The sequence below is a fragment of the Setaria viridis genome, chromosome 2, assembly GCF_005286985.2.
Source record: "Setaria viridis chromosome 2, Setaria_viridis_v4.0, whole genome shotgun sequence".
NCBI classification, from domain to species: Eukaryota; Viridiplantae; Streptophyta; class Magnoliopsida; order Poales; family Poaceae; genus Setaria; species Setaria viridis.
Genome location: NC_048264.2, coordinates 26775820 through 26836767, shown reverse-complemented (window position 1 = coordinate 26836767; position 60948 = coordinate 26775820). Strand labels below are relative to the sequence as shown.

The 60948-nt window shown below is 45.6% G+C and overlaps 8 protein-coding genes across 13 annotated transcripts in view; 2 read left to right on the top strand and 6 right to left on the bottom strand.

Annotated features, from left to right (window-relative positions):
• Positions 1 to 3295: 3295 nt before the first annotated feature.
• On the bottom strand, positions 3296 to 15382 carry LOC117844990 (aminopeptidase M1-C). The gene is made up of 20 exons (XM_034725862.2): positions 15202 to 15382; positions 12084 to 12356; positions 11843 to 11988; positions 11318 to 11420; positions 10899 to 11085; positions 10692 to 10785; positions 10406 to 10559; positions 10052 to 10156; positions 9849 to 9965; positions 7222 to 7335; positions 6078 to 6260; positions 5586 to 5877; positions 5389 to 5510; positions 5197 to 5294; positions 4833 to 5010; positions 4644 to 4758; positions 4492 to 4559; positions 4289 to 4366; positions 3783 to 3857; positions 3296 to 3708 (listed from the first exon to the last, which is right to left on the bottom strand). The coding sequence occupies exons 1-20, from the start codon at positions 15334 to 15336 to the stop codon at positions 3526 to 3528; spliced, it is 2820 nt and encodes a 939-aa protein (XP_034581753.1). The 5' UTR covers positions 15337 to 15382; the 3' UTR covers positions 3296 to 3525.
• Positions 15383 to 18254: 2872 nt separating this feature from the next.
• Positions 18255 to 21818, top strand: LOC117843311 (uncharacterized protein At4g33100). The gene is made up of 2 exons (XM_034723881.2): positions 18255 to 18543; positions 19860 to 21818. Exons 1-2 carry the CDS (start codon positions 18349 to 18351, stop codon positions 19968 to 19970), a joined length of 306 nt encoding a protein of 101 aa, XP_034579772.1. The 5' UTR covers positions 18255 to 18348; the 3' UTR covers positions 19971 to 21818.
• On the bottom strand, positions 21649 to 26337 carry LOC117843309 (isochorismate synthase 2, chloroplastic). 3 transcript variants are annotated; one of them, XM_034723878.2, is made up of 15 exons: positions 26115 to 26333; positions 25549 to 26006; positions 25235 to 25352; positions 25016 to 25132; positions 24802 to 24948; positions 24358 to 24432; positions 24210 to 24278; positions 23650 to 23768; positions 23482 to 23539; positions 23263 to 23373; positions 23063 to 23147; positions 22812 to 22909; positions 22591 to 22683; positions 22414 to 22506; positions 21649 to 21959 (listed from the first exon to the last, which is right to left on the bottom strand). In XM_034723878.2, exons 1-14 carry the CDS (start codon positions 26190 to 26192, stop codon positions 22420 to 22422), a joined length of 1713 nt encoding a protein of 570 aa, XP_034579769.1. In that variant the 5' UTR covers positions 26193 to 26333; the 3' UTR covers positions 21649 to 21959; positions 22414 to 22419. The 3 variants fall into 3 exon arrangements, with proteins under 3 accessions (XP_034579769.1, XP_072148302.1, XP_072148303.1); XM_072292201.1 differs by lacking the exon at positions 21649 to 21959 and having other exon boundaries at positions 22195 to 22506; XM_072292202.1 differs by lacking the exons at positions 21649 to 21959; positions 22414 to 22506 and having other exon boundaries at positions 22606 to 22683; positions 23063 to 23113; positions 26115 to 26337.
• A 643-nt stretch (positions 26338 to 26980) lies between these two features.
• On the bottom strand, positions 26981 to 30322 carry LOC117843310 (mitochondrial outer membrane protein porin 1). The gene is made up of 6 exons (XM_034723880.1): positions 30162 to 30322; positions 29966 to 30033; positions 28859 to 28969; positions 28524 to 28613; positions 28233 to 28441; positions 26981 to 27586 (listed from the first exon to the last, which is right to left on the bottom strand). Exons 1-6 carry the CDS (start codon positions 30205 to 30207, stop codon positions 27280 to 27282), a joined length of 831 nt encoding a protein of 276 aa, XP_034579771.1. The 5' UTR covers positions 30208 to 30322; the 3' UTR covers positions 26981 to 27279.
• A 1434-nt stretch (positions 30323 to 31756) lies between these two features.
• Positions 31757 to 33470, top strand: LOC117845183 (uncharacterized). 2 transcript variants are annotated; one of them, XM_034726127.2, is made up of 2 exons: positions 31757 to 32299; positions 32533 to 33062. In XM_034726127.2, the coding sequence occupies exons 1-2, from the start codon at positions 32157 to 32159 to the stop codon at positions 32627 to 32629; spliced, it is 240 nt and encodes a 79-aa protein (XP_034582018.1). In that variant the 5' UTR covers positions 31757 to 32156; the 3' UTR covers positions 32630 to 33062. The 2 variants fall into 2 exon arrangements, with proteins under 2 accessions (XP_034582018.1, XP_034582017.1); XM_034726126.2 differs by lacking the exon at positions 32533 to 33062 and adding an exon at positions 33165 to 33470 and having other exon boundaries at positions 31852 to 32299.
• Positions 33471 to 34106: 636 nt separating this feature from the next.
• On the bottom strand, positions 34107 to 37299 carry LOC117845181 (hypersensitive-induced response protein-like protein 2). The gene is made up of 6 exons (XM_034726125.2): positions 37139 to 37299; positions 35615 to 35810; positions 35401 to 35521; positions 35009 to 35100; positions 34819 to 34915; positions 34107 to 34694 (listed from the first exon to the last, which is right to left on the bottom strand). The coding sequence occupies exons 2-6, from the start codon at positions 35801 to 35803 to the stop codon at positions 34342 to 34344; spliced, it is 852 nt and encodes a 283-aa protein (XP_034582016.1). The 5' UTR covers positions 35804 to 35810; positions 37139 to 37299; the 3' UTR covers positions 34107 to 34341.
• Positions 37300 to 38981: 1682 nt separating this feature from the next.
• LOC117845076 (serine/threonine-protein kinase PBL34) lies at positions 38982 to 44120 on the bottom strand. Of its 2 annotated transcripts, none has more exons than XM_034725966.2 (6): positions 43205 to 44120; positions 41251 to 41585; positions 41003 to 41138; positions 40679 to 40815; positions 40475 to 40598; positions 38982 to 39801 (listed from the first exon to the last, which is right to left on the bottom strand). In XM_034725966.2, exons 1-6 carry the CDS (start codon positions 43464 to 43466, stop codon positions 39299 to 39301), a joined length of 1497 nt encoding a protein of 498 aa, XP_034581857.1. In that variant the 5' UTR covers positions 43467 to 44120; the 3' UTR covers positions 38982 to 39298. The 2 variants fall into 2 exon arrangements, with proteins under 2 accessions (XP_034581857.1, XP_034581856.1); XM_034725965.2 differs by having other exon boundaries at positions 41251 to 41588; positions 43205 to 44119.
• A 15004-nt stretch (positions 44121 to 59124) lies between these two features.
• The window catches only part of LOC117845843 (ABC transporter A family member 8), a 6109-nt gene continuing 4285 nt past the window's right edge, over positions 59125 to 60948 (bottom strand). Inside the window, exons 12-18 of one of the 2 annotated variants that reach the window (XM_034726928.2) lie at positions 60851 to 60948; positions 60630 to 60739; positions 60453 to 60537; positions 60155 to 60283; positions 59957 to 60062; positions 59731 to 59819; positions 59125 to 59654 (exon numbers count right to left, since the gene is read on the bottom strand). The exon at positions 60851 to 60948 is cut by the window's right edge and continues 103 nt beyond it. In XM_034726928.2, coding sequence (XP_034582819.1) covers positions 59355 to 59654; positions 59731 to 59819; positions 59957 to 60062; positions 60155 to 60283; positions 60453 to 60537; positions 60630 to 60739; positions 60851 to 60948 — 917 coding nt within the window. In that variant the 3' untranslated portion in view covers positions 59125 to 59354. Of the gene's footprint in view, positions 59655 to 59730; positions 59820 to 59956; positions 60077 to 60154; positions 60284 to 60452; positions 60538 to 60629; positions 60740 to 60850 lie in introns of both variants that reach the window. The other variant, XR_011897640.1, reaches the window with a different exon arrangement.

Here is a 60948-nt window from a genome sequence, read left to right as displayed (position 1 = left end):
AGGGTAGGCCATCGGAATCTGGAACCCGAGGCGAGCCCCGCGTGGTGTGGAACTTGAGGTCCCCGAACCGGGGGAATGCGCGAAGCGAACGAGGGAGACCCTAAGGGGTGGCTCTACCCGACGATCATCGGAGGAAGGCGAAGTGCATGGGGGAGTCCTCTTGATTCACCTCTGCTTCGTAGTTATCCCCCTTGGACCCTCACGTCAATGGGGGAGGGGGCTGTGGTGGAACTGGTGCCTCACCCTTTCCCCTGGGTTCCAGGGCCCCCACCCCGCCCGCGGGTTCTCTTCCCGCAGGGTGGCTTCTCCACCGGCACGGGGCGCTCTAGGGTAGCCACCCCACGAATCCGTAGGATTCAATTCACTCGGTTGCCTAACACCAAAACCTTCTGGGCCTCAGCCTCGGAGGAGTTGTAGGGCCCCAACAAGTCATTCGCCTTCACCTCGATCTCCGCCAGAGTCAGATCTAGGAGATCAAGATGGGAGGGGGGAGGGGGGGTCAGCGGAAAGTTGCAACAGGTCCCAGAGCTCGAACGAACTAGACTCACCGGGGAGGTTCCACTTAAGCTTCTTCTGAAAGAAGGTTCTTACCTCCTTGTCCTTGTATACGATAGGGTGACCGTCGCCCTCCACCAGGAACTCCTACCCTTTCAAGAGGGGCCACACCCCGGCCGCTAGGAACTCCTCCACTAGGTCCTGCATGGAGAAGCGCATCATGATGGTCCCTACCAAGGACACCCTCACTCAGAGAGCATCGTCCGTCGGGATGGTGGGCTGCGAGGTGTGCTTGGGCTTGTCGCATGTAGACTTCATGTGGGAGTCCGTCGGGACAGTCTGGTAGAACCATTTGGATAACCAAGCAGTCTCCCTCCGGTCCTTCTACACTTTGGCTAGGACAATGGCGTGGTCTCAGGGATAGATGAAGACCTGCCTGTAATAGACCTCTGTCTTGACCCCCTCGAAGAAGTGAAACTTCTTGCGGATGGAGGCGGCGTGCAGATGGATGAAGGTACAGGCCGACGAGTTCGCCCCTTCAGCCCGGAAGGCCCACTCGAAGGTGCTGAGATGCACAATCGAGTTTGGGGTGATGTGCTGGATGTCAAGCCCGTAGTAGGCCAGGACGGAAGAAAGGAAGTTGGAGCAGGGGAAGTGGATCCCATACTCGTACTACTTGGCAAAGACCACCATGCGTCTGGTGGAGGGGTGCTCCGTCCGGGATTTCTTTGCCCTCGGGGGGTCCTCCTCCGAGGACACCGCTCACTTCAGGGCTATGAGAAAGGCCGAGAGGAGGAGACCTGACAATGAGACGGCGGCGTGAGGGCAAGGGGAGGCTAGAAGTAGAGGAGTGCACTGCGGGTGGCAAGATGCGAAGGCGGGGAGAGGAGGACAGCACCAAGGGCAAAACCTAAATAAGGAGGGGACGGTATTTATAATCCCTAAGGGGGCCAGGGGGCGCCAGGGGAGCCAGCGTCGGTCAGGACCGAGATGACCCGACTGCATGGGCCAATAGGAGGATGACTCATGTCCCACTAACTCGTGCGGCCCTCCCAACAAGCACCCAACCCCTCACGTGCCATGCCCAGCAGGTTGTTCTCAGGCCTTGTGTGCCTCGAGCCCTGCGCTCATACCAAGTGGCGCATTAGGAAACAAGGGCGTGCCACCCAGACCAACCGTAGGTCCGGTGGAGTGACGGAAGCATCGTTTTTTCCTCCCCTCTGGACCGCTCTCTTGCCCCACTTCTAGCATCAGTTGTTCCTCCAATTAGCCGAAGGAAGTCTCGAAGATCGTCGTCTGAGGTCCCGAACGATGATCCCCGAGAAAGGGTTGATACTGAGGAATTGGCCTAAGATCACAGGCCGAAGGGGTCGTTTCCCATCGGAGCAATCCCGTACCTCCGGAGGTGCCTCTCCCTATGGGAAATCGCCCCGTCCTTCCCCCACCTTCCCGGGCCATGGAGGCGAGGAAGGTGAGAGGTCATGAAGGAGGGAAGCGAGAGGGGGGGGTCCTGAAACCTCAGGGGGTCCCCGAAGGCAGCATGCACGGGGCCAGCTGATGAACCTTGAAGCCCCCGGTGGGAGGCAATGAGGGCGGGACAGCCCGCGGGATAGCAGGGAAGGTGAGGGCCCCCCATCCAAGTCGTTCAAGGCTCTCCCGAAAGACCCCCAATTCCGGTGGGGGCATCGTCCCTCCAGGAGGGACCGACGGGTGGGGAGTCCAGGTCCGGTCTCCAAGCTGGGGTCCGGGAAACGGAATATTTACCTTTAGGCATCATCCAAAGAGAAAAGGCAACCACAGCGTCAACCCTAGGTACGAGGGGCACTACGCCCGCCCCCAATACGGAAAGCGACCGCCACGTTAGCCCTAGGTACGGAGGACCCCGTACCCATGAGAGGTCCTTTACCTTGTTATCCCTGCTGCCCCCTCCTAGTTGATCCCCCTCTGAGGGCGCCGTACCGGGGGCATTAGGGTCTTTTGATCGAAAAGGTCCCGTCCGCTAAGGCTATAAATAAGAAGAGCCATGGGCTAAACAGAACACAACATCCTAGTCACTCAGTCCCTAGAAGCTTTTTGGATAAGTGTCTTGTTCTAGAGGCACCCTCTACTGTTTGAGCATTTTGTAACCACCAACACCAAGCTACAAAACCATCTTAGGGGATTAGATAAATGGTTTTCACTAGTTTAGGGTGTAAAAAATCTGGTTTTGTAGGTTAGAGGGGTAAAGTGAGCCATCATGTATATGTTGGGGGTTATGTAGACTTTTTCCTAGAATAAAACTTATAATCAAGTGACCACAATATCACACAAAGTCACCAATCCACCGCATATATAAACACTACAACACCTTCAACCACCACCAACACATTCAGAATTCAGCAAAGTAGGGAGGAGGGAGGTCAAATTTATTATAAGTTCGAAAATTAAAGTAACGACATGCACTAGGTTGGACCAGGTTTAAAAAATCCACGGGTTTTACAGGTTTGGGTAATATAGGAATAAATCCATACCTATAATTCAAACAGGTAGGGATTATATTTGTGCCCATGAACAAACTCATGGGTTAGAAAATTGACCCACGCCCATGTATTAACAGGGTAAAAACCCATTGCCATCTGAGGTGGGGCATGGGATATCGTGCGGCAAAAAGAACAGGTGAATTCATTTTCCTGTATTTAGGTGTTTCTCCAAGGAAATTTTTTTACTCTCCCCTGTCCGATGGGGCCATCGTGAGGGGCACAGGTAGGTTGCTTGGGTGAAAGTATTTTCAAAAAACCTGCTCTTTTACAGTTATTTTCAATTTAAAAAAAACTCGCTCCATATACTTTCTATAGATAATATAGATAGATACTTCTCACATCAGATATCCAAATCACCGATATACAGCTAAAAATTGAACCGAATATGGTGCAGAGAACACTACGAGAGAACCTTTTCACACTGAGAATGTACAAACGCACACCATTGCCATCTTTGCCGTCACCTTATTACCAGCCACACACACCCCTGCAACGCAACAAGGCAGATGGATCAGGGCCTCCGCAGCAGCTCCTGCACCGTCTGTGCGAGCCTGGTCTCGCTCCTGATGCCCTGGATCCACCTCGCGTTCACCCGCACGCTCTCGAGGCTCTGCTTCAGCGTCCTCTGGAACTCGGGCTTCTTGCGGCTGGCGAAGAAGCTGGAGAACTCCGCTGCCTTCTCGTTGGAGGAGAACTGAAATGGCCACGATACAAAGGGAGGTTCAGCTGATTGATGGGGATAGAAATGGAGAATGGTGACAAACTTACCAATGTAACGATATATCTGATAAAACCTCCATCTTGTGTGTCACTGTATTTCTTTGTGATACGGTCCCAGCTGCTCTGCACCCACAGAACAAGTGCAATGTAAGCAGCGTGCTTTCAAATAGTTCATGGTTACCCACAAGGAAAAAAAAATGGTTCCCACTTTTAATTTGCACAGATATTTCAAGGTATCGGTGAAGGGAAGTTGGTGTGATTTCAAAATTTTAGCAACGACAAAACTGCATGGAGATGGAACAGTAAACTCATTCCTTTATAAATATTTCACCGTGATGTCTCCATGGACTACAATATCCTAGGCCCTGTTGCCAAGCAGGAATTTCAAACTTTTGGTACAAAAGATGACATCATACGGGAGGATATTTTGTTTCTTCTAGAATTTGAACAGGAACCCCATATTTGTAACAGGTTCGACACTTTCAACTTGTATGTTGGAAGTCAAACAAATTTGATGGCTTCTTCCTTTTAGTACATACTAATAGAGATTTTACCTTCAACCACAGCCAAGCTGTTTCACGTGTCTCCACGCCAAGACCCTGAAGTACATAATATGCATCTTGACTGCGAACCTGCAAGCAGTAGAGGCAAATGAGATCCCATGGCATCTAACAGTAGTCAGCATATGAGTACAAGCTCATTCGATTGAGCTTTCACTGTCATCATGGAGAACCAAACAAAGAAAAAAAAGGCCAACCTCATTGGTAAAAAGGAGATTCAATGACTCAAGAACAATATTTTTATCCTTGCAAAAACACAATGTGCCTGGAACAAGGAGATAAAGCATTCAGAACAACCCAACTCATCAGCAAGCTTTGTTAAATTAATAATGGTTGAAAAAATACATACTTAAGACACGTGATTTTTCCTCTGCTTCATCTGACTCCCTGTAGACTTTCAGAAGATCATTATAAGCAGATCTGTATGAACTAGTAACATTCTGCATTGCAGCGAGGTATGCAGCCTGTATAACATTGCAAGACACACAGATAAGTAAAGCGCAAGAGCATCATGTAAAGTAAAGAAAAAGGCAGGGACCTTTCTGGTATCAGGAGGAAGAAGTGAAGTGTTGCGATCATGTACAAAGATACCGAAACGCCTAACACCCTCATTTATAGTCTTATCATGCCCAAGTTTGACAAGAGCAACCAAGAGCACTGGTCTAAGCAGCGCATCCAGGTGGCTCTCACTATTCTTGGGGTCCCAGCCTAATTTTCTGAAAAAAAGAACAAGGACACTGTCATTTTGCCAAAGTGGAGAAAACAGAAGATAAGTCATAGAAATAGACAGTAACATAACAACGCATGTTAGCAAACATGCAAAACAGAAACAAGATCATTCTCAGGGCAATGACAATTAAAGTAGCTCAGAAGCAGGGGATGTAAGACATCATTTGACATACACGGCAGGTGGCAGGAGAAGCTTGATCAGAAGTTGTTTGATGTCACCAACCAATCCAGGAGTAGCATCAACTGATATTTTAGCAACACTTAAACTCACCTGTGAAACGAAAGGAAATTGCATAGAAAATTATCTTTAAATCATATTCAAAATCAAGATCATGGAATCAATTGGTTATACAAAATTTACATACAGTATTGATGTGTGAAAGAACACTGTAATCAGCTTCATCACGATAAGCATACAGTAAGCGTAGCAACGATGTCAAGGTTTGCTTGCAGGCCATAGACAAGGCATGCGAATCTTCCACAATGCCTGCAGTGTTAATGTTATGATACCTATCACCAAAACAGTGATAAGAAAATTAAATAGTATCACAATGGTGCTTACCAATTTTATCCATTACAGAGAGCTTCTTGGACAGTAATGCATTTTGAAGTGCAGCTGAAAGATTATCGTCATATTGCACTCTATAAAATCCCGTTTGATTAATGTTCAATTTAATCCAAAAGTTCCCACTCTTCTCTTGGTTACCACACTGTGAAGAAATGTTTCTTATATCCAGCCTATCACTTTTTCCTTTCAGTAGAAATTTTTTCTGCATACCATATGAACCACATCCTGCGGTTATAGGGACAATCCACATTCCAGGGCCAGAGGATCCATCTAACAAAAACTGTGCCTGCAACAAAATAAATAGTAACTTCTTAAGGCTGAAGCAAAAGACCATACAACAAGAATATGCAGATCTATCATCTATGTGATGACTAGCATGCTACATTTTCCATTTAAAACAAACCATCATGTTTTTACACCCAATTCAGCAGTTCACATTTTGATGAATGCAAAGATTACATAGGAAGAACAGTTTCTTATAAAAACCTGTTCAAGTTCTAGGAAATTCCCTTTAAGCTTTGCATTAATAACAGGATACCCTTGTTGCTTTGTCCATGTAGTCATCAAATTCTTGATGGGTTCACCAGATTTCTCTTCAAGAACAGCCCACAGGTCCTCAGTTTTAGCATTTGAGTAGGCAAATTTTTTTATGTATGAAGCCAATGCTTTCTGAAAGAGTAGAAAAAATTTCCCACATTTAGCACAATAAAATGTATTAAAAGATCTACTCAAGGAACCAGAGAGTAAAAGCAAATAAAACTGGACAGCCAAAGGCAGGAAAAATCAGTCTTCACTGAATAAAATAAATATCAATAAAAAATATGAAAGATATAGATAGATACATAATCTGATCAATAAAAAACGAAGATAACTTGCAATAAAAGAAAGAGGAGCCAAAGATAGCTATAGCTTGCTCAGCCATTTTTAAAAAAGTATCAGTTTAACATATCCTTTTTACATGGGACTCGGGTAAAGATACCCTGGCGTATTTTTTAAAAACAAGATCCTTGATAACAGGATATGAAAACTCCTTTTCAGCGACTTCCTAATTCATGGATTATTGGCACTGATTAACCAATTTCCCAATTACATATTTTCCATCTACGAATCATCCAATTTTAGTCTACTTGACCAATAAAACAAATTTTCATGGCACTTAACCAATTGATGAGTCTTGCACAACTGAGTATGCACTAAGCATGGTTAGGGCAAGTTAGAAAGAAAAGGATATACTGTGCCCTCAGAAACATAGAAATAACACATACAGTACATCTTCTAAATGTTTAGAGTGCCCAAACCAAAATGGTCAGCATGATTGCGCCCCAGGTTTGGACTAGCATGTTCCCATTCCCGAACTTAAAGGATCAATGTTTTGTCTATAAAACATCACTTTTTGAAACAACTAGAGGATCAAGGTTTTATTCATGGCAATTCACACATGTGGCAACTAAATGAAGAGATAAAATGAGATGATACTGTTGCCAATTTATATCAGAACAAGAGGTAAAGGGATCATGGTGATTCCATACATTGTTAAACAGCATAATGAAGCCGAAGATGCTGACTCAAGGCATTACAGAATATCAAGGCTCAATAGTGAAATAGAGTTTCAAGGAGAGCCAATCCAAACCTGAAAACGCTCAGCACCAAGGTAATTTTGTAGCATGCGAATAACAGAAGCACCCTTATCATAGCTTATGGCATCAAAAATTTCATCAACTTCACTAGCATGATGTATTTCAACCTGAGAAAAAAGGAATATTGTTACAAAATTGACCACAACTTAGTACCTAGAAGGTGAAAATGTCAGCGGCTCAACGCCAACAACTAAGCCTTGGAGTTAGTTGCGGAAACTAGTCCCTAAGTTTTAAATAAAAAAATTGCAGTAAGGTTTATCATAGCTTATGTCCTCTTTGTGACCAAATGCATGAAACAATTGATCACTTGCTCGTTTCTTGCGTCTTCACCCGGCAAGTTTGGTTCAGATTGCTACAAGTGTGGGCTTGCAGATTCTAGCCCCACAACCTGATGAGACTTCCTTTGATGATTGGTGGGAAAAGGCAAGTGAGAGAGTATCAGTAGAGGTGGGAATGGACTAGTATCCAAATCCAACTCAAAAGGAGTCCAAAGCACATCCAACTTTGTGAAGTCCAAATCCATTGTAATCCAACTTAATTTACAGTACGTCCAATCCAATCCTATCCACTCACCTCAAAATCCAAAATCCAATTAACCAACGACGCTGAGGAATTATGCCTGTGTGTGCGGCCGCCGTTGACACGAAACTGTCGAGCTATCCACCTGACGCCCCATTGTTGCTCGGAAAAAATCTAATGCGCCTCGCGACATGATGCTGCCACTGCCGCGACGGCATGCGAGTCACATAGGCACTCATCAACATGCCTCATCCAGCGGTGGCCCCACATAGGGCTGTCCCATTCCCAGCGTTGGACCTCGTCGGAATCGCCACCGAGGTCGGCGGCGCGGCGGCACCGACGGCTGAATCTCAAGGTCTCGTAGTCTTGAGGCTGTAGCGGCGGCGAGCGGGACGCCAGGGAGCTCCACACCATCATCTACTTAGCAGCGACACCGCGGTGGATGGTCGGCCCCGGCCCACGCACTCCTTTCCCGCAGCTCGTAGCTGCCCATCAGTTGCCGTCCTCGTTCCGCGCGCTGTTCCCAGGCTAATATCATGCCTCTGTAGATCAAAGTCCAATCAGACTTGGATTATCCAATTCTTTATGTACAAGGGAATCCAACGCTGTTGGATGTCAAGGCAAATGGACGTCCACGTGCAACTACGTCCAAATCCAGTTGAATCCAAGTGCCAAAGTCCAATTGGACTTGGACTAAGCCCAATCCAATCCCAGGTCTAAGTATCAGGTCAGGTCAAGAAGGGGCTAAATTCTATCATCATTCTAGGTGCATGGTCAGTTTGGAACCATCACAATCGTTGTGTGTTCGATGGAATGGAGTCTATAATGTGATCAGAGAGGATCTGCATTTATGGAATATAGCCAGGGCTCGAGGAATTTCTTATCCTTGCCCTAGTGCCCTCACAAGAGCAGTTGGTGTCCTTGGTCTAGTTTAGGTCCTGGTGCTTTAGGAAAGGTTTTTATATCTAATAGTTTAGGGGATTTTTGTACAGGTTTGCCCAAAACAAAAACCTGCTCTGTAATTTTGGGTTTCTTTAAACCCTTCTCTTCTTAATATATTGATACGCAGCTCTCCTGCGTGTTCGAGAAAAAAAGTTTATGCTTCAGTTTATATTCCATAGGCATTTCAAGAATGAGATTGGGATGGGCTCCTGGTCAGCAAAGTTTCTTGACCCCTCAGCCCAAGTTTAATCCCTCTCAACCCAAAAATAAATTAAGGCTGGGATTTGTCCCCAAAATTCTAACTAAAAGGAAAATAAAAAAGGCAAAAAAAAAGGCTCTAACTACTGTTACCAGGACACCTGAGACCATAACTTTTTTTTACCAAGTTTGATTCTTCTGAGGGCACTAGGTCCTGGTGCTTTAAGAGCTGGGGCTCGAGGAATTTCTTATCTCCTCGCCCTAGTGCTCCACAATGTACTCATATATTTCTACTGCAACCTAGTAAACTGTTAAAATCTACCGCAAACTTAAAACATGCAATGTCTTTAGTTACATACAAAGCAACTAACAAACATAATGCATGAAACGCATGTATTAGATTGGATTAGTTGGTTTGTTAGCTTTTCCAGGATTAGATCAAGTTGTCAATTTTTTACAGTTATCTGTTAGTCTTAGCGGCTATAAATGCCTAGCCGCATCATCAGTTGTAATCAAGCAAGCGAACAGGCCTCTAGCTGAGTTGGTTAGATGCTCTCAGTAGCAACTCCTCAGGTCCTGAGTTCGACACCCCGTGGGAGCGAATTTCAGGCTGGGGTCAAAAAAATCCCCTCATCTGTCACCACACCAAAGCACAGGTCAAGGCCCGGCCCAAGTGACAGCTGGGGTAGTTGCAGTGGTCGCCAGCCCAGTGGTAATCTCACAATGGGCTACAAGCCATGTGTAAGGGTGGGGCAGAGGTTCAAGGATTTTCTCGACCTGCGTGAGAAGGTCCTTCTCTTAGCAAAAAAACGGGGGGTTTGTCTAACCCCCTGCAGGTCGAGTTGTAATCAAGCAAGAACCCTAAAAGCGGTCCAAGCCTCTAGAGGGAGGGATTAACAGGTTCTTCCTGCTATCCCTACTACCATATCAATAGCTCATAGTAAATCTCAAAGGAGGTTACCTCAATAGGGTGAGATTCTTCAAGTGAATCCAATTTGAGACCAGCGGTTGTGTCATCAAGGAATTGTGTCCAAATATTCCATTGTGGAAAGAAAGAATCTACTGCTAGATGACTCATCTGTAAAAAAAAAGTCTATTTACTAAGTATATAGTGGCAGACAAAGAACTGAAAATTTTGAAATTTTAGGTTCTCAAATTGATTACCCATGTAGCAAACCCTTCGTTTAGCCACAAGTGAGTCCACCATTCCATGGTTACAAGATTGCCAAACCACTGATGAGCCAGCTCATGTGCCACAGTAATTGCAATCTAAAACACAGAAATGTTGAGATCTTTAAAGCAAGGACATCTTTGTAGCTGGTACTCAATCATCCAAAGTGCCGGATCTAACTATGAAAATGTGAAATCAATTGACTTGTATTTGATAATAGATTTCAAATATATTCTGATTTTCTTAAAGCACCAATCAAGTGTGGATGTAACTCATCATTCATAACAAGTAAAACATATATGGTGGAAAGTTATGCAACAAAGAACTCTGTGAGTTACGAAAGGTACATTCTGTTTGCTTGATTCTGATGAAGACTCCTCATCAAAAAGCAAAGCTACTTCACGGAAAGTAACCAGCCCATAGTTCTCCATGGCTCCAGCAGAAAAATCAGGAATAGCAACCATATCCAACTTGGGAAGTGGATAAGGAGTACCGAAGTAACTAAAAAGTGGAAAATGAACATTATATTAGTGGTTCTACCCTATAGTTAACCACAGGTAGACAGATTATTCATAAACGTTTCTTATGGTTCTCTGCAAGCCTGTTTACAAGCTAGAGTATGGTTGATCTTACTCTTTATAGAGATGCAATGACTTCACTCCAACATCCAGTGCAAACTTCCCCTGATTACTCTTGCCAACTTGAGTGTACACACGAACTTTTGTGCCTTTATGCAGTTATTAAACAAGATTAAGAAAATGGTAAAAGGGAAAAAGAAAGATGATACCAACACTCTCAATGAAAGCTGTCAAAGTAATGCTAGAAAAGTTGAGTCGATACCTTCTGGTGTTACACCCTCTATATATTCAAGCAAACCAACAACTATAGCCACTAAGTAAGTTGACATAAGAGGTGATTCCTCATAACTGATAGTCTTGAAAGGACCAGTAAGTGTCTGATTAGCTATTGGCATATTGGACAATGCCACCAGCCCAGGTGGTACTTCAAGTGTAAGCTTGAACTTAGCCTAAAAATAGAAAAAGCAAAATGGAAGCGTTACAAGATAGGTCACTTTTCATTGATATTTCAGGCGTGTGTATGTGAGAAGAGCATAAAGCTATAGGTTGGAATAAAATTTGCTACTCTATAAGTACTCAAGTGCAATTAGAATGTTGCTCAGAGCACAAAAGCGTAATAGATGAAACACCTGAAGGAGCAAAACCAGATTATTGGATATTTCATTCTATTATTGTAATCACCTTGAATGAAGGCTCATCCCAGCATGGGAAGCACCGTCGAGCATCCACAGACTCAAACTGTGTTACCGCCATATTCTTCATATTCCCCTTATACTGATACTTACTGCAATCAAACAGCATTCAAAATTAGTAGCGCAAAAGAACAGAACTTGTCAGAACGAGGAGAAGGAAGAGAGTGGGTATGAATTGCGCACTCAAATTTTAAAAATAGCTCTCAATCAGTTGCTCGTTTGAAGAACAGCTTCCTGAAATGTATGCTTTTTAAATAACATAGCAAGTGCATAACTGGGACTGGTCAGTGATCATGAATATTGGTGGAACAAGTATGTATCTGCAAACCACAATGTCCAGTTTTATTAACTTTTGCCTATGATATGAAATATGATGATCCTTCGATAGATGATCATGTACTTTAGGAGCTAGCACTATTCAAAGGAACCACAAATAACCCCATCTACGAACTAAGGCAATAAATGAGTAGAAGTGCCAAAAATAAACGAGTTTAGGATCCTACGAAACCCATACCTCCGGTAGAAACCCCTCATCTGGTCGTTGAGCGTGCCGTTGAACTTCATACTGAGCACGCCCTCGCCGAGTGGCAGCTCATTGGAGAACCCCAGCACCAGGATCTCATCGTCCTCGAAAAACACCACATCCTTAGGCGCCAAATCCTGCCAGAACCGGACTCCCAAGGAAACGTTTCAGCCCCAAAATGTATGCTAGCACCTTTTATTTTTTCGAGAGATTTCGGCCTACGCGTACGTACCCGGAAGCGGATGGAGGCGCGATCGACGGAGAGGTCTGCGGCGTTGAGGACGAGGAAGCGGGTGGGCGCGGAGACGGCGACGGTGACGGCGGCGGTGCCCGTGAAGGTGCAGGCGTCGAGGTCGGGGCGGAGCCGCAGGTCGTAGTGGCGCGGCGCGGCAAAGCGCGGGAGGCGCGCCTGCCCGCGGAACTGGCCCGGCGACCCCGCCGACGGCGGCGGCGGCGCCGCCGGCGCGGCGCGAGGAGGTGCCGCCGCCGCTTCGACATTCGCGGCCTGCGTCGCGTGATTGATTAGCCGCGTCCTGAAGCCCACTAACGGCCTATTGGGCCAAAAACGAACACGAGAGGGCCTAAACTGAGAATGCAGGAATGGACAAGCCCACCATACGCAAATTATGAGTGTGTCGTTTTGACATTGAATTGTACGCAAACTACATAAAAATTGTAACAGTTTGAAACCATTTTACAGGAAGTTGTGGCAATTTAAAAAATTGTTGGATTGAAATGTTGAGGAAGACACCGATGGACGCGTTGATTGAATTCGAAACGAAAAGTCACGCCCATCGAATACTACTACTTACTCGTGCGGCACATCACATCGCTTGGCTAGCTAGGGAGGACGCTACCTTGTTCAAGTACCGGGCCTCCCCGCCTCGCCCCATCTTCCTGCCGCCATGGGTCACCACGTCGCCGCCGCTGGCGCCCGGCAAAAACACGAGGACGAGCACCAGCATCACGACGCCGGAGCCGCCGGCGGCCCTAACCGTGGACGCCCGCTGCATGCCGCCGCCTCTGTCGTCTTCTCCTCGTATCCCCCTTCTCTCTCTGTTCCGGCAGTGCCACCACCACTCAGCTCGACTCCTCCTCACTGTCAGGCTGTCACTCGACCGCCTCCAGCTCAGTTCAGTTGAGGGCGGGCGATGGGACGCCACCACTCCTCATACTAGTCCTGTACCGGCGCGGCCTGCGGATCGGACCAGCGCCGCTGCGTTGACTGCTGATCCATCGAGAGCCGCAGCAGCAGCGGGCACGTCACCTCTCGGCGCGGCGACGGAGAGGTCCCGCGCGGATCGCGTAAAAGAATGGGATCGTGTGAATCGACGCATTTCGGGGCAGGCATGCAGACAGGCTGGAGGATCTCGCGCGCATGCAGACAGGGGTGCGGGTGCGGGTGCCGATGCCTCTGCTCTGGGTAATGACTTCACGAAAGGGTTTCCTGGGATCTTAGCCCTCGTCGGAATTCAGAAACGACCGTAGGCAGATCGATCCATTCATGACGGCCCGAGATACACGCAAAGTTCACTTAGCGCTTGTTTACTTCACCCCCAACTCCTAACTTTGACACTATGTAAAAAGAAGATTCTCCATCACATCAAACTTGCGGTACATGCATGGAGTACATAAAATTAAAAACTAATTGCACAGTTTTGTTGTACTTTGCGAGACGAATCTTTTGAGCCTAATTAGTCAATGTTTGGACAATAATTCACAAATACAAACGAAACGCTACAGTGTGCTACAGTGCCAGCACAGTAATTTGGCACCTCCCAATTTGGCCAACTAAACAAGACCTTAATATTTCTTTCCTCAGATTGGATATCACACGTGGTCTTTCCATACAAAACTTTAACTAACTAACAACCTCTTTAGGGGTTGTTTAGTTGAAGGTTAGCAACTTTTAGCTGCTAAACTGCCAAACATCCTTGCTAAAACTTGCTAAAGTTGCTAAAACTTGCTAAAAGGTGGGCTGGACAACATATACCTCTTATTTATTGCTTATCTCCCCCCTCCTGCGCACCTTTAATAAGGGTAGATAGGTCTTTTTACAGCTCATTAAATGCCTTTTAGCAAGAGTATCCAAACAATTTTTGCTAAAGTTTAGCAACTAAAGTTTAGCAAATTTTAGCTGCTAAACTTTAGCAAGAGTAACCAAACAGGGCCTAAATTATTGTTTATTTGACTTTTCTAGCTACATCATTTTTGCTATGTATCAAGACATAACTATGTATCTATGTGCATATCAAAATGTGTGTATCTAAAAAAAGTCAAAATGAATAGTAATTTGGAACGGAGGGAGTATAATATAAGATGTTATGGAGTGCCTAACTTATTTAAGTGTAAGTACATATCTTATAGATGATCTTATGCATTGACATGTAATCTTGAGATGTCTTCACAGCTCATACATGGGTTGTCTTTTTAGTTATCTCGTGCAATACCACGTCCCTTAATTTGTGGATAGAAAAGAATGAATTTTATGAGTTGTGTGGCAACAATAACCCACATAATGGTGAGGAGGTGGACTCATAGTCCTAATTTTTAGCTCATAGTCATCTATTCTCAACCGTACATCATCAAAAATCATACATAACACTGAATTAGACGACCTATAACACTGCTTCCGTGTAGCTCTACACTTGTCATAAGATGTTCCCTCCTTTTATTATTTTATAAAGACGTTTACCGCTCGGGATAGGCGTGCAAACATGGATGCGAGGGTTGTGATGCAAAAGCATGTTCTAAGTGTGTTCCGGAACAACGATGTGTCTTTGACTCTCTGTCAATAAACGATCTACTTTCTCCGTTTTAAATTGTAGGTTATTTTAGTTTTTCTAGATTCATAGATGTTTGTGTGCATCTAGACATACACTATATTTAGGTGCATACAAACATCTATGCAACTCAAAAAGCTAAAACGATCTACAATTTGGAACGGAGGGGCCCGACAGATTATTGACTGACCCGTCACAGTCGGTACTCACTCACTGTGGCAGTGAACTTTTTGGCATATGTGTATACCTGGAATCAGAACCGTGTGCAGCAGATTAGCCCACCGTTACACTCACACGTCACGGTCAACACTGGCCGTGGCAGTCAAACCCCTGACACTAACGTTACTCCTATCGCTACGCTTGTTTGCTGGTGCAGCAGCAGCGTCCATGTAACAAACAGACAACCGCGCAGATAAGAATATTTTACTCCAGAGACGGCCACGGTGGGGTATATACTAATTGGGGTGTGTGTCGTGGGCCACACTCAGAGACTCGGCCAGCTAGCTATACACGTAAGTAAGCAAGCAAGCAATAATGAAGCTTGAAGCAGGGCGCGTCATCAGTTACCTTGCCGGCCTCCTCCTCCAGCCCCCGCCCGCCGCCGCTGTCGCCGGCAACAACAACAACAACCGGCGACGCCACGACGAGGAGCAGCAGCCCCGCCGCCGCCGCGGCCATCAAAGCCAACAAGCTTCGAGCCATGGACGACGCACGCTGCACGCACCGGGGTTCGCCGCCGGTGCCCGTCCGCCGTGCCGCGCCCACGCACCACCACACGCAGGCCGAGGGAGGGAGAGGCCGCGTGGTATATAAGTAGCCGGACTGTAGGTAGGCGGCGAAGGCCGGCACGTCCGTTGACCGCGGCGGGCGCAGTGGGAGGCACGGCCCGCCACGTACCGCCAGGGGGAAGCGGCCGAGGGATACGATGGGCGTCAGCGTCGGGCTCGCTGGACGCGCTCGGCTGGTTGTGGTGGCGGGTCTCAACGATGAGAACCGCCGCACTAGCGCTAGCGGCTGGCGGGGAGCGGGCGCGGGACGGCAGGTGGGCCCGGCCCGAGCCAGCCAGCCTGGTGGTGTGGCGAGGAGCGAGTGATGGAATGGAAGTGAGGGCCGGTCAGTCAGTGGTGAGGCAGTGACTGCTCTGCCACTGGGCCTGCTGTCATGTGTCTAGTGTCTTTTATTTCGGGGAGGGCCCACTGATAGGTTCGGTGTGTGCATGCCTGCCGCCGACCACGGTCCAGTGGCGGGCGGCCGGCCGGCCGGCACTGAACCGCGGCATCGATCCCGCCGCCGCCGATCGACCGTTCGCGTCCGCCGCCATTGTCCCGTGCACCTGCCGCCGCCCGGCCGGGACGACGGGAGGAATCGGCTTGTCAGCCCGCCACCGAGGTCCGAGGATGCTGCCTCCCGCCGCCGGCTTCTTCGTTGCGTCCGTCGCGAACGTGTCCCGTTGCGTTATATGTTGCGTCCGTCTTTGCAGGATCGATCCTATGCTGACGATCTCGAGCATCATCGTGCCGACCCAATCTGGTCTGCACCACTTTCCAACTGGACTTGTCCAGATTTTACAGCTAGCTTGGATTACTGTCAGGTACGAATCCTTCCAACAAAAAGTACTTGTAACTTTCATTCGACTGTCAAAATTAATTTTAAAGCTTTCATTCATCATCAAACAACTCCTCCTGGGCATGAAAGAACACAGAACTTAGGCATGGAATCAACACAAAAAAGTGCTCACACAATCATATAATACTGAAATGTGATTTATTGAGTTGAATACTGGGGTAGTACAATCATACGTGACGTTAACTGTGTTTTTTTTTGGACACATAAGACAACAACGCGAGGGGATACGAATCAACAGGTACGATTAATTATTGGTCGCCCGGACCGACACACAATCTCCACGCTAGCAGTAGCATCAAAGCTTGCTTGCAATTGTGTGCTCAAACGTTGGTTAATACTTCAAGACACGATTGGTGACCGATTTGTCTATCACAATCATCATGCCCGGAAAAAGGGAGGAAAAAGCTGCTGAAATGAATAATCTATGGCCTTGTGAGCACAATCCGTGATTTGATCAGACACTGCTCCCGCTGCACCATGTGCTGCTGCTGGTTTGGTAGCTGCATTTTCTCTCGAATCAAAATTATAGAAAAATATGTTAAGTTCCAAGATAATAAATAAATAAATAAAGTTTTATGGAAACTAGTAAAGTAGATTTTTGTATGATAAAATTGTTGAAGTACGATTGTCCACTTTCCTTATCATCTTAATATTTTTGATTTAACCGGTTAGTGCATATAACTTAATATGGTATTAAAGCTAGAGATCTCGAGTTCGAATCCCTTCAGACATGATTAAAATACAATAATTGCAGCCGATACCTATTTTTCACGTTTGAGGTTTGAGTTAGCCTATATGTGAGGGGGAGTGTTAAAATATAATCGAGTTCCTATATTTTTCTCATCAACTTAAGCTTTGGCATTGATCTGGTTGGTGCATGCAACTTAATAAAAATAGATGACAATAATACTGATGGAATCACAAATAATGACAAATACATGAGCACTTCTTACATCAGACTAATAATCACATAATGCATACATCTTTTTTAACCATAACAATTTCAAAATCGCCAAATTTAAGCCGACCAACCTGAGAGTGCCATCAGGTAACTGAAATTAGAAATATTATTATGAGTCAACTAGACGGAGATCATTCTCTTCATCATAGAGTTAATGTAAGAACCAATTTTAAATGACCCTGTCCGTAGTCCTCAACTCCTCATCCTCGACAAGTCGACATGCATCTTCGTCCATACTCCCTCCGTTCCAAATTATAGGTCGTTTTGGCTTTTATAGATACATAGATATTATTATGCATCTAGACATAGGGTATATCTAAGTACATAACAAAGTTTATGAATCTAATAAAGTCAAAACGACCTATAATTTGGGACGGAGGGAGTATATAACATCTTCCTCTCATGCTATCAGGTCGATCACTTTCTCACCTTATCTTGCTTTTCTAATTATTATTCTCTTCTACTTTCTCCATTCCAAATTGCATGTTGTTTTACCTTTTCTAGATTCATATTTGGAATGGGAGAGTATTTTGGATTCAGGCCCTGTTTGGATACACCCTCCTAAAGATTAGGAGTTCACTTTTATGACACTTTTAGGACATGTGCATCCAAACATGGGTCCTAAAAGTGCACTCCTAAACTTTAAGAGGGCAATTTTCATTAGGAGGGCCAAGGGGTCCTAATGGATCCTATTTCTTCTAAAAGTGGTCATCAAGTCCCCCTTTACCCCTATTGGTCTCGCATGCATTAATGACGTGAACAGTGCAGGGGTAGTTTAGAGGAGTAATTGAGAGGGTAAAAATGATATTTTCCCTCTAAGGTTCTAAAGATTAATAGTCCATCCAAATATTCCTGCACTAAACTTAAACTTTAGGACTAGTAATTTGAGGGTACTTTAGTACACTACTAAACACTTTAGGAGTTTGTATACAAAACAGTCTGACTCCAAAGTAGACATCTTTTCGCATCGGCCCTGCAATGCAATTCCGCTTTCGTCCCCTGATACGTAAAGTGCAGGAATACGTCTTGGCAGTAGGCTCACGTCAAACCTTGACTTCCGCTTACGTGGTAAAAACTGAAAGGCAGGTTCGCGCAAAGCGGCGGCGGCGGCGGCGGAGCAAGTAGTCATGGTGTTCGGCCGGAGCAAGTCATCTTCGTCGGCGACGCCGTCGGCCCCCTCAAAGGCTGCGGCGGCGTGCTCGGAGCTGCGCGCGGCGTACCACGAGTGCTTCAACCGGTGGTACGCCGACAAGTTCGCCAAGGGGCTGTTTCAGAAGGACGACTGCGCCGACCACTGGCACAAGTACCGCGCCTGCCTCGAGGTAAACCCCCAGCCCTCGCCACGCCTCTCCTGTCTCACTCCTCTTGCTCGCCGTGATCCCACCGCGGGATCACGGATTGATCTTATTGCTGTGCTGGCTCGGTAAAGATCCAAGCTTTTCTCCCCTTGTTTCGTGGCGCGGAAGTTGTTCTTGGATGCGATGGTGCTCCAATGGGGGGACGTCACTGGATTGTGCTGCGCTTCTTTGATGAAGGGACTGCGTAATCCGCGCTGTTTTTGCAGTTTATACTGGGATTCTTCTAGGAGGCTTTGGATTTGGCAAGATCTGGAGAAGGGTGTTTATGTATAGATCTCGTTGGTTGTGTAGTTTCTGCGATGGGAGGACCATTTGCAGGATTCGCAGGCAACTTTTCATGAATCAACTAAAACCTTTTTGTATGCCTTCGCAGTTGGTCCAGGGTACCAAATTGATTATAGTAACATGAGTTTAGTTGAATGACTCATTAGCAGGCAAGCAAAGTATTCTCAACATAAACAAATAGTAATCCTTGAAAGTTGAAACGATAATGTTCTTCTGTTTTTGTCAAACAAATTCAGTGGTTTGCATACTATATATTGAATAAGTAATGGAGCGAACAATGTCCATAACCTGATTACCCTAGCACAAATATCAATGCTGTTTATTCCCCGAACTAGATGGTTATATCACAATAAGGCATAAGCCATATTATCAATATATATTTTCAACTATAGATAGAGATAGCCACCAACCAATTGTTGGAGTCGAATGTTAGGCAGTGAAATTGATGGACAGATTACTTGTGACATTGAAACTCAACCTGTATTTGTAATTTGTCTACTTCCCCTGAACTCTGTAATTATTTTATCAGCAATTAGCCTAACAATATATACATTTGTGATACAAAAGTAGTACCGTTAGCCACTCTGTTAGAAAGGCTTTCATGTTATAATACTTTTCTTGTTATAAATAATAATTTTGTTTAATTGCAACAGAAATTATTCCGAATGTAATTTTGAAGACCATGCCAAGTCGAACCACAGCTTATATTTTGAATAGAGGGAGTATTTGACTGCCATAGTGAACTAGTGATGTCCTGCATTTTTCAGAGTAGTTACTGTAATAGATGTTTTCAGGATTGCGTTTCAAATCTCTATCACTCTGAGGGTAATTGCTGTGTTTGTAAAATGAATCATGTTAAGCATGTGCCAAGCTTTCTTCAGATTTTACGTGAACACTTCTTCTTGTCACATTAACCTCTGACTCTATGTTCTATTCATATATGTCCTATTTTTGGCTCATAATGTCTGATTGTGCGACATTTTTACTGTTTGCAGGAACATCTGGAAGACAAGCATCTGAGGCAAATCCTACTGGACGCAGAAACTTCTGCGTTTTATGCCAGGCCTGAGGCTGATCCTCCCTCAGGACAAGGAGCTACAAAGTGACATTCTCTCACTAACCACATGCCATGTTTGACTTCACCCAACCAGAATATAGGGAACCTTGGTAGATGAACTAGAAACTCCTTGTATCTGGACACTTGTGAGGTCCCTGGATAATGTAACGTTTTAGAAGTTGAGCTGACACTTGATTACAAAGGGCCTGTTCGGCTGGACTTATAAGCCGGCTAAAAAGCTGAAACGGCTGATTTATTGTGAGAGAAAAACACTGTTCGGTGGCTGATAAGCCGGCTGATAAGCTGAAGCGAACAGAAAATTTTCCAGGGTCAGAGTCGTGTACTAGCTGGAAACACTGTACTAATTGAGGATAGGTTGAACACGTGTTTCACCAATGACTTTGCTTTTACCAGAGTTTGTTGAGTAACAGGGTTTCAGAGATGGTATGTTCTCAAGACTTGCTTTCCGACGGTGATCTTTGGGTTTCATCAGTCGTGACAGTGACATGGTCACTCACCCGACGTCAAGTGTGGAGTAGGCCAGTGTGCTGCGGTTGGAGCCTTGGAGGGAGAAGGAGCCTTCTTGTAACTCGTTTGAGCGCCCCCGGTGAGTGTGGCAAACGTCTCGAGTTGTAAAGGCCCTTCTAATTCTTTTTATGGGTGTTATATCAGTTATTTTGCATATTTACCAAAAAAATATTAAACTTTGCCCTGGGTAGCCCAACTTCGTGACCAACAAAACTATTTTAAACATGTGCACCCGTGCATCTCTAGGTACTCCCTCCGTCCTAAATTATTCGTTTTGGGTTTTCTAGATCCAGACATAGTATATATCTAGGTACATATTAAAAGTTATGTTTTAGCTGGTTCCAGTTTCCTGCCTTTGTGTTCTTGGTTTGGAGGTTGTGTACAGATTTGTGTAGCTTTGTATATGGTGTAGCTATCTACGTTTGCAATGCTCCAAGGTACATTCAGCTAGACTTTCTGTTTGTCCGTATGATAAGAGTTTCACCGAGTTTCATGAGTCGTGACATTGACGCGCATGGATTCCTTGTGTCCAGTATCGGATTCCTACAGACTTTCCATGTGTCCGTATAGTCAAAAGATGTCGTCATGGGATCAGCACAAACTTGTCCCTTGTCAGTGGATCACATAGGTCTGATCCTCTGATGTGGCGACAAGCAATCCTGAAAGTAAAAGCTATTCTCCCGGGAAACTTCCTGGCAATTGAGCTCACTGCTCCCCTTTCCCCTCCACTCTCCGGAGCAGCAGCGCTCTCCTCTCACCATCCATGCATGGCCAAGAAATCCAAGAGCCATTCTGCCAGAAGAGCTGCCGGTTCTTCTTCCTCAGCTGCAGGAGGTGATGATCGCGCGCCATGGCTCCGGCTGACGGCTTTCGCCGTTCTCACCGTCCACTCGGCCTTCTCGGCGTACCTGGCCAGGGACGACGCCAGGTTGGTGGGGCTGGTCGCCGTCGGCTACCTCCTGATGCTGGTGCTGCTCTTCTATGGTGGCCTGCCTCTGCCTGGGCTCCAGAAGAGAGACTAGCCAGCCAAGACGGCATATACTATCCCAAGCATGAAGTCCAGGTACCATGAGACTCTTTTTTCTCCTGGTTCTAGTTTGCTGCCTAGTTTTATCTAGATTTTGGAGGCTGTGTAGCTGTGTTTGTGTACGAAGCTGTGTATGTTGATGAATAAGGTTGTAGGCTTGTAGCTTCGTATGTTTACATGCTCCAAGATACATATAGTTGTATAAGCAACTGAACACCCAGTACAGGCTGGAGGGTTCAAGATATGCAGTTGTTGTACACTTGCACTAGCTGGGTTTTGTTACTAGTATTGTACATATACTGATCTCGAAATGCTTTCTACGGATGTTTTTACATTTTGCAACTTCCGAATCATCACACTCTGCTTAGGGGATAATCTGTTGGTGCCACCTTTCTGTCTGCTGGGCAAGTACTTGAACAAAGCAATAGTTTCTACAAGACAAAATCTCTCACCTTGGAACCTTCAAATCGAATCAAAATATCCCTGCAGAAGGAATTTAAGATCTTGAGAGACATGGATTTGTTTTGTGATGATCAGCACACCAGCACGATCGATGCCATAATAGAAATAGCCTGGAGATTGTCACTACCTCCATTCCATAATTTTGTATTGTTCTTATTGGATAAATTTACTATTGATCAATCCAGTGAGCATAAATTTGACATAATTTCATTGTACATGATCAAATACATACACGGACCAGACAAACATTGCAAAATGGAGGGAGTAATTTGTGATGTTTCAATTGCCAGGAGGTTTGTGCTGTAGATATATTCTATTACATTCACATGCTGATTCAATCAATGTATTTTCAGCACTACTGCTCCTCTGAATTCCATAATTACACAATTTCAATTGAATTCCTTCTAGGTTACTATCAAACAAATAAGGGGGCAATAACTAGCTAAAATGAATGCTGAACTTTGTGATGACTTACTAGTTACTACTTCTCTATTCGTATCACCGTTCCCATATTTTCAGCCTCTTGGTAGCGAATATGTTGTTGTTGGTACTGCAATAACTTTGCATACTGAAAATAACCCGAAAATCAAAAGCATTAGCCTCTCAATTAAAACTAAGTACACTGTTTATCACCATTTGAAAAAAAAGGTACCTGAGATGCTTTGAGATCAAGCTCATCCCATTCAAAAGATGGGTTTGTACCATCAACGATCCCCACACCGGCATACACTAAAGTGCTGTGACCCTGAAAACAGAGGAGATTTGTAACTGTGAGAAACGACAACTACGCAAATCTGGTAGAAGAAACTTAGAATCCCAGATGGCAACTGCGCAGTAAACTGTAACAACTAACAACTTTGCAGTTTTCCTTACTTTTCCAAGTAACGCTGACCTAATCCCAACCGCAAACTCGCTTTCAGCTCCTCCAAACCAACCAACAGGGCCGGCATACATTCCACGGTCAAAAATTTCTGCGAAAATATCACAATTTAGTATTTGCAATTCACTGTACTTACTGCATTATTCTTATTTCAGAGAGAAATTTGATACTCAATAGGCAGTTCTTTTTAGGAGATCTACAAATTAAGTCGAATTTTAATTGTATGAAATAAATTTAAACATACCATATTCTCGTATAAATCGGCGTGACTCTTCAGTGGGTAAACCACAAACAGCTGGAGTTGGATGAAGAGTATTTAGAATCTCAAACTGTAATGCAAGGATAACGAATCATTATTTTATTGCACTCTAAGAGTGGTTCGTGTTTCTCAACAATTACAAACAAATATATTCCTCTAAGTAGTAGAATCCAGTCATAGGTTACCTCGTCATCTTCGTTCCTTATTCTTGCAGCTAACTGTGCTGACAAATGCTGTACTCTTGGAAGTTTCCGAAGAGCCTTGCTGGGATGGACAACCACCTCATCGCATATCATCTGCAGATCAGATTACAGATGCTGGTTTAGTGAATTGAGGGGACCATCTGCCTCCCTGAAAAGCATTATGTATACTTTGAGCGTTAGTATTTCTAGAACTCAACTTGCCTCCAGCTTCTTCTTTATGCTGTCCCGCACTATAGTAAATTCAATATCCTCTTTGCTACTGCAAGAAATGTTGTATTAGTAATTGCTCAATTTCAGTACAAAGTATTTGACTCCACCCTGAACTCCTGAACCATAATACAGTCATGAATTCTAAGGAGCGAAAGGAACCTTAGAAGCAAATCCTGACCAATTTGAAAGTCATCTGCCCTTGTTTTCCCCCTTGCTCGAGTACCGGCTAAAGCCTCACTGGAAATGTTCAAGTATTTCCGGTGAAATAGTTGCTCTGGCTGTTCAGAATGTTTGCACAAAATTTACATTAGTTAATGTAAAATAACTAGAAGATATGCCTGACACACTTTTAATAAAATAGAAGGAAAAAAATCAAAGTATGCAGTTAAGACTATTTCTACTCCCTCCGTCCCAAATTGTAGGTCGTTTTAGCATTTCTAGGTTCATAGCTTTTGCTATCTACTTCCTCCGTTCTAAATTGTAGGTTGTTTTAGCTTTTCTAGGTTCATAGATATTATTATGCACCTAGACATACACTATATCTAGATGCATAATAATATCTATGAACCTAAAAAAGCTAAAACGACCTACAATTTGGAACGGAGGGAGTATCTAGATATACACTATGTCTAGATATATAGTAAAATCTATGAACTAAAAATGCCAAAACGACCTACAATTTGGGACGGAGTGAGTATGTAAGAATAGAGTAGACATACACTATTTCCAACAAATGCAGGAGCATCCGATGGCTGTATGCAGAATTGGTAAGCATTTGGGCCCTCAACCTGTATAGTTAAATTACAGAGTGACCTTATCATAGAATGGAATTGATTTGAAAACGACGAGCTATGGATAAAAGCATACCTTCAAGCAAGCTAGCAGTTCCACAGGATCAATGCAAGTATCAGTAATGTATCTGCTACACCTTGCCAATACAACCTGAACAAAACATTGGTAAATCCAATTTTTTTTGTCTGACAAGCTCTAAACAAACTAGAGAAAAAAAAGTGGAAAGATTTATACTTAATCCAATAACGGCGATATATTTTTGTCGTGGAGTTACATATAATCAATCATACATGAATAGTATTAATATTGAAAAGGTTGTCTGACTTGAAACCTAATTGGATCTACAACAATAACCTTTTGCATTATGTCAATTATATTTGTCTATCTCTTTGCGATGGGTGCACAGTTAAGAAATGGAGTCACGGGAGCACAGTTAACAAGCAATAATCCATAGTGTCAATTATACTTCTCTATTTTCTCGCTGTGGCATAGCAGTAAAGTTTACAAAAAAAATTTTACCTTTACCAAATCTCTTTGCCTCCCTTTGATCATCTGCAGAGCTTTAGTAACTGCAAGATCCCAAGATGCCTTGGTTGGGACATGGTTGAGACTCATGATGGTTGTCTGCAGGCTGGACTTGTTCACTTGTACAGAGCAAGGTGATATCTGCATAAAGTATAAGGCATTACTATCTTCTATATGGCAAAAAAACTGGATGGAGAAAAATGTGCACCTTCTGCAACAATGATTGGAGATCAGTCAGAGCGTTGTGCCATGTCCAAGAAAGCGAATCGTCCCACGCGATGGTCGTCGCAAGGACTGAGCTCTCCTCAAGCTCATTGATCTCAACCTATACAGTAGTTCAGATATTTCACAAAATTCAGAACACTATTATAGTGTCCCCTTCCGTTCCTCCTCTGATCTCGTAATTTATCAGTGGCAGACAACTTACTTGAGGAACAATGAAGTAAAATGAGCCATAGTCCTCCCATTCAACCGAAACATCGCTCGTCGCGTCGAAACGGATGACGCCGTATGCTCGAATCAGTGGACAGTCCCTTGAAAGAAATCTTGGTAGACAGACAAATTTGCAAACACAAGAAGCCAACATAAGACAATTTCAGTACCGACCATACCAAACACAGCCAATTCAGGAAGTAAGGTCATGCCCTTTTTGTTTGAAAACACAGATAAGAGATAAGATATAGCAGCATCATGTGGAAGCATCAATGCCACTGTACAAAAGGAATAGCCAACGGCGATTACCTCTTGATTGCGCGCCAATCAGCGAGGGAGAATGGCTCGGTCCCGCGGAAGAAGACCGCCGAGCCCACTCCCGCGACGCTCACCGGCTGCTTGCACTGATCGCTGAGGCTACCGTTGCCGTTGCTGCTGCCGCAGGCGGCGAGGGCGGGCGTGTCGGGCAGCGGCGCCCGCGCCGAGAAGAAGCAGCGTGGCAGCGCGGTCTGCGCGTGCAGCCACTCGACGGCGTCCACCCGCTGCGCGATGGGCACCTCGATGCGGATGATGCCGGAGGGCGCGGCTGGCGGCGCGCCGGCGCCCAGCGCGTCCACGGCGGCCCTGAGCTGGCCCACGGCGTCCTGCGGCGCCGGCGCGGCCGGCAGCGCCCGCGCCTCGCGCACGCACACCGCGCCGCGCTCCCCGGCGCCCGGCGTGCAGCCGTTCATGGACAGCGAGCACGACACGCGCGACCATCTCCCAACCTGTGCACGCGCGCCCACACAAGGAAAAGGCAAGATCAGCCATCGTCAGCGCGCGTCCCGGCAGCGTAAACGGAAGAGGAGAGGCCGGGAGGAAAGGAGAGAACGTGCCGTCGTCGCGGACGTCGGGCGGGCCAGGAGGAGGCGGCCGGGGGAGTAGAGCGACGAAGACGGCGGCGGCGGCGGCATCGGCGCGCGCGCTCGAGTGGCAATGCCGCGACGTCGCGGCGCGGTTCAAGCTCGTGGCCGGGCCTGCAGCGTCTAGCTAGCGTGAGGTGAAGGAGGCCAGACAGCACGGGCAGGGGAGTACGGCACACTGCACTGCGCGCGCGTACGTCGTGGTCGTGATTTGCGAGAAGGGATAAGAGAAGATTTGCATGGAGATAAGTGGCACAACCGTAAATTGGCATGGGTTCGGCCCACACCATGCTGCTATGTTTCGGAATCGGGTCTACCAAACTGGACCATGTACTTATTTTTATTACCAATGTTTTTTAAAAAATGTTGCAAAAAGAAGATATCACACCCACACTTGTAATTATTCGTTTGTCTTTTTGTTATTAGAAGAAACTAATTGGGTGATTCGGTCCAATTTTGAACAGTGAAGTCAAAGTTGCGGATTATTTGTAAACGGAAATTTAGAAAACAAATGTAAAACAAACGATAAACCAATGCACCATGAATTCTACCAATGCACCATGTAATGATAACTGCTCAAATGTAAACAAATTTGACAAACTCAGTACATCTTAGAGCTCCAGGGTTCTTAGATCAAACATCAAAGACTATAACTGGCACAATCACGTCTCACGAAACATACCAATCGGGCTAGCAGAAACGAAAGGAATGCAGCTTGGAAACAAAACCTCGCCACCCTCAGTTAACACGCAAAGTCTCAAACTCACAATCACGTCTTACAAAACGTACCACTTCAGTGCCAACAGTGACACGTCGCAAACTTGAATCTGCCAGAAACATGAAAACAACCAGCCGAGTGGCCATTGATTAAAGTAACATAGTAAACAAGTTCAGAATTCTACCGAGCATGAATTATTGTGAAGGTTGCTCATTTAACAAGAGTGCTACACCAATGACCGAAAAAAATCCTCAACGAAACATCGCAGTTCATGAAATCGATAGACTGCAACGACCAAAACATGCAGGGAGAGGGAAACCAAACTGTTCTGTTTTCCCCAGCTGACCTGGCCCCAATTTTCAGCTGGGAAGGAAGTACATCCCTGGGAGCTAAGAGAAAAAAAAAGGGACTTGTAACCAATCAGGGCTTGAGGGCCACTGCGATCCCGACCTTCGAGCTCTTCTCGATGGTCTTGGTGTCGACCTCAGCTGAGATGGTCACCAGCGACTTCGGCCTCCACTCGTGCTGGATCAGCGCGCTGGCCTTGCCGGAGTTGTTGAAGCGGGCCTTCAAGACAGTCAGTGGGTCCAGAGCGTGCTGGGTGCCGAAGGTTAGGGTGTTCTCATTGGTTGAGAAGCTGTGAGTCAGCTCTGCCCCAACAGCTGTGCTGGTCAATTGGCTCACGCTGTGGTAGTAAGCTGCGGTTAGGCTGTCCCCCTTGTTGTTCCTGCAAAAGAAAGTTGGATCAGTCACATGAAATTTGGCAGACACAGCACCGGAAACCCAATTGAAAATAAACAGGACTAGCTATATCTTTTGTTCTCGAACATGCTGGAGTGTTGCGAGTCATATATTAAGAGTCGTAGTTAAATCTGCTGTGGAAGCAACGATAGACCAGCACATGTAGGACATTAGTTTCGTTAGATAAGAAAATTATACATAGGGTGTTTTTTTCATTCAATTAGACAACTAAATTGCTCAGCATCAGCCACATTTTAGAGGCAGTGCCCAATATTAGCTATATTACCACCTGCTGAATGGAAGATGCCCAATTTGATTTTTTAAAATTATAAATAAAAATGCACTCGGTGAACTCTGTTTCTTCGACTAATTTTCCCTGTGCATACAATAATCTGAGTGGGTTAGAAGCTCTAGTTGCAAGGAATACATGAAGCAAATTGTAAATGTTGCTTCTTTTAAAATACTTCATTTGAGAAATGGCTCCAAGATAGATTGAAATCATGGTGACCAATATCTTAGTATTTTGACTAATTTTTGTGTGCTAAACCAGCTAAAGAACAGTTATGTGCTTTTAAATCACAGTTGAATACAGTGATTTAAATATATAGGATTACTACACTCTGAATACTCACAGGTTCAGGGATGCGATAAGGTCTTCATGAGTGACGCTCAGTCCAGCATTGTATTTGGTGAAGTTCCCAGTGGCGGTATCAAGTGAGATATCTGCACCAACTGCCAGAGCCTTGGTTCCAAAGGAGCCGGAGAGGTTGACTATAGGATTGGCAGTCATACCAATGCTTGCGTTAACTCCAGCATAATCATGCAAGTACTGAAGCTCAAACTGCAACCAGATACAAACAAATTAACACATTAAGCAAAAAGCATCCACTTAAGAAATCACTACCTGATGATTAGATGATTACCTTTCCAGATCTCTGATCAGGAACAGCAAAGCTCAAGATGGCCTTCAGTCCTGGTGTTGCAACCTCATCAATAGTAACCGTGGTAATAACCTGAAGAAAACGTGAACGCAAGCAATCAACTGGACATATCGAAAGTGGGGAATATACCAGAGCAACTAATTAGTTAAGAGTGCAAATTGTTGATCAACCACAAATAGCATGCTTGATGTTAGTTTGTTAGGCTGCATATATTAATCCAAGTGATATCATAAGAAATGAACATATTGCTGATCCTTTTCTAAGCATGGTATACCAGGCATTAGGTATATATAGAGAGAGAAAAGAGAGGTGTTTACATTTGAGTCTGAGTTTGCTTTCACATCTACGGTGATGTTCTTGTTCTTTATCTGTGACTGGATCTCACCAATAATCAGGTCAGCTTTCTTAGTGCTAGTAGCTGTGACAGCCTGCATGAACAAGCAATAGAGACCATTAAAATCGTAAGAAACAGTATGTTAGCCATAAACACAGGCAAATGAATGTAAGCATGTAAGCAGCATCTAAGCGAAAAATCAAAGCCTCAAAGGCACACAACAAGCCCCAACAGCACACATAATTCCAGATTCCAACACATCCCCAAAAATAACAAGATACAAAAGATATCATGAGTTGAAGAACCCAATTATGGAAACAGCATAACTAGGGTTCAATACCATCTTTTGTTTTGTGTTGGGAAAAGGCTCTAGTCAGGAGTTCTATACTTTGATTGCAGTTCCATTATCCCCAATAGATTTGGTTCAGAAAAAAAAAACACATTTTCCTCAGAATAGAAGACACCAAACAGCACTAAAAGACACCATGCTTGACAGCCCTAAGCTACCTTGCCAGTATTCAGAGTGCACATCACTCAACAACCGACTATTCAAACCACTGTCCTCCCACCTTGCTAACATGTGTTGCATCCCTTGATGATCCTGACACCAATTGCTTAGGTCAAGCTTGGTACTATTTCACATCACCACAATTTTTTTAGAACCACAAATAGGCTAGGCTAGTGAGCTACTGAACACCCAGGAGCTTCTCCCTACCAACCCCACTTCAAAATATGCAGTGAAAGAGCAACACGAGCAAAACACAGGTTGCTGAGTTACAGCGTCAAACGCACAAGCAGACAAAAATACTGTAAAGCACAGCTCATAAGCAGGTCCATGCAGGAACCTAATCTCATGTGCTGACGGTCATGCCCGCCTAAATCCCGCAGCCCATCGCTAAAGCCGCGTCATAGGTTTCAAACCATACAGATGAATCCAATATAGATTATGAACCCACCCCACACGGTTTCATCAATCCGATACATTCGAGTCGTAATCCATCTGACCAAAGCACGGCACAAGGCCCTAGCACCAAGGACCGAGAACAGGGGAGGGGAGGAGTGCAGGGTGGAGAGGAGGCGGGGCACTTACGACGCCATTGGAGGTGTAGGTGGTGAGAGTGAACTTGTGGTCCGTCTGGTAGTCCCTGTACAGCAGATCTGTGAAGAAGGCGCACCGAAAACAATCAGCAAACCGACCAAAAACACCAGCCAGCGAGTTCAACCCCCGAGCGTGGAAGGAACACGGGGGGAAAGAGGGCGGAAGGAACGGACGGGCGGGCACCCACCCCTAGTCTTCTTGCCGATCTCGGTGTAGAGGCCTGGCCCGACCATCTTCTCGTCGGTGGCGGCGGCGGCGACGAGGCGCGGCGGGCGTGGGGGGTTGGGGAGGATGATTGGGAGGCGGCTGATAGGGTGGAGGAGAGGTGTGGGGGAATAAAGGCGGAGAAAACCACGGGGCGGCGGCTGACGCGTGGGCCCGGTTAAACCCTAGTTTATTTCGTTTCTGTTCTTTTCGCTTTCCGCGTTCCTTTTTTGAGCTCTCTGCCTCTGGGTTTCACACGGGCCATTGGCTAATCTGTTTTTTTTTAAAAAAAAATAGCCATTGGCTAATCCACAGTAGGCTTCTCCATCCAGTTGAACAAACTGTAGCCGTTTTTTCTATGGTTTTGAAGATACCCAGAGTGTAATTTTAAATTATTGCCACCGCTTTATTTTATTTTATTTTTTTTTGCAAAACTCCATACCAGAAATTGTTTCTAAATTATATATAATTTTGATTACTATTATAAATCCTAAGAGCACCCCAGAAATTACACAAGCTCACTCTCTCTCTCTCTCTCAACATAGATTACATTGTGAAAACACAACTTCAAACATTAAAATAAAAAAGTTTGTGCTATTGTATCAATGATGTTTTTTTATATGTGTTATTACTTTTGTGAAGTTTACACTAGCCAATAGCCACCATTGTGAGTTATTACCGTATCAATTTTAATGTCGAAACTTGCTCGATCATACCACTTGAAAACGGTTCGCTAGTGATATAAATAAAACAAATTAATTATGTAGAGTAATAAGATAAGTCCAAATATATCATAAACAATGGTAGATACGGGTATCTAAATTGACACAACTGCATAAATCTAATTCTCCTAAACATTATATCAATATGGCATCATAGTTCACCAAGTTTGTTCGCCAAACCAAAATATACCATCTTTTCCTTGCATGCTTTTGAGTATATTTTCCTTGAGCTTAATAAAAAAATAAAATAAATTTGACACTGCTTAAGCCCAAAGTCCTCGTGCAGTCGTGCTTAACTTGCCATATCCTCTTCTAGGAACTAGCAGATAAAATGGCTGATTGACCATGTTATGTGTTGCTTTTATTGTGTCTTTAGCATTTTGAAATGTGGCCAAGCATCCAAAAGATTTATTCTTTTCGAGCCGTGCTGTTTGCAAGTCTTAAACACCTCTCTGTCGAGCATAACGGGGTTGAATTGTTACAAAGAAACATGTCGGATCAACTGGTTTACATGTATGATTGGATTTTATTATTGCTAATGTTGCTTAGCTGGATGGTCTGATTCTATTTTCTTAATAATTGGATTGCGCTTAACAATCGACAGTACTGCGAACATCCACTTTTTGGAGCTATTGCCAAGTAAAACAAGAATACAAAATTGGTATAGTCACAACTGTCCAAGTACAATCTTGAGACTAAAAATTTTAAAATTCCAGGTTGTTCTAACCGAGATCTTTTTCCCTGTGCAGCCCATTTTATTCCACAGACTTTTTGAGAGGATAGTGTCTAAAAAAGTGAAGGCCCTGGACAGCCCCTATCCCAGCCTAAAATGCACCGGCCCACAAAAAATTAGGTTATCTCCATCAAAATAAAAAAGTGATTATGTTATCATCAACTGCGTAAGCATCCACGGTTTCGCTAAACATGCCGTCGTATTATCCAAGAATCACCTCATCTATTCTGTCCGACAAGCAATCAACATCTCGTCCAGCGTCACCTCTCATCTGATTTTCCTCAAACAAATTCAGATGGCATTCTTTTTTCCCCTCTCGCCGCATCGCGTTTCGATCCGTGGCAGAAGCTCAATAAAAATCGCTCGCTTCGACCCAATGGCGAATTGTTCAACCGACGTGTCATAGGATATAACCTCTCGAAAGAAAGAGACCGATCGAGCGAGCGAGGAGAAGAGCGAGGGGCAGAGGTTTCTGCAGCCGCTTGTCCGCTCCAACCCAAGAACCGGGGCGGGCGGATCGGCCATGGCGCCGCCGCTGCGGGAGGAGGAGGGCGGCGATTCGGCGGCCGTGGAGGCGTCGGCGCTGCGGGCGCCGGCGCACGTGATGGCGCGGGTGTTCTCGCAGCTGGACTGCGTCGATCTCCTCAGCTGCTCCCTCGTCTGCAAGTGAGTTGCCTATCCCCCGCCTCTCGTCTCTCCTCTCTCTCGCGCGAGTGGTGCTCGACGGAATGCCTCCGCGCTTATCTTTCTCGGGTGTCTGATGCTGGTAGTATTAGCAGAAGTATGGTCTCTGGTTGGATATGATTGAGGGAGATATCTTTGAAGGCCCAAGAAAATAGCCTCTTGTCTGAGTTCAGGAGATGAGTGTGCCCTACTGATTTTGGTGTGCGAAATCGCAGGGATGATATGTGTGCTCTCTGGCTTTGGTTCATCCTTTTTTCGGTGGCATCTGTTGAAGAGGAGATCTGGAGATGGTCAATTGATATCTATGAGTGACATGATCAACTAACCAAATTCCTTCTGGCAGCCTTCCTGCTTTGTTCAATGGATGTCTCTGAGCCTGGAAAATACCAAGCATCCACTAACCAGAGCCTGGATCATAGCTTATAGCTTCTTTCTGAAAACTAAGCAGATGAATTGGTGTTGCTTTATGCCACTCCCTACTGAATTGTAGAAGCCTCCACGCTCCAATACTCGATGCCTTTCTCAAAATCAGTTGCTTCTTGCCGGATCCTGAACATATCTCTCGTGTTCTAAAACAGCATGGTTAGCATGACTGATTTTTCAGAAATTTACTGACTGCAATGTGATGTAACTACCAGCTGATAGTCTATGTTTATATCTTGTATTAGATAGCTCGCCAAAACCTCTGAAATGTGTTTTGTTAGCAAAAAAGAAAAGAGTCCCACTTAACAGATACTGCACCAAATCCTCATGTATTTTCCCTTTTCCTGCAAATAACCCTAATCCTAGGCAGTGTTCAGCAGCTCATATTTGTATTCAAATCTGCTATCATTTTGTGGATCACCAGGCAATGGTACCGCGATTCTGCAGAGCTTAGGGAGGAGTGGAGGAAGGAGTACTTGGATGCTTGGAACCAGTTCGGATTGTCCGTGACGCGTGAGCCGCAACCACTATGCCCTACTTGTTCACTCAGAAGCCTGCGTAGTCTGTGCCCTTGACCTGGACTTGCTCTCCTGTCATTTTTAACCAGGCAGAAAGCAGCAATAGATTTACTGTTCATGCCATTGTTACAAGATTATGTATATGGCAATCAAAACTGTTGTGTTGTTACATGGTGTATAATTACCAATGTGCAAATGTAAATATTTGGTGAGTGAGGTGTCGTAGGAGTACCCCCACATTATGCAAGAACCTTCCATCGGGGTTTTGGGATTTGCAGGTGCTAGAGTTTGCACGTTATGTGCTTTGCACTTGTGTGGAGGTTTTAGTTCCTTGGAAGTGAGGAAAAACAAATCCAACTTGCTGTTATTTGCATTCTAAAACAACAGAACTTCATATACTGTCAAAACAATAACATGTATAAAAGAATAAATGAAATAAAAACTGCCAGCTCCAGCTATACAATCCATCATAACGGGCATTCTTGAAAAGACTAGAGAATCCGTTCGGTAAAACTTCTAGTGTTGTATTGCACAAGAACGATCATTGTTACAAGGAGATCTGTGTAGACACTCAACATCATCTAAGTTTGTTTTAGGCCCATCGTTATGTATGTACATTCTGTAGTTACATGATGCAGAATAATGGATGTGCAAATGTGTTTGTTGGGTGGTGTGTATACATCATATTGTGCGAGAAACCTTGTCCTAGTATTCACTTGCAAAAAATTTGTGTATACAACATGCAAAGTATTGTGGAACAAATCTAACTGAGCATCAAAATTTGCCAATTACCACTTTGCAGTCCATCAATGGAGCCTACAAAAACAATTTCACCAGCAACAAACATCTTGTCAGAAGCTGCACTTTCAATATTAAGCTCCGAGTTCGATCCAAATGGACTTTCCACGCTAACATATAGGATATCCACTCGCAAGTGGTCCAATCAATATAAAAGCCTACTGACCATTCACAAACCATGCAAGTCTAGCTATATCATATAACACAAGTTAAAGCACCACATAACCAGTGCCCTCAACATTGCTTTTGCAATCAAAACCAATACTTTCTTTTCTCAGGGCCCTCTCACTGACTGGCTTGCAGGAGGCCATCTCTTATCTGTGCCGCGACATCCTTGACAGCTCCAGGACCATGGGGGATGAACACTGAAGAGGACTTCGATGAGGCCCCAATCTCCTTCATGGTGTCGAAGTACTGGGTGACCAGGACCATGTCCATGATATCCTTGGCAGTGGTGCCAGGGACGTTCTCTGAGAAGGCAAGAACGCTGTCCCTCAGCCCGTCCACAATGGCCTGACGCTGCCTTGCAATACCCACACCAGCCAGGTACTTGGACTCGGCCTCTCCTTCAGCTTTCTTGATCTGGATTATCTTCTCGGCCTCAGCTTTCTCGCTGGCTGCCAACCTCATCCTAGCAGCTGTACCATACAGCCGGAAGGGCAACATGTAAGATTAATCGATAAAACTCATAGATGCTTATTCCCAAGCAAATGCTGTATTGCCAATTTAATCTGATGCTTATGTGAATGGTAAAGCACTTGCCTGCATTGATCTCGTTCATTGCTCTCTTGACACGGTCATCAGGCTCAATATCAACAATCAGAGTTTGCACGATCTCATAGCCATATGTAGACATTGCCTACACCACAAACAAGCCAGGTCAATCAAAAGATTCTACATGCTCTAAAGCAAATTCAACACAAGTAAACAAAAACAAATGTGCGACAAAAACCTTTTCAAGCTCCTCTTCAACAGCTTTTGCAATGTCATTCTTCTGCTCAAATGCGTCATCCAATTCCAGCTTTGGAACAGTGGCTCTAATGACTGAAATGAGCAATGAAGTGCTAAGAAAACTGGTTCATTCGAATTGTGATTTGTGCGGTATAGAAACATAACTCTCCTTGTACTGATAAACTAAGAATGTTAACAAAAGGTACAATTTATCTCAGTAGATTAACAAACACAAAAAATAGTCAACTGATACAGGGTATGCAAGTACTTAAGGAGACCAAATAATACCAAGCTGAGGTGATAGGACAAGTACGAGTACAGTACAAAGATAGAATGAAAACATGGACACAATTGAACATATAAAGAACAATTTCAAACAGAAGGAATACTTACCATCAAATACATATGATTGAATTTGTTCCCTGGTGTTGCTCAGCTTGTAGAAGGCATCAGATGCTTTATCAGCAAGCGCACGGTATTGGACAGATGCAACAACAGTGACGAAGACATTGTCCTGAACAGATAAAGTCCAGGCAACAGGTTGATCATGACAATAGCTTCAGCAAAACACAAATCAGATATAAAATAGAATGGTATTGGAGAATGCCTTTGTTTTTGTTTCACAGCGGACATCCAGCTGCCGCACACGCAGGGAGAGGTAACCAGCAACCTGCTGCCCTATGCACCAGGGTAGGAAGTGGCAACCAGGCTCCAGGACCTCACTGAACTTGCCAAAAGTTTCTTTGATGGCGACAGTTGACTGATCAACTTGCACTAAACCCAAAACCTGACCCATGTCTTATCTGCACAAAAATGATCTCTGTTAGGCATGCTATCAGTAGCCCAATAATGCATAACAAAGGACAGGAGTGTAAAAGCAAGGCAATGTTGATTTGTCATCGAAGCATATCTTGGTTGATTGATTCCTAAAGTACTCTATAGATAGCTCAGATATACAAGCAACTCTTGTATCAACTAGAAGTACATCTTGAATGAAGTACAACAAGTTTTTGACATATAAAGAAAGCCAAAATATGGCACACAAGTGAATAAAGATATCAGTATATATGACTAAATAGGATAAGGTCACCTGAATGGATAGAGATTAACGACCCTGTCCAATCAGAATCTACGACATGAGGACAACTAAAAAAACCCGTGATGCACTAGAACTCTTTCAAATAAGTAAACACATGAGACCATAAACTCACTGTCCAATAGCTTACTTTCGGAGCAAAAGTAGCATCAGAACAGAAATTCAGCAAACACAAGTAGGGCATACTAATAAACTGGATAAAACGGACAGAGAAGAGAATAACTTATGTTCAGTGAATTACTTTGATCATAAGTTAAAAAAAGAAGTTGCAGATTGATATGCTCATATGGGTTGTGCAGACAAAGGGTAATATACATGTCAGAGAAATCAAAAGGTCTAAAGTTTCGGGACCAGAGGCACCTGACTACAAACTGGAAAACTATGCAAAAAAAATAAATTAAACCAACTTGCAGAAGAGCTGTATGTCAAAGGAAGCCCGCACGGCTGCGTTACAAAAAAATGGTACAGAACAAACTATGCAATTTGGCACCTTGCACCCCCCCCCCCCCCCCAACAAAAAAAAATATATGAGGTGATCAATTATCCCGCAGCGTTCAGATATGTATTAGTGCAGGTCACATTCGCCTACAACTGGCTTGAGACAAAACAAAGAAAGGAACTGCTCAGCTAACCGATTCTTTCGATCCAGCATGAATAGGAAACCACTCGATTGGCTAAAGATGCCAGAAATTTCAGGCACTTGTCGATCCCATCTGAACCAGCCCCCAAAATCTTTATCTTTGCAAACAAGTTTTCCCCTTCTGACAGCCGCAAAACAATCGCATTGGGGAAAGAGGAGCAAAGCAGCAGCTACAATTGGCAAAAACAAACATCTAGCCAGCAGGGCTCGAGAGAACAGGGGAAGAAACCCCCGAAAAGATCCCCAAGAACCCCACCAACAAAAGCCCTAAACCGCGCATCCCCCCAACCTAGGACGCGGCCATGTAATGCAGCTGAGCAGCGAACCGCTAATGCATCCATCCAAGATCCACTTCTCCGTATGAATTCCTGCGCGAGCAAGGAGAGATTGGTTACCTTTTCCGATCGATTCTTTGCACGCGCAGCCGGAGCGAAGCAGCAGAGCAGAGGGTAAAGCTGGGGAAGCCGACGCGATTGGGGTTTTGTGGGGATCGGATTGCCCGCCGCGGCGCGGGCGTATATATAGATATAGACGGACACGCGTCACAGGCCACGCGCGACGCGAGAGCAGCCGGGCAGCAAGACAGAGCGGACGGTCCGGATCGCGTCCCGGGCAGAGATCAACGGGTGCCTGTGCGTCTGGTGGGCGGTGGCAGAGTCCTCGCCGGTTCCGCCCCTTGCTGTCATACTCCCATTTGCTGTCATACTCCCATGATCGTGCTTAACAAGGGGTCACTAATTAAGTGATATTTTTTCATACTTATCCTTATTAAATGTGGGTGACTCCTAGATAAGAACAATTTGTAGTTGGACTGGTTAGGTGGTGGGACTTGAGGCTTGCGGGCAGGTTCAACTCCCTTGGCTAATGTTTTGAACCGGTGGGCGCGCGGAACAAAGCGTCGCCATGGGCAAACGTGTCAAAAACCACCTCCTCAACAAGCCAGAACGACTTCCTTTCGCATCGATGAAGCGTCGCCCAGAACGACTTCAAATTTGTATACGGAGGGAGTACTAGTATTTCCATATTTTTATGGTTGGTGGTTAATCAAACCGATCCAGTGGTGGTTTCACGACCATCCGGCTACGCTGGGGGATCAGTACGGGTTCCGGATGTGTGGCTGCCATGTGGGCCCGTGGGCACGTTTGTGCACAAGCTGCTCATTGCATGCAATGTTTCATTGAGAAAAACATAACGCGCGACTTCCACATTTGGTTTGAAGAGGAGTGAGAGAATTACAGAGCAACAATATGTACTCGCGTGGAGATTTTTCAAACTTGAGCCCGTACATCAAAGGTGACAATTCACCATTTTTTAAAAAACAAAAGAAAAGAATGCTACATACTATCTGGCGACATAATCTATCAAAAATTGCAGTGCACCTTTATAAGAAATTAAATGTCCTATAGTATGTAAATAGATAAAGATATAAAATGTTCTAGAAATTGAGAGCCGGCAAGTTTGGTTTTAGCAAAAAGTCTTATCAAATTTGTAATGTTTGGGATCCCATTTTTAACTTGTCGTTATTCCTTTTTTTCCCTCGTGTATTACCCCATAATGATTTAATAAGGAGTAAATATGCACAAGTGTCTAATTTAAGCAATGTTTCTATGATCCTCGCAAAAAAAGTAATTTTTCTATAAACATTTCTGGAATCAACGTCACTATTTTCTGTGCTTTTTTATAATAAATTTATATGTGGCACACATTAGTAAGGCATCGATATGGCGACATGTAGCTACTCCCACTAGTCTCCGTCCCATATTAATTGCTTTCGAATGCCCACGAGGCCACGAAACTCACACTGCTGCTTTCGAGTAAGAAAGTTGTGTTAAATGGAGACGGACGGCCTGGCAAGGAATTTCTATTTCCTGGTGAACGAAAACGGAGCGGAGGACAGCATCAACCACCCACCTCCCACGTTGCCTGCCTTCCGCGAAATGTTTGTCAACGAAACCGCGCTGGCATGATAGAGGCGTGTTTTGCTGCACAAACACTTTTGCAAGTCGCAACGATAAAAGCTTGGCCAATCCGTCATTCTGGATACACGAGAAAATATCATAGGAGGGGGGGGGGGGGGGGGGGGGGGGGGGGGGGGGGATATCCGGCGAATTCAAGGTTTTAGATTTAGACCATGACGTTGGAATAGCAAGAAAATGAAGACAGAATCATTTGCTTCGAAGGGCAGTAAGTCGGCATTTATCTTCAACCAGACCTACAAAGAGCAACTAACTATCAAGATTTAATTGGGAATCACCCAAAGCTACCTTAATTGGGACAAAACATATATAGAAAACGGTCCATCAGCATTCAGCTAAAACCTCAGCGAAAAACATCCACAAAGGAGATCCTCATACCTACACCTCCTTTTTTAACCTATATCCTTTGTGCACAGGTCAATCTACAACAAGCAGCAATTCAGGGTCGACGCCAGCATTTCAGCCCCAAACCAGCCACCCCCACCAAGTTTCCCCACCAGAAGAACGAACCCCCCCCCCCCCCCCCCCCCCCCCCCGACGTTTCACCCGGGGTACCGGAGCCACGTCCATGCCTCCGGATCACTTCATGTTTGGCTTCGGCGAGTAGCGGAACGGGGAGGCGCGGGGCCCGTCGGAGAGGCTCCTCACCGGCTGCTGCCCGTTCCGTGCCGCGAAAGGGCCCTGTGACTTGAGGGTCCTCCCGTTCATGCTGCTCGAGTGCGCCATCCGCTCTGCCTGCATCGTCTGGTAGAAGTAGGAGGAGCTGGCCATGTCCTTGAGGTTCAGCAGCGGCTTGAGGGCTTCCACCACCTGGCTCATCAGCGGGCGCGCCTTGGGGTCACGGCTGAGGCAGGCACGCGCCAGCTGCGCTGCCTTCTGGGCGCCCTTGACAGAGAAGTTGCCCTCCAGGCGAGGGTCGATTAGCTTGTAGAACCGCTGCCTCTCTCCTAGGAGGGGGCGCGCCCACTCGACGAGGTTGTGCTCGCCGTTAGGGCGGTTCTTGTCCATTGACCTGCGCCCAGACATCATCTCAAGAAGCACTACTCCAAAGCTGTACACATCACTTTTTGATGTCAAATGACCTGAAAAGTGGGACAAAAAACAAAAATAATGATGTTTGTTAGTGTCAGTAATGCTGATGTTTTTTTTCTTTATAAAAAAAACTCCCTAGGAACATCTACATTGTACAGTATGAACAAGTAGGTCTACCGCCTACGTATTTCCACAGTTCAGAGTCTTTTGAGATTGCCCCTGCCAGTGTTTTCAGTTTTCATTAAATGAAGGGCATGGAGAACAAAGACATGTGAACATTGTGACAAATGCAGAGTGCTAGAGTATAGTCTCTTGTATATTATGAATTCAACAATATACATGAATACGCTATACATATAATAACAAGGGCATAAACCTCCCTTTGCCCATCCTAGCTTCGTTTCAAAAGTGAGCTTACAGCAATCAAATATACATGTCCAATTACCACCGTATGAACAAATCATCAACGGTAACTTAGTATATTACATCCAAACAAGTACGATATGTAGTGCTAAAGCATCACAATGTCTTCAACAAGAATAGCTTCAAATCTTAAATGTCTTCACAGAAGCATCAAATGATGCACAACTGATGCAAGTATCCCAAATTGTAAATCAGGAACTTAACTTGTCTAATACATACACAACAAGCAGATATACCGTTTCGTAAGAGAACAAACTTTCAGACAGGTAAGAGGTAAGTTGAGTCTGATAATGCACTCACCTGTCATGACATACTCCGGTGCTGCATAACCATAGGTCCCCATTACTCGAGTAGAGACATGAGTTTTATCACCTACAGGGCCGTCTTTGGCAAGCCCAAAATCTGAGAGCTTTGCATTATACTCCTGAATGAGCAATGCAAACATATGATGCAACGGTATGCAAATCATGTACCACACACTGCATAAATGATTTATGGACTTACCGCATCTAACAGTATATTAGATGTTTTAAAATCACGATAAATGACTGGTCTTTCTGCTTCTTCATGAAGGAAAGCAAGACCCTTTGCTGCTCCAAGAGCAACCTTCATTCTGACAGCCCATGGAAGAGGAAGAGACCCTATAGATGAAAGCATAATTGTTACTTACACTCCCGCATTTCTATTTCATTATTTAAAAATTTCTAAACTACACAAACAAATATAGCAAAGAAACAGGCACCCTAATATGATACTAAGTATATAGAGAAAAGGGGGGGAACCTAAAGAGAAAATATTCAGTGGCCAGGGAATAAGCCAGTTACATACTTCTGAATAGATGGTTATCCAAACTGCCACGGGGCATGAATTCGTACACCAGCAATCTTTGGTCATCTTCAACACAATAGCCAATCAACCTCACCAAATTGGGATGGTGAAGGTTTCCAAGAAAATCAACTTCAGCCTGAAAGAAATTAAATAAGATGATGTATGAGATGCAATCATCACAAATTCAAATGGAAAATAGGTAACCAAAATGGTATATTAAATTGAAATAGGTAAAACAGAGCACATACCACCCATTCTTTGTGCCCTTGAAGCCCATCATGATTGAGCGTCTTGACAGCAACTGTGAGACCTGTACCAGGTTTCACAGGGGCAGTTCCATTCTCCTCAATCCACCCCTTAAAAACACATCCAAAACCCCCTTCTCCAAGAAGGCTTTCAGGCCGGAAGTTCCTTGTGGCACATTTTAGATCATTGAATGCAAACTTACGCAGCTGAGAGGCAACTTTTATTTCCTCTCCAACTTTAGATGCAGATGAACTGCTCTCAGCGTTACTAGTAGTTGTAGAACCAGAGACTACTAATGCAGCCGGTTGGTTCTTGCTACCATTTTCAGTTGACTTCTCTGCTGTTCCATGAAACATATAATAGTTTAGTACAACATATCAACAAAGAGGGGCCTTCTGAGAAATATGCTAACTCCATACAGCAATGATCTGAACAAAGACACATGCTGCCTTTACAGTGTGCCTTTCTGAAAATCGTAGGAAAATATGAAAAAAAATAAAGCACATCATATAAGGAAACCCAAAGCTAATAAATTAGTGCTGTAATGCTGTAACTTGGCATGCTAAAGATAAATTAGTTAATGTACTGGTTTACAGGAGATCTAGCAATTCATTATTTTCATTTAACTCACTGCTTTAAATACAAAAATAGGCATTTCTCATCATACTAAAAGTATCTAGCTGCTATCTGGCATCCTTCGTCTCATACCTTCCCATGCTTTTTTTTAGTGTGTTATTCATTCAGGTCCAAGTTACAATTATGGATAAGGCGTTTCAGCTCGTACCTGCAGAAAAATTAATTGGTGGCTTGACTCCTTAGAAATCTTTCTGTCTTTTTCTGTACTATTTAAGTTTCTTCATGCATACAGTTGTCAGACAATATGGTCTGCAGATGGTGAACAACCTTCTAGAGGTAAGTTTGGCTTTGAAATGATTTTAGAAGCATTTTCCTTACTCTACCTATGTATATATTAACTAACGAATATGACCTGTTCACTAATTAAAATGACCCAGTTTTAGGCCTGGAAAAGAACTATACAACTGGAAGTAGCAAAGAAGATTTACATTTTCTATATGGGATATAGCACCATATTGAGCACACCAAACAGTAAATAGCAACTAAACTGTAACCAAAATGGTTTGATAAACTAGCAAAACGTGCCTGGTCCTCGTGAATTTTCCTGTTCATTTGGATCTGGACACAGAAAGGTTCCGACAAGCATGACTTGACAAAATAGCAACCACTTAAAAAATCACACGTGTTGCAGCATTACGTAATTAAAATCAAAAGACAGGTGGATGAGTTTAACACGCTAACAACCGTTTGCAACGGACAAGCCAATAGCATTCCTTCCCTGTGCATGGTAACACTAACTTTAGTACGCATCTAGTGCGAACAGTATGGATCCAAAACCGACACATGCTATGCTAAATACAGATACTCAGGAAAACACTAATGACACTGGTCCCATGCACACTTCCTCATCCAGAATTCAAACTATCATGTGCACTGCAGCTCAGCTAGAAACATGCTAGTTTTACAGGATTAGCCGACAGTTTGGTAATACTTTTCCGCTCTACATGCTGAAAGCAATCATTACCATTCCATTCACAAATTCAATGCTCCATACATGGATACAGCCCCAAAGAGCCATCACTCCCAGCTGCAAGCCACACGTATCTCCCTCAACACCAGCATACTAACTACCAAAAAACTGCACACGTCCTCAACACTAACAATCAATCAGCTGGAACCTCAGCATCAGGTGACAAACTGCGACGTGCGTAACATCATTAACCAGAACGAAACCATGGCTTACAAGTACGGCCTCCCAATTATGGTCACTAACACACGCAAAATCCCATCTACCACGCCAACAGGACAGCAGGAAAGCACAATGTAAGTATACGCAACACGCCCCTACTCCCAGGTGGGAGGGTAGAAAGGGACGCTTACCGCCGTGCGTGCTGGCGCTGCTGGTGGAGGTGTCGACCTTGGACCTCGTCGTCGGCGGCGGCGGGCAGCTGCCCACGGGCCAGAGGCGGATGCAGCACCCGGTGGCGACGGTGGTGTCGTCGTCGGCGGCGCCCTTGGGGGACGCGCGGCGCCTGCTGCTGCCGCGGCGGCTGCGGCGGCACCAGCCCCAGCGCTCCCGCTCCTCCTCCCCGGAGCTCTCCCACCCGTCGAACTGCCCCAGCTCCGGCGGCGCGAGCCCCATGGCCTTGCTTCAAGCCTTCAACCTCCTCACGCCAACCACCCACACACCCCGAGGCCTCGCGAGGGAACCAGATCGGCTCCGGATAACCTTCACCGCCCGCGCCGATGAGCGCCAACCCGCCCGCCGCTCCCTCCGAGGAACCGCCGAACCGCCGCCGGAAATCCCACGCGTTCCCCCGCCAAGGAAGCACCGAGATCCAGCGTCCCCGCCGAATCGGGCCGAATCACGCCGGGGCCCGGGCGGCGGCCGCGCGATCCCGCCGCATCGGGAGCGCCTCTCGCACGAGGAGCACCGTAACACAACCTGCCGCTCCTCCTCCCACCGAGACGACCACCCCGCACCAGGAGGCACGCCGGGAGAACGCCTTTGCCTCGCAGCAGCCGAGCCGATGCCCCTCCACGGCCGAGGACGCGGCAGCGGGAGCGGCGGCGGCTGCGGGTGGTGGTGGTGGTGTGAACGGGAGCGAGGTGAGGGGTGGGGGAAGTGGGGAATAAGCGAAGCGAAGGGGAAGGAATAATGGATTGTGTCAAGGCAGGCACAGGAGAGGAGAGAGAATGTGTCGTCTAGAGAGAGAGACTAGAGAGTGTGTGTGCAGGCAGAGGCAGGGCAGCGTCTAGAGAGAGAAAGAGAATGGTAGGGGAGAGAGAAAGAGACAGGGGCAGCAGCGAGCGGAAGGGAAGGCACAAATGTTCCTCGCCTCCCTTTTCTACTTTCGGAAGCACGTGGCCGACGTGGCCGACCCTTTTTCCGCGTGCGGCGGCACCGCGCCCGTGGGGCCCTCCGCCGGGCCGATGTGGCGACCGCGTGGCGCTGACGCGGTCAGCGCGGTCACGTTGCCCTCCTCCCCGCCCTCGTCTCTTCTTATTGCTTTTTTCGATTCAAAAAAGAAAAGCTTTTAAAGGAGAGCTTTATTAACTAGTCAGAAATACAGTCACGCTTGACCAGGTCGGTAACCCACGCAGTGCCCTACCAAGCCAAACCACATAATGAAAGTTACGCATAGCCAAATGAGCTAATTCATGAGCAATCAAATTACCCTCTTTCTTTACCTGAACTACCTCCCAACTGTTAAGCAGTTGGCCAACTTCATTGGTTCTGCAATAAAAAAAAGCTAATCTCTGCCCTATCCTCCTTGGACTTCAGCGCCTTCACCAGCCGGGAGCAATCCATCTCTAAAATAATTGATCCATGTGGCCATTGAGATGCTAGCCTGAAATCTTCCACACAGGCTAGTGCTTCAGCCTCTATTGCACTGGCGCATCTGAAAATGACTCTCCACGCTGAAAAGAGGACCTCCTCCCTGGAATTTCTCATTATAATGTCTATTCCTACCTCTCCAGTCTTATCAACAAAAGACCCATCAACATTGATCTTCGTCCACTCAGCTCTAGGTGAAACCCAAGCGCTTTGTTCTTTCTCAGTCTCATTCAAAACTCTCGCGACCTTCTTAGCTCCTAGTTCAATAAGCACTTCCTTCCCCTTCCTCGACACGAGCTGGCTCATTTCCTGCATCTTCGTTTTCATAGTTGTCTCCTTGGTATTCAGCAAATGGTGTACTAAACCCTCAATATGGAATGATCCAGATGGATGTATGATATTGTTATGGGATGTGCATGCCCTCCAAAGCACTAGCTTCACCATATCTCTTTGTTCCACAGTGCACCGATCCAGCAAAAGAAGGAGCCAGTCTGGTTCAGAGTATGCAAATTGTTCCTCGTCCGGCATTGGCCAATGGACACGCATAGCTTCTCTAAGGTTTCTTGCTTGTGGGCACACTACTGTGGAATGTTGTCCTGTCTCACTCTCCATACCACACAACAGGCAAGTATCGTCCAGTTCCATATGCTTAATATACTTTCACCGTTGTCACGACACAATTTTCATGTGAACACATTGACCTTCGGCGGAACATTACCCTTCCAAACATGGTCCCACAACTTCCTTTCTCCATCTGGTGGTGAGCTCGTTGCACTGCTACTCGGAAGGTTTTGCAGTTTGAGGGCTAGGTCATAAGCACTCACTCCATACAGTAAATAAACCACTCTTTTCCAAAGGCCATGCAAGGAAATCTTCTGTACGTCTTGCTAGTAACTTGATTTTAGCAATTGCATCCGCATCAGCCGGGTTGAAATAGCCAACAAGTTTATCATAGTCCCAATCTCTCCCATCACCGTCTAGCAGGTCTGATACCCAATTCAATCTGCATCTGCCTTCCCTCGTTGTGACTTTGAAAGAATGGTTCCTCGGTATCCAGGGTCTCTCCAAATACGCACTTGTGTACCGCACCCAATACGCCACAACACTCCTTGCTTAACAAGATCTAAACCATATAGAATAGCTTGCTAGGTTTGTGACGCATTTGAACTGAAGGTTGTATCCACCAGACAACCTTTAGGATAATAACGGGCCTTCGTAATTTCGCGCAAAGGCTATATGGGAAGTGAATTAATCTCCAAGCTTGGCGAGCTAGCAACGCCTGATTAAAAGGTCGGACGTCCTTGGAACCAAGACCACACCAACCTTTCTTCCTTGTAAGATCCTTCCACACAACCCAGGCTGCCTTCCTTTTTCCATTCTCTACACCCTACTAAAATTCTCTGATAAAACTAGTGAGATCATCACATAAACCCAGAGGCAACTTGAACACGCTCATAATATATGTAGGAATGGCTTGGGCTACTGCTTTAATTAAAACTTCTTTTGCGGCAACAGACATATTCTTCTCAGAGTAATCTTTCAGCCTTTTACTTAGTTTTTCCTTCAAGGATTGGAACCTTTCTCCTTTTAGTCTCCCAAATGGTGTTGGGAAACCCAAATATTTGGCCTCAAAAGAACTTACTTCCACACCCAAAATCGATTTTACTTCCTCCTGCACCTCTGCGTTACCTTTCTCATTAAACATAATAGAGCATTTGGCCGGCTTGATGAGCTGACCTGTACACCTAGCATATGTATCAAGAACTTCTTTAAGCTTGAGCGCCTGATTAGCATTTGCCTTAAAAAAATAGCAGGGTATCATCAACAAATAATAAATGAGACACCCTTGGAGTTCCTCTACAAATTTGAAGTTCTTGGATATCCTGCTAATCAGTTTAGACAATCCATCAGCCAAAAAAGGAACAGTTATGGTGAAAGTGGATCACCTTGGTGAAGTCCCTGGGATGGAAAAAATAACGCTAATATGGCACCATTGAAGCGAACGGAGTAGCGCACCGACGTCACACAAGACATGACTCGCTGCACCCACGTACTATGAAAGTCCAGCTTCAGCAGAACATTATTCAAAAATCTCCAATCCACCCTGTCATACGCCTAGGAAAGATCCAACTTATACACATAAAAATCCCCTCTAGTGTCTGTGTTTGAACTGGTAACATGAATACACTCAAAAGCCATAATTGCATTATCTGTGATTAGTCACCCCGATATAAATGCACTTTGGTTGGTCGAAATAATATCCTGCAGCAACGGTCTCAACCGGTTAACAATACATTTCGACACCACCTTATAAATCACATTGCATGGGCTGATTGGCCTAAAATCTTTCATCGATTCAGGGGTGGCCATTTTTGGAATTAACACTATGCAAGTATCATTTACTCTTGCAGGCATGATCCTGGTTACAAAGAACTCCTGGACAGCCTTAATCACATCTTCCTTTAGTAATGGTCAATTCCGTTGGAAAAACCTGGCAGGTAATCCATCTAGCCCAGGAGCTTTTAACGGTCCAATTTGGAAAAGTGCATCACCTATTCCTCCGCAGAGTAAGGCTTGCACAGAGCTTCATTCATATCATTGGAAACCTTAGCCTCAAAGAGATTGACAATATCATCCGGGATGATTGATTCATCCTTTGAAAAAAGACTTGTAAAATACTAATAAGCCGTACCTTCCATCTCGTTTTGATTTGTGCACCAGCTCCCATTCTCAGTCTTAAGCTTTCTAATTCTATTTTCTTAGCTCTCCACATAGCTTTGCGGTGAAAGTATTTAGTATTCCGATCTCCTTCACGCAGCCAGTTAATTCTTGATCTTTGTAATCACATCATTTCCTCACAGTACAACAGCTAATCTAATTCTCTCTTCGCCATTATGATTGCATCCCTATTTTGGACCGGGTCATTCCTCTCCAGCTCCTCAATTTTCTTTCTTAGCTCATCCAGTTGCTTGGTGACGTTGTCAAAATTCTCTCTGCTCCAGCTCCTCAAGTCCATAGTAACTTGCTACAGAGACTTAGCCAATGCACCCAGATCACTACCCATTCTTCCACAGCTCGGCATTTTCTATGCCCATTTGTAGTGACTCCTCCCTCTCCCACATGATCTCATAATGGAATGAGCTTACATGTTTAGTCTGTCCCTCTGGCAATACCATTTTCAGGAGCAGAGCTTTGTGGTCAGACCTTGGCGTTGTTAGATGAGTAATAGTAGCATCCGGGAACCGTAGAGACCAATCCTATTTGCCACTCCACGATCTAATCTAACCCGCACATTCCTTCTGCCTTCCTGATTATTGTTGAACGTTGTAACGCCCGCAGAAATCACTAACTAAAAGCACCCGTTAAAAACCGTCTTTAAAATCTTTTTATCACTGAGCTCCCGGAAATCAGAAGTCTCCCCGGCGATTTCGCCGTCCCGGTACCCATGCCGACCCCCACCTGTCTTTTATCTGTGCCCGCGAATTTCGCCGTGTGCCGGTGTCAGACGCCGTGCGCGTGCTCCGACCGCATGCCGCGAGTGCCGCCGGTCTCTCCCTTTTCTTTCTCTTTTTCCTTCCCTTTTTCCTTTTCTTTTTCCTCCTTCTTCTTTCTTCCTCCTTCTCCTTTCTTCTTCCTCCCTCCTTCTCTCTCTCCTCCTTCTCTTCCTGGCGCCACTCCCTGGCCGGCCCCCCCGCCATTACTACCCGGCGCCACCCCCTTCCTGGAGCCACGCCGCTCGGCCTCCCCGCGTGTGGGCCCCATCGGCCGGCCCGGCGTCGGCCACGCCGCCGCCCCCTCGATCCGCGCGCCCGGTCCGGACCCCGGCCGCCTGCTCCGGCGCCGGCCTCCCCGGCCCCGCTCGCCGCTCCCCCAAGCCGGCCATCTCGGCCCCGCACCACGCCGCTTCGCCGGCCCTACCTCCCGCACGGCACGCCACCGGTGCCGTGGCCGCCGAGCTTCCCCCGCCGGCCAATAGCCGGCCCCTACCTCCGGCCACCACCCCGTCGGCCTATAAATAGGGGCACGACCGGCCTCCCCTTGCCAAGCCACTTCCCTCCCAACTCGCCACCTCCACCCGGTGCCGCCGTCACCACTCCTCCGCCGCCGCATTCCCCGCCGCACCTCTGCCGTCGCCGCCGCCCCACAAGTGCCGGTGTCCCGCCCTCCTCCGACGCCACCTACCCGAGGTGAGGCAGATGGAGCACCCCCTCGGCTCCCTTCGCCGCCCCTCCGCCCCACGGCTCGCCGCCGGCGGCGCCCCGCCGGCCGGCCGCCGGCCCACCCTCTCCCCACTCTCCCTCTCTCCAAGTCCCTGGAGAAGAGGATAAAATACCCGGATTTTAGATCCGACCCCCAAGTTTCCCAAAATTGCACCTAGGCCCTCCCACCACTCTCAAAGCATTCTCGCGGATAAGCCCCTCCACCTCCGAAAGAAATTACAAATAGGTCCCTGGTTTATTAAAAATCAGCCCTAAATCTCCATTTAAGCCCCTAATCAATGATTAACCCGTCATTTCATGCGCCAAACTCCCTCCAATTAATCCCAAATTTTACCACGTCATCCTCCAGAATACTTTCGCCGATCCATATCCAAATTTCCCAAAAATAATCCCTCTACCTATTTTCCGTTCGCGTTTCCTGTTCGGAGCTCACGGTTAAAAATCGTTTTCTCTTTTATTTATTTGTGTGTCTGTTTGTGTGTGCCGTAGATCGCGGATTGCCCGAGGGGGAGCCCGAGGAAGAGTTTGATCGCGAGCCCGAGCCCGAGGACCAGTACCGCGAGCCGGAACTCCCGGAAGGCTTTGAAGACGGCAAGTCCAATCTCACCCTTTTGATGCATACTTAATACCTAGTTTTTCAAACACAACCTATTGGCCTGTTTTACAAAATGCATATTATTTTATCGCAAGACATGGTTGGATAGCCACCCCTTGATTGTTATGAACATTCCTTGTTGTCCTATGCTTATCTCTAAATACGACTTGCTCTGTTTAGATGATAGCAGCTGCTAGAACGCTTAGGAATTTGTTACTCAAATGCAATCATTATTACAATGGTGTATTCAGAAAATAAATGTGTGTGTGTGCGTCCAAGTAAGAGGAATGGCTTTTCGGGTTCAAGGGAAAAGGATGTGTAGACAGGATGGACGGGTATTCCTTGTGTGGGATGCCATGTTGTTATGCTCGTACCTTGGTGGTTGAGCAATGTCGGGAGATATCCATCCGGTCGTAATTAAGGACCGAGTTGATGTGTCATCTTGCCTAATTCCACTATCGTGCAACCACTCGACCGTTGTATGGGCAACGGCTTAGCATAAATCCCACTAGCCGGATGGTTAGTCCTCAGGAGTGCTGGGAGCAACGGGAACCCATGGAAAAGGAGTAAGATCTTGGTGACTTAGGTCCCGGTTACGGTCTCATGGGCGAGCCGTGAACCCCTTGGGTGTTTCCGCGAGGGCTAGCCAGTCTTAGCTAAGGTGGGTAATGGCTCTGTTAGGATCCGTACCGTCACTGAGGTGATTGTGCTACGGTACCCTACTTGTGGGAAAAGTGTACACCCTCTGCAGAGTTAAAACCTATCCGGGTAGCCGTGTCCACGGCATTGGACGAATTACGGCTTGGTCACATAACTAGTGTTTGGGCAAGAATGTCATGAGTGTGTGTGTGGGGGGGGAGGGGGGGGGGAATTTCAGAAGAGTCCGGCAGTTGTGCCGTGCGCTATGGCGGACGGGGAGTCCAATAGCGATAAAACCTTGGATCCTTTGTGTAGGATCAACCCCACTCAGTGCTCCGGGTACTAAAGGAAAGCTTTACCAAAAACCTCTTTTGAAAACAAACCCTTGCATGTGTGGAAAATTTAGCTTTACCGCAATTAAACTCTAGCCTATCCTTGTTATACTTGTGCATAAACTTGCTTGTATCCCCTCCGTGGATGGGGTTGGACTTGTTGAGTACGTTAGTACTCACCCTTGCTTCATCGCTACAGAGGAAGACCCTGAGTTCGTCGCAGAAGACCTCGAGTAGAGGTTGTGTCCGCACCCGACGCTGCCTGTGGTGTTGTCCTGCCCAAGATGCTGCTGCTGCCGTGTAGTCCCGAGTGCTGTCTTTTGGCAGTCGCTTGGTTAGCCGCCGTTATTTATTTACTGTTTATCGCTGCGTGGCTTTCACGCCCGCTCCCACGGGAGTTGTATGGTAACTGAATTATCTGTCGAATAAATGTGTTATCAACCTCCTGGGACTGATATTTGTATCACATTTAGTCTCTACTTACGTGGGGACGCTTCAAACGTCCATGTTAGACCAATGGAGTCCAAATTGTGGAGATCACAATTGCTCAGAACTTCTCTGAAGTCCATCATCTGGCGTTCTGCTCTAGGAGTTTCATAGAAATGTTCATATTGCCGGCGTTCTGCTCTAGGAGTTTCATAGAAATGTTCATATTGCCACATGGGTTCATTAAAATCTCCAATCATCATCCATAGGCCTGCCCATACCCCTGCTAGATCTCGAATTAAGCTCCACATGTCACGTCTGTTTTCCACTCGAGGCTCTCCATAAACAAAAGTTGCCCTCCAGGGGGCAGCATTCGGTTCTTCCTTTATTAAGACGTCGAAATGATGTTCTCCCTGAGACAACAGGGTTACAATTATTGACTCATCCCAAAATAAAGCAATGCCTCCACTGAGACCCACACTACTAACAGCTAAGCAATTCCGAAGACCCAATCTATATCTAAGATTACTAACTCTAGAGTCGTTCATTCTCATCTCTAAAAGGAAGACGAGCTTGCGGCGGTGCGACTGTACAAAGCTACAAAGTTCCTGAACTGTCCGGGTGTTCCCCATCCCCTAGCAGTTCCATGCCAACGCATTCATTTCTCCTGACGGGGCTCACAATGAGCTTCTGTCAGGTTATTCTGCAGGACATGAGAGAGAGTTTGCTTCATTTTGCAGGTGAGCCACCAGCATGTGATGAATCCTCTCCACCCAACTCCAACTCATCAACCACCGCCTTCTTCACTGTGACCATATCTGCCACCAACCCATGTTGCTGCAGTTCACTGATGGATGCAACAATGCTAGCTTTCAACACCTTCTTGATCTTTGGCTTCTCTATATCTTTAGCAGCACCTCCGACTCCCCTAGCACTTCTTTTCTTGTCCAGGGTTACCTTCATCTTGGAGCATTTCCCAAACACCAGGCGTTCATGTATACTGGGGTGTGCACCGCCTTCTTGTTCCGCCAAAATACTTTCTGATTCCTCACTCGAATCCACAAAGGAGTCAATTTCCAAGATCTTTTCTACACCCAAGTGAGTAGGGTGCGCATTCAGATTAGGTGGCTATTGATCTACCGCCATTTGAGCCACCCCTTTGATCAAAACATCTGAGACCTCCTCGGGTATCCCTACATGGGAAACCCCCTCATCCATTTGCATGCCCTTCTTCCCATTCTCCTCAGCAAAAGCCTTCTCTTCTTGCTGTTTAGTTGAGTTAACCCTCCTGCCAAAAGGCTCCTTCGATGAACTTGCAACCGAGAGAACTTTCTTCTTCTGGTCGCCACTGAAGTTCAGCCCCTTCTTCGCACTAGGTTCAGCCGTCGGTATGATCATCCTCTTACCCACTCCCTTTTTTTTTTGGAGAACATCGCATGGCTTTACCAAAGTGAACACCACCACCATCTACATCCTCCTCTGGGCACTCTCTCCGTACGTGGCCTATTCTACCACAGTTGAAATAAAAATACGGTATGTTTTCATATCTCACCAAAAACTCCATGACGCCATGCCCTTTCACCCTCTGCTGCACTGTATGCATGATGGCTTTATTAAGAGGAAAGTCCACCCTAACTCTCTTATAATCTTGATGAGCATCTCCTACTTCCAGCACCTTCCCCACCTTTGCACCCAAAGTGCGAGCAAAGCCATCAATCATCATGACGACTGATATATGATATATGTGAATCCATAACTCTATGGATTCGATCATAACCCCCAATGCCCTTCTTACCCCATCATATGGCACGAAATAACAACATCACCATTAAATTTCCACGGTCCTCCATTCATTACCTTGTTCCATAGCCGTTCAGAATCGAACCACACAATGAATCTATTCTCCCCCAAGATCTGAAAAGGAACCAACACCTTTTTTCCCCAGAGTTCACTCAGCTCATTAACGATGATCCAAAGCTTGAACTCCTGTCCAGAATAATAACGAGCCACCGCTATCCACTTGCTCTTGGCCTCTTTTGCTTCTACATTTTCTTCGAAGTCATACTCCTCCTCATCTTCCAGCGTCTCCTCCTCGTTAGGTGTAACATCCGTAAAATCTACTAACTCAAATCACCCGCTAAAAATTTATTTTCAAAATCCTTCAACCGTTGAGCTCCCAAAAATCTTTTCCTTCCCGGCGACCCCGCTGTCCTAACACCCAACGCCGACAGTCATCTTTTTCTCCCTCCGCACATTTCGTCGTGTGCCCATCAAAATCTGCCGCGCGTGCCCGACCGCTTTCCGCACTTTTCGCCGACCCTCCCTCTCTTTTCTTTTCTTTTTTCCATTCTCTTTTTCCCCTTTCTCTTTTTCTTCTTTTTCTCTTCTCCTTCCTTCTTCCTCCTTTCTCCTTCCTCCTTTCCCATCCTTTCTTTTTGGTGCACGCCCCTGCGCCCGTGTCTTCTAGTGCCTAGCGCCTGGCGCCGCTCGCCCAGGCCGCCCCGCGCCCAGCCCCGCGCGCCCGCTGGCCCGGCCAGCCCCACGCCACTCGCCTGGTCCCCCCTGCCGCAAACCACCCGGCCCCTGTGCGGCGTCGCCCCGCACCGCGCGCCGACCGCTGCACACCGCCCCTTCCCCAGGGCGCCTCCCCACGCCGGTCATCGCGCCTGTGCTCCTCGTCGACCGAGCCGGCCCCACCACACCCTCCACACGGAGCTCCGCTCCGGCACGCCACCGGCCGAGATTCCTGGCCACCATTGAAGGCCCGCCGGCCATCGAGCTCCCGCCGCCCCTTCTGCCAGCTATAAAGGGGGCCGAGCCCCCGTCACTCCTCCACACCACTAGCACCGCCCTCCCAGCTTGCCGCCCCCTGCTCCACCGCCCTTGCGTGCCGCCGCCGTCTCCCTGTCCACCGCCGGCGCCCCCTCTCCCATCACCATCCGCCCAAGGTGAGGGCCAAAATGGGTCCCCCACACCCTCCTCCGCCTCCCCCGCCACTCGGCCTCGTCGCCGGGGCCGGCCCTCGCCCCCCCCCCCCACCTCCTGTACCGAGTCAAAGAAGAAGAAGGGAAAACTTCCCTTCAATTTCGATCTAACCCCCTACTTCTTCCTATTTGCGAAATAACCCTCCCACCTCTCTCAAACTCTTTTCACAGATCAGCCCTCCCACCTCCCAAAAATTATTACAAATAGGCCCCTGGTTCTCGCAGTTTAGTCCTAAACCTCATTTTAAGCCCCTAATACACGGTTATCCGGTCATTTCATGTGCCAAACTTCCTCAAATTAATCCCAAATTCGACCACGGCATCCTCCAACATACTTCCGTCGAGTCATCTCCAAATTTCATGAAAATATTCATCCCTTCTATTTTCCGTTACGTTCTCTGTTCGAGCTCAACGGGTAAAACTTTAATTTTCTTTTATTTATTGTGTGCTCGATTGCGTGTGCTATAGATCGCGGAGTACCCGAGGAGGAGCACGAGGAGGAGTTTGACTGCGAGCCCGAGCCTGAAGACCAACACCGCGAGCAGGAACTCCTGGAAGGCTTTGAGAACGGCAAGTCCAATCTTGCCCTTTGATGCATATCTATCCTAGTTTTTCAAACACAACCTATTGGCCTATTTGTATAAAATTGCATATTATTTTACTGCTGAAACACGGTTGGATAGGCACCCCTTGATTGTTACGGTTATTTTTTGATTGTCCTATAATTATCTCTAAATATGACTTGCTCTGTTTGGATGATAATTACTGCTAGAACGCTTAGGGTCTTGTTACTTAATTCAATCATGACTACAATGTATTTTGTTAAAGAATAAAGGTGTGAGTGTTTTAAAAAGGGAAAATGGGTTTTCGGAAATGAAGGAAAGACATGCTTAGATGAGATGGATGGGTGTTTCTTGTGTGAAACGCCAATAAGTTGGGCTCGTACCTTTGTGGTTGAGCAAGGTTGGGAGATATCCATCTTGTCACAAATTAAGGACCGAGTTGATGTGTCATCTTGCCTAACCCAACCATCGTGCAACCACTCGACCGTTGTATGCAGCAACGGCTTAGCAGGAATCCCACTAGCTAGTCTGCTAGTCATTAGGAGAGCTGGTGAGCGGTGGGAGACCATGGAAAAGGAGTAAGATCTTTGTGACTTAGGTCTCGATTAAGACCTTGTTGGTAGGTCGTTAACCCCTTGGTTGCTTCCGTGTTGACTAGTTAGTCTTAGCTAAGGTGGGTAATGGTTTTGTTAGGATCTGCACCGGCACTAAGGTGATCGTGTTGCAGTACCCTACTTGTGGAAAAAGTGTACAACCTCTGCAGAGTTAAAACCTATCCGGGTAGCTGTGTCCATGGCATTGGACGAGTTACGGCTTGGTCACATAACTAGTACTTGGAGATGGATGATTTTTATGGCGTGTGTTGGATTTTGGAAGTGTCCAGCAGTTGTACCGTGAGGTACTGCGGACTTGGAGTCCGGTAGCATTAAAACTTGGATCCTTTGTGTAGATCAACCCCACTTAATGATGCGGTTACTAAAAGAAATGATTTGCAAAAACTCTTTTAAAAATGAACCCTTGCATGTATGGAAAATCTAGCTTTATTGCAAATAAACCCTAACCTTATCCTTGATATATCCTTTGCATATTCTTGATTATTTTTCCCCTCCGTGGTTGGGGTTGGACTTGTTGAGTACTTTTGTACTCACCCTTATTTTGTTGCTTCAGAGAAAGACCCGGACTTCGTCGCCGAGGATTTCGAGTAGGAGGTCGTTTCCTCACCCAACGCTACCTATGGTGTTGGCCTTTGCAGAATGCTTCCGCTGTCTCTTAGTTCCGAGTGCAGCCCGGAGTCCGACTAGACTGCAACTTGGATCTGTATCGTTGTTGGTTTAGTTCTCCTTTGGGTGTGGCTTGCCCGCCCGCTCCTTCGGGAGTTGTACGGTTTTTGAACCATCTGTTGAATAAATGTGTTATCAGCCTCCTGAGATTGATATTTGTATCACATTTAGTCTCTACTTACGTGGGGACGCTTCATTAGGATTATTCATCAGAATGATCCTTCTGTCCTCATTCACCCGCGTTGATTGGATAGAATTCCCTTTGATATTGGAAATCTTCTCCATCGCATCCTGCATGTCACGATCATGGCGCTGCCTTGGATTGGATCTACAACCCGTCAGCTTTGCTCCATCCCCATCTGCAGCATCCGCAGACGTCTCCATCGGCAACTTCCTGTCAGCCATTGTGCAAGGTCTTGATCCTTAGGTTAACGCACGCGGGATCGGCTTCGGATGGGCAACCTTCTCACCGGAGATCCCTGATCACCCCCACCGAGAGATCGCACATACCGAGCCTAGGACGGCGGTGCAACAACTCAGGAACAAAAGGTCAACCCTAGCTAGATGGCAGGTTTTAAACCAGCACTCCGTCATCAACGTCGTAATCAACATGGATTCTTGCTTCAACTCAACATACCTTTCCAACTCCAGGCCCAACTTAATTGGATTCAGATTGGAGTCATCGCCTCCAGAGATCGGTGCAAGTTAAACAACGCCCGCTGCCACAAAACCCTAAAAGAGTTACGCATAGCAGTCAAGGTCCGGGATCGAGTCTTCCCTAGCAATCTGCCCGGCAACAATTGCCAGCAGATGATCCTCCATCCGGACTAGGCTAGATCCCGATAACGGCGGCACCTCCACTTTGGAATCACCTGAACACCCGCTTCGTCATTTTAGGAGCTTACTTGAATTTTTTTCTACCACTAAAAAAAAAGCTCTCCTTATTGCTGAACATGAAGTAGTCTCCGTACCTGGTTACTGGAAATGGCCTATGAAGATATACCTTGTATAAAACTTTTTTTTTTACTAAGGATGCAGCGCAGGAAGACATATCCCCACGTCTCAGTGATTTTAGTTAGTCCGGATATGTTCCGACAGCAATGCGACAAGTAACTCATGACATGATTTCCATTCTTCTTGCTAAGATGCAGCTTGAGATAACCAATGTTCACCTTAAGTCCGGATATTTCCGTTACTGCACACCCTAATCCGACAGTTACTGCATACCCTAATCCGACAGCAACGCGACAAATGCAGCTTGAGATAACCAATGTTCACCTTAAGTTCGGATATTTCCGTTACCGCACACCCTAATCCGACAGCAACGCGACAAGTAACATAGGTCATGATTCATTTTTGTCGGTATCTCACTTGCATCCCACGTAGTAACTCATGGATAGATCGTCTCCACTAACCCTACCTAACGCTCGCCCTTGTAGCCCACCGCCTACCATCACTGCTGTGTTGACTGCCAAGATCCTCGCGCTATCCCTACCCTTCGTCTCCAGCTTCGATACTGCCATGTATATTCAACATAAACCCTAGATTAACTTTTCCAACAAGTAATGCGCTCTAACATATATTTTCGTTGGCCACTTGCTACCACTCTTTATTTGGAAACGATGGAGGACATAATAATAAGATTGAGAGGGGAGTGAGGCAGTCATAGGGAGGAGCAAGTATGTACATGCAACGAAGGATTGCCCGTTAACCACCGCCAAATAAGGATGACATATGACCGAACATGAGAGAAGGTACCATCATACCGTTTACTTTAGGCATTTGGCGTTGGTCTTGGTCTTAATTAATCACTACTTATAACACTGGAACTTGGATCTTATGATTCATTGAGATCCACTTTCCTACATTATTTGACAGCAAGTTGACTCGATTCCTCCCTAGCAGAGATCAAGTCGTTGCTTGGATGGTTAGCGTAGGTGATTATACACCCCGCTAATCAAATATCAAAAGTTTGGCCGCTCATCCATTTAGCTTTTTATTCAGTTGTGGGATGACATGTCCATCAACAGTGAAACGCATATGGAGACATCCCGTCCAAATCCCTTTATGGGATAGCCATGTACGTGTGTAATTAAGCGCCGGGGTATTTGATCATCGGTGTGTTTCTAAAGAGATTCTGCCCCTAATGGAAGCAGCCGAGCTAGATCTTCTCCAACACGTTTCGAGTATGAAAGTTTAAACCTTGCAAACTGCAATGTACCACTAGAGACCTGTTTGGTCTGCAGCCACAGCTGGCCACACCACAAGTTGTGGTGCCGATTCAGACCGCCACAGCCGCCACAGGTCGTGGCATGGCTGGCTGTGGCCAGCAACTAGACGCCCCCTAGGTTGGCTATAAACATCTACTTCTCTAGGTTGGCTATAAACATCTACTTCTCCAACTCATCCTAAGTGTGCCAGTTTGTAACCTTAATATCCTCTCACCTTTATAAACAAAAGGAAAATTCTCCTTCAAATAGTACTGGCAACTATTCTTATTGCAACTATTCTTATTCTTGCGTTGACCGAGGTAACATGGGCTCTCTCACATGCACCGGCACGAACTCCTCGTATATTTGACTCGCGTGTCCCATTACGTTAGCTCAGGCCGTGGGCCGTGGCGGATATTATAAATTTCAGGATGGGAGAAAAATTCAAACCCTCACATGCAGACGATCTGTATAGCGCCAATCACCGTGAAAGGTGATTTTAAATTCGAAAATTTTATACAATCAGATCACGCATGTGTGTTGGTACTAGATCTCACATGTGCTGTGTATTGCAAGATTTAAATGTCAATGCCTGATTTCGGTTTTCTACGGTAAGCTCCAAGGCCAAAGTCTCCGGCCCCCACTAAGAAAGAACCCGTAGGAAATCTGTTCGTCGCTATATTATATTAAGAAGAAAATAGAGCGGATGAAAATTGTTATATTTTCTAAAACACCAGATAAAAAGAGATTTCTGTCGCTCACATGAACAGGACATTCTGATGCACAATCGGCCCTACAAAAACAGCAATGGAAGGTAGGTAGATTGCAGAAAGCCAGAAACACTCATTACCGAGAATTATCTACACATTGTTTTAGGGACTGAACAGCAATGAGTACAATAGCAACTTTACAAAGCAAAAGAAAACCACCTAAAGATGCAGCTGATGAAAAGCAAAAATAAACATAATATAAATGGTGGGTCCACGAATCCAAGGTCCTCAATCTCTTCATTCATGTAAATCTCATAAAACAAATCTTCTCTAGATAGATATACATAAGCTCATATGTTCATATTCAGAAGAAGAAATATCTGAAAGAAAGAAAAGTTTTCATGTGTTAACTCTCAAGATTATATGGATTATTAACAGCTCATAAGCAAACAATGACCACCAATTACAGTATTTCCCACCCCACATGCCTGAAAAGAAATGATGAACACAACTAGACACTTATTTTATTCTGCAATGGCACTATCAAAAATATATTTCTGTACAAACACGCAAAACAAGCATGCAGAAGAATTTTTCTGAGAAGAATGCTTCTCACGAATGAAAAGATTAACTACCTACAAAATCGCAAGATTCTCTATGCAGCGTGCAACGAAGTCCCATCTAATAACTGGGGTCCGTTGCCGGCCATGAAGACAGTATTCAAGGTATTATCTATGCAAACTCGTTGAATGCTTGTGCTCCTCTGGCGACCTTGATGAAGACATCCTCCAAGGTAGTGTCGACTAGGCCCCAGGCATGTATTGTGAGACGGCGCTTTGCATTCTCGACTGCAGCAAAAACATGGGCTATTTTCACCTCCTGCTTCGGGAGCTCAAACTTCTGAGTTCCAGATAGATGGTAGATCTTGTTTGCACTGGGTGAGAGTTGATGCACTAGCAGTTCAACCTCCTGTTCTTGGTCCAGAGATGTTGTCACTGTGAGTATATATGTGCCCCCGTATCTAGCCTTTAGCTGCATCGTGTTGCAAAAACAAAGACTTTAAGAAATTTTATTTCGTGTCATGACAACAAAACGAGAGGAAATGTACCTCTTTAGGGTTTCCAAGGCATTGGAAATCGCCATCAACAAAGATGCCAAGCCGGTCACACAATACCTCTGCCTCTTCCATTGAGTGTGCTGGAAGAATCACGTTTATTACTTGCTTATTCACTAAACACTAATTAATCTTGTGACTTTCAGATGCATTGAAATAATGGAGTAGGAGTTGAGGGTTTAGAATTTAGATGCTCAAGTGGACAGGAAAAGATCATTACTAGTTAGAATAATTGCCCGGTTTCTCTTGGCCTCCTTCACAACATTCCACAGGTTATTTCTTGATGCTGGATCCAGTCCTGTGCTCGGCTCATCCATGAAGACAACCTGAAGAATATTTGCTAAGTTGCATAATGCATTTGTGGTTGGACGATATTTCATGGAACAGCCAAAAATATAGAAACAAGGAAAAAAAATACTTTAGGGTCCCCAATCAATGAGATTGCCACACTGAGCCTTCTTTTCATGCCTCCACTGTATTTCTTGACTTGCTTATCACCAATATTACCATGAGATAGATTTACACTCTTCAGAGAGTGTTCAACAGCCTGGCAGTAAAAACAATTGGACAAAATATGATTGTACATGCTCTGAGATAGCTGGATAATTTCCAAAAAAGGGAACTGAAGAATAAATGGCATAGCAATTAGAATTGCCCAACACCAAAATGTGAATATTATGTTCAAAAGGACGTATGTATATCCAGATTGGAGGTACCTTGACTAACGTAGCACCTTTAAGATTCTTCAATCTGCCATAAAAGAAAAGATGTTCTTTTCCTGTCAATGTTTCCCAAAGCAAGCTGCATTTAATACAACACCAATTACCATGATTAAACAATTTGATCCCATGAAGGAAAACTTTTGCAGATAAATACTTGTTAAGAGTACATACTTATGTTGTGGGCACACACCCATATTTGTATATATGTTACCCATGTCTGTATTTATATCCATTCCATGGACATAAGCAGTACCAGATGTAGGTCTAATGAGTCCAATCATCTAAGAATAAAAACAAAAAAAAACTATCAGGTCGCATTAAAAGATATATAAGACTATATGCAACTTCTATCAGAAGAATGAAAAGCATCCATTTTCAATTTAGTATCATACCATGTTAATAAAAGATGTTTTCCCAGCTCCATTGGGGCCAAGCATTCCAAAACACTGGCCCTTTTGAAGGGCAATAGATAATCCTCGAACAGCCTGCT

Coding starts and splice junctions, on each gene's coding strand:
- LOC117843309 (XM_034723878.2), bottom strand. CDS start 26,192: ATGCCGCCGCCGCCGCCGTCTTCGTCGCTCTACTCCCCCGGCCGCCTC. Junction 25,133..25,234: donor TTTACTTCATTGTTCCTCAA/GTAAGTTGTCTG, acceptor ACTACTGTATAG/GTTGAGATCAATGAGCTTGA. Junction 24,949..25,015: donor TCCAATCATTGTTGCAGAAG/GTGCACATTTTT, acceptor TACTTTATGCAG/ATATCACCTTGCTCTGTACA.
- LOC117845181 (XM_034726125.2), bottom strand. CDS start 35,803: ATGGGTCAGGTTTTGGGTTTAGTGCAAGTTGATCAGTCAACTGTCGCC. Junction 35,101..35,400: donor TCAATCATATGTATTTGATG/GTAAGTATTCCT, acceptor TGCTCATTTCAG/TCATTAGAGCCACTGTTCCA. Junction 34,695..34,818: donor AATGAACGAGATCAATGCAG/GCAAGTGCTTTA, acceptor TGTATGGTACAG/CTGCTAGGATGAGGTTGGCA.
- LOC117845076 (XM_034725965.2), bottom strand. CDS start 43,466: ATGGGGCTCGCGCCGCCGGAGCTGGGGCAGTTCGACGGGTGGGAGAGC. Junction 40,599..40,678: donor CTAATATACTGTTAGATGCG/GTAAGTCCATAA, acceptor TTGCTCATTCAG/GAGTATAATGCAAAGCTCTC. Junction 39,802..40,474: donor ACCGGAGTATGTCATGACAG/GTGAGTGCATTA, acceptor CCCACTTTTCAG/GTCATTTGACATCAAAAAGT.
- LOC117845183 (XM_034726126.2), top strand. CDS start 32,157: ATGGCGCCGCCGCTGCGGGAGGAGGAGGGCGGCGATTCGGCGGCCGTG. Junction 32,300..33,164: donor AGCTGCTCCCTCGTCTGCAA/GTGAGTTGCCTA, acceptor GTGGATCACCAG/GCAATGGTACCGCGATTCTG.
- LOC117843311 (XM_034723881.2), top strand. CDS start 18,349: ATGGTGTTCGGCCGGAGCAAGTCATCTTCGTCGGCGACGCCGTCGGCC. Junction 18,544..19,859: donor AGTACCGCGCCTGCCTCGAG/GTAAACCCCCAG, acceptor TACTGTTTGCAG/GAACATCTGGAAGACAAGCA.
- LOC117844990 (XM_034725862.2), bottom strand. CDS start 15,336: ATGGCTCGAAGCTTGTTGGCTTTGATGGCCGCGGCGGCGGCGGGGCTG. Junction 7,336..9,848: donor AAGAATCTCACCCTATTGAG/GTAACCTCCTTT, acceptor CTTTTTTCTCAG/GTTGAAATACATCATGCTAG. Junction 4,367..4,491: donor ATCTCCTTTTTACCAATGAG/GTTGGCCTTTTT, acceptor TACTGCTTGCAG/GTTCGCAGTCAAGATGCATA.
- LOC117843310 (XM_034723880.1), bottom strand. CDS start 30,207: ATGGTCGGGCCAGGCCTCTACACCGAGATCGGCAAGAAGACTAGGG. Junction 30,034..30,161: donor GATCGGCAAGAAGACTAGGG/GTGGGTGCCCGC, acceptor CCTTCTTCACAG/ATCTGCTGTACAGGGACTAC. Junction 28,970..29,965: donor CCTACACCTCCAATGGCGTC/GTAAGTGCCCCG, acceptor TTGTTCATGCAG/GCTGTCACAGCTACTAGCAC.